General features: G+C 35.1%; 1 protein-coding gene across 1 annotated transcript; it reads left to right on the top strand.

Annotated features, from left to right (window-relative positions):
* The first annotated feature begins 4,480 nt into the window (after positions 1-4,480).
* On the top strand, positions 4,481-37,426 carry LOC142351543 (NPC intracellular cholesterol transporter 2-like). The gene is made up of 6 exons (XM_075403626.1): positions 4,481-4,615; positions 11,324-11,406; positions 12,110-12,198; positions 15,176-15,289; positions 35,515-35,699; positions 37,200-37,426. The coding sequence occupies exons 2-6, from the start codon at positions 11,348-11,350 to the stop codon at positions 37,287-37,289; spliced, it is 537 nt and encodes a 178-aa protein (XP_075259741.1). The 5' UTR covers positions 4,481-4,615; positions 11,324-11,347; the 3' UTR covers positions 37,290-37,426.
* Positions 37,427-58,000: the final 20,574 nt, after the last annotated feature.

Here is a 58,000-nt window from a genome sequence, read left to right as displayed (position 1 = left end):
TACCCAAGCTAAGAATCTCCTTTGCAGAGAGGTCTGATGCCACAGGGCAACTCGATGTTCTTAAACCCACATTCAACTGGAAATCCGGTTGAATCGGTGGGAGGCTTAAAACACGTAAAACAGTTTTATATGGTGGATCAAGCTGACCGACGGGCGATGACTTAGCCGACTACCTTTCAGGTTGGTTCCGCAATGTCGAAACGTAATTAGTTTTTCAACTGTTAATTAAGTTCTCGCAGATGTTCATTAACACTGATCTTCTTCGTGTCTTGAAATGTCAAAAAGAAGCTGAACAGCTTAGTGCTGGAGTATCAGATATTCCAAGACAGTTGATAACAAGGAGATTCGTTATGATTCCGCAGCTTATTGAATTGTTGCCAATTCCAGTTGTCATTCGCTCCTTAACGAAGTTCGAAGCAATTAGTATACACATACGTTTTTATTTTCAAAATGACAGTTACTGGCCCTTTGAATTTTCATTAATTGAAATTTCATTATTGAAATTTCATTAATCTCCATGTACCTTGAGAACGCGCTCAAGGTACATGGTGATACACAATTCCAGCTGACAATTTTCCAGGCGTTAGTAAATTCCAGCTCTTAGAACTCTCAACTATCAAAAACAAATCATGCTGCCTTTGAAACACACGCCCTTTGTTTGGAATGATCTGCAGGACAATAGTTACGGTTTTGCCTTTCAGTCTTTAAAAATTTTCCGATAAAATTTTGAACTGTCGTATTGTTAACAAAAGCCATTGGATGCTGTGTAGTCCAGCCCAATCGCACGGATAACTGGAAAAAGTCTGCTAACAGAGAACAAGGACTTATAGTGTACAAAACCGGACAATTGGCAAAATTGAAGTGCGTGGTAGAATACCACGTCAATAGGGGTGCTACAAGGTCTACTAGCAGTTTGTGAAAAAAACTCTATCTCACTCTTCAAGAACTTTTTGGCCGAGCAGCGGAAATGTTGTTTTCCCATAGTGTTGCATAAGTCATTGAGCGAGCGCACAAAAGACAAAGAGTTTCCTCCACCAGAAAGAGAACATGATGATCAACTCGATGATCAATCTGGTGAAAGCTGGCATTCTGATGGAATTGGGATGTGTTCATTAATTCTGTTCTTCTATAACTATACATCCTGCCGAATCTCTAAAAGGTGCCTTGGTCATATCTTACACACAGTTAGTTCCACAGTGAAAACGGAGTTATTAATAGGACTAACAAAAATAGCATAGCACGTTCTCAGGTACCTTTTACCCAAAGTGTAATACTAAGGAAGATCTTTCAGAAAACTTCCAGTGGTTTTCTACAGACGCTTTTGGTCTATCAGTTAAAAGAAGGGATAAGAAAATTGTTCCTGACGTTAAATTCACTTTCAAAACTGAAAGAACTAGCTACAGGTGAATTGAAGGGAAATAGATGTTGAAGTCAGAGCCATTTGGGTAATTAGAAAATTCAAACAAGGAGGCTCGGTAATGTGCGTTTGCACATAAAGTTCCGACCCCGCTCATCCACATTTTTGGCATAAATGTCTACCAAATGAGGAACAGTTTTTTTCAAGAAATCTGTCTGAACAAAAAAAAATCGCCTGCAATGCAAATAACTGAAAGTAGTAAAAAAAATGTCACATAAGATTGATGAGATCAACCATTATTAAGAAAACAAGTGAAGACGAACACAATATCAAACAACAATAACAACATTAATTACATCCAAAATTTTGTTTTTTTTTTACAAAGAAAAACATAATAACAAAGTAAAAATAGCTTCAGATAAAACTGAAACTTAACCAAAATAACTTGTACTCACTAGAAAAGATATGTGACCGCTCCATAATAAGGCTCGGTACCAATTAGACAAAAAAGAAAAAAAAACAGCAATAAAAATTTGGATTATATTTTTAAAAACAATTAATTTCTGAGTAATGAAAACAATTAGATAGCAATTGAAAACATCCAAGATGTTTATGATCACATATGTTTTTATAGGAGGACAGAAAGACCTGTTATCAACCAATTTTTTATGCGGTTACAAAAGGAACAACTAATGGAGACAACAAACAAAAATTCAATTAAACTTTGCGAGAAAATGCTGTCGAAGCCGTAAAGTCAGATTTTTGCCACAAGATTAATTCAATTGAGCCTTTCTCAAACGCCAATAACGTGGTATGCAACCTTTTATTAACTCATTAATGAGAATCTGAAACAAGTAAACAAAAAAAGAGAAACAACAAAATTAAGTAAAACTTTTGTGCTTTTCGAAAACAATTATTTTTAAAGTCATGAAAGCCATCAGTTACAAAAAGAAAGAATTAAATAGGTCTTTTTGTTCGTCCAAAAAAAGCGCTTGAGACCTGCATTTCTTAAGCATTAGTCTTACATCTACAAAAAAACGTCAAATATAGACAAACATCAAAATTAAGTTTACTTTTTTCCGAAAACCCGTGTCGAAGCGAGTAAATTCATAACAATTTATTCAGAAACATTAAATTTTGTACACTTGCACATTCCCCCAAATAAAATAATGTTATATGTGACAAGTAATTAACGAGACTAAGTGACAAATTGACAAAAGAGAGCCAAAATGCGAAGTTAAAAAGTCTTTTTTTTCATTCTTTGAAAACAATTGTTTCCAAAGTCATGAAAACCATCAGCTATCCACACAAATCAGAATATCAGCTCAATTTTTCGACCATAGAAAGTCAAGCAGACTGGTCATTATCCCGGAATTTTCATACGACTAAAAAGGCAAAGTGAAATCTACAGTTAAAGACAAATGTGAAAAATTCAATTAATTTCTTCGAGAAAGGGGTGTTGAAGCCATTAAAACCATAATCTATGGCTTTTCTATGTTCAATTGTGTGCTTTTTTGAACGCCAATATTGTAATATGAGAACTGTAATTATTTGATATTGTGACAAAACGAAATAAAAACGTGAAAAAGGGACAATGCCTTAAAATCGAAAACAAACTGTGAAATCTCGTAGTCTCAGCGCCAGAAAACCATAACTCAACGCGTAAGACCGCGAAACATGAAAAGTTTCAGTTCAGTAGAACCAAGAGGCTAAAACAGCATTCTTTCTTGCAGACAGCAAGCTACAAAATGTCCAAATTAGAAGAAAGAGTGGGATTGTTCTATACGCCATTGTTTATTTGAAAATCAAACATCTTTATAAGTCAAAACGACCATAATCTTTCCATTGAAAACACAAATACATTAATTGAGAGCCAACTAGGAAGTCAACTGTAGCTATCAAAGGTAAGCTTTGATTTGAATTGTTCTGTTCTTTAATTAACATAAAAAAGATCGAATTTAAAAAACCGACCCATTACAATCTGAATTATATTTGGACTGTAACAGTCCAAGATTGGACCAAAACCTGCCCTGTTATTGCTGTTTTTTCATTGCGAACACTCAATTGGTTCGAATGTGTTAGATCTAGATAATTTATTAGTTAAAAGATCTGAAATAAATGCCGTTTTTTGATAATAATAGAGTAAAAAGTTTTAGAGCAAAACGGCAAAATTTTAATTCCAGACTACTCTAAAAAGAAGTGAAAGTAGGACTGGTTTCAATTTGTAGTTTAAAATGATTGTGTTAGTTGTTTTGGGTGTGAACCTCCGGCAAATTTTGTCTAAGTGGACTAAAGAAGCTTATTTCGTGAAATTTTTGATCAAAAAGGCTGAATTTTGAAATTTTTACCCAAAATATTAGCTACGAAAATCAAATCAAATTAGTCAACAAGACTTTTTGTCTGTAAAAACAAATTCAAAAGTGTTATTGTTAACAATTTTTACATGATTTAACAAAATTGACAAAATTTTAGACAAAAGTTCCGGAAAAGTTGAGTAAAAATAACGCAAACGGTCTAATATTCACAAAAATTGAAACCACGATAATCAAAAGACTCGGATAAAACCAATCGGCAAGCCTCTGCTATACTGAAAAGTAAACCCAACAACATTGTCATTATAAAAATTAACAAATGTTAGCAAAATTGATGAAAATTTTGTCAAAAATCCGGAAAATGTGAGTAAAAACAACGGATTTCCGTCTACTATTCACAAAACTTCAAGTCTCGATAACTCTCTGTAGAAAACGAAATTCAAAAAAACCTTTTCAGTTCCATATTCTACGCTGGACGGGCTTTTTAATGATACCACTCACAACTCTCTACGATGAATATATCGATCGGTTAAAATTGACTGAACAAAAAAAACCCAGTTGAGTATATAGTTCCTCCCCCCTCAAGAGGGGTCGGAACAATTATTCCCAGTTCAACTCGTCACTCTGTATCAATTTTAGATGACACTAAATAGTAGTTTTATTTATTATGCACCATAGACCTCCAATTGTTTCGCTTTACAATCTTCATGCCTTGTATATCTCAGATTCGAAGCAACATGTCAGAAAGTCGCAAAACTAACAAACGTATCAAAAGAAGCTTCGACGTTTAATTTGATATGTATATAAGATAGTATTGTGAATGTCACCTGATATTATAATCTTCTGAAAGCTGTTTATCTTTTGTGACTGCTCTAAATTTCTTCTTCAATAGTTATTCAAGCTTGACTTCTTCGCATTTCAGATCCATCGACTTAAATCATTTAAGGTAAAACAACTTATTTTGAAGGTACAAAAATTATCGAAACGCAACATATAGGCTACCCGCGGTTCTGAAATGGCCGATATTATACTTAGGAAAAAATTGGCTTAGTTGAAATTGCAACAGCGTAAATTTGGTGTGCAGTCTTCTGTTTCCACAGGAAGGATGTGGATATATTTGATTTTAAACATATAAATCGTTATTATATATTGTTTGAAACCAAAAACCCGCCGCTATGTTTGGTTTTAAAACACAACAAGGTTTTTCGTTAATGTGCGTTCGCACATGATGTTCCGACCCGCGATCATCTACATTTTCGACTTAACTGTCTTTTAACTTAAATTTTTGACATTGAGATAAGAAAAATAAATGTTTGAGTTTAAAAAAATTGTTACACAACCAAACTAATAATTGAATTAAATATTGCCATGCTTCATTACAACGAGATCTGCCATTAAAAAGACTACAAGAAAAAACAACAACAACAAAAAGGAAAAACAAATTGCACGGCAAAAACTCAATATCTAAAATTTAAAGCACCTAGTATCAACGTCAAATTACAATCAGACAAAACCCTAACTACACAGATTTAATTTTTCCGAACTACGCTGCAAATAGTATTTTTCCTTAATAAGACTAGGTAACAAGTCGACAAACAGAATAAATAATGAGGCGATACTCAAAAAATAATGAACATTTTTTTAAACCAAATAATTTCAAAAGTCTTAAAAAACAATAGCTTTTAACGAAATAACTCGTGATAAATTTACTAAAAAGTTTTAATGAAAGCAATAGGACCTGACTTTGGTTAGACTAGGCCATCGGAATGGACTAAAGAAGCAGAAACACTAAAAAAATTACGATCAGCAATTTACAAACAATCCGAAAACACAAACTATTGGTGCCATTGAAATCATTAGCTATTGTCTGATAATTATGCACTTTTATTCCAATTTCTAAAGGAACACAAATACACCACTCACATAATTTTTTATCAAAACGCAGTTTGTCCAACAAACAAAACATCCTTTATTTCAAAATATCGGTAAACATGTTAATTTTAAAAGACAGGGAATTGTATGGGACCTCTCAATGATGAGAAAAAGTCACAAGTTGACAAAAAGAACCAAAAAAAAACTGAAAAAATGACAAATCCTTTAAAATCTTAAGTACTTAGAATATCATAAACTTCAAAACTATTCGCTATAAACTAACTGCTTTGGGTAACATAATTTATTCGATCTTTAATTACAAGCTGATGAGAATGGTCAACACTTTACGGCTACCTAAAGAATAAAAAACGCAGGCAAGAGAGCAAATTCAAAAAAAAAATTGAGCGAGAAAATTGTCGAAGCTATTAAGAAATGAAATTTCAGTAAAAATTTTTCTACTTTCAAATAATTTTTTAACAGCAACGGGATACTTCTTTTTAACAATTTGACTCCAATAAATCAACAAACATGAAAAAAACATTAAAACCACGAAACTTTTGAGAATACCCGTAGTATCAACGCAATTAAAATCAATAGCTTTCAACGGAAGCTAATAAAGACGCTATGTTAAGTCATGAGGAGACAAAAAGGATATTTGTCATTCATAAGTCATCAGAAGGACATTACCATAAAAAATTGACTATGAAAACCAACAAAAACAGGCAAAATCCAAAAATTATGTAGAAAAGTGCGAGAAGAAAGTGTCGAAGCCGTTCAAAGCATAAACTTTTCTCTGAAACTTTTATGTATGATCCCTCTAACGTCCTCTCTAATCCAATTCAACAATCAGAAATAGGATAATGTGTTGAAATTTCAAAAGGAACCAAATTTATGAGAAAAAATATCTTAAAACTAAAAAAAAATTAAAATTCGTGCATCGAAGTCATAACACCAATAGTTAGCAGATAAAACCGCTAAATAGATTAGTTTTAGCTGACTTAGAAAATAAGGGGGTTTGGTCATTCCTGAGACTGACTTACAGTTCACGAAAATAAGTTTAGGACTGGTTAATATTAAAAAAATTTCCCGAAAAATCATTAAAGTGAAAGTCCTAACAGACATTAAATTCAATAGCTTTAAACCAAAAAAAAAATAAATACGCTCAGTTATGCCTCAATTGGAGGACAAAGATATTTTTCGTGCATAGGTATTCAATAAGGCATCACAATAAGTCTTATGGCTATGGAAGCAACAACAAATACAGACAAAAACCAAAATTTCAATAGAAAAGTGCGAGACGAAAGTGTCAAAGCCATTTAAACCATAAGCTTTCCTCTGAAAACTTTAACCATGATCCATTGAACAATTTCTCTAAGCCACTGGGAGATATCAGTATCAAGATAATGTAATATAATTTCTAGAGGGACTAATAATAAGAAAATATCGAAACTTTTTTAAATTTTGAAATCTTGTGGCATTGAAGTCATATAACGAATAGTTAGAAAATAGAGCCACTAACCAGATTAATTTCGGATGCAGTAGAACGTAATGGGGTCTTTTCATTACTGAGACTGACTTACAGTTCACGAAAAGAAGTTTATGATCGGTTAATGTTAAAAAAAATCTCGAAAAATCACTTTTAAAGTCTTGACAGCCGTTAGCTGTCCACTTAAATCTCTAGATAGGTTCAATTATTGTTCCTTACGAAACTTATTGCAGTTATAGTCAAAGAGTCTATGCAATAGGACTCCAAAAATTTAATAAAACCTCAAAAAGGAAATCAGAAATTCATTTAAAATTACGAAAACTAAGAGTCGAAGCCAGAAAAATACACGAGCGATTCCCTGAAAACGAATTTTTTGTTCATTGGGCTTCATTAGACTGTAAATCAGGTTTGTAATTGACGGAGCATCGATATGAGAAGTGACTAGTTTCTAGGTGACTTAAGAAAACAAAAAACAAATAAAAAATTTCTAAAAAAAAGCTCTAAAAAATAATTTGAATTTTTTTGATAGTTAACTTCCCTATGAGACCATAATTAGACTTTTAATTGCTTTTTGTCTATTAGGGTCTCGTAATTGATTGATTTTGTGGCTTGAAATCAAATTTTGAATTAATATTTTTATTTAAAAAGATCTTATTTTGAAGAAAAGTTAAACTAAATGTGACCAAAATCATGCTAATTATCCCGTTTTCGCACAAAACTTCAATCCTCGATAACTCCTCGAAAAAATCGAATTTCAAAAAAATCTTTTTAATTTTGAATTCTACGTGGACGAGCTTTTTAATGATACCACTCACATTTTTCTACGATGAATATATCGATCAGCCAAAATTGACTGAACAAAAAAAACCCATTTGAGTGTATAGTTCCTCCCCCCCCCCCACAAGTGGGGTCGGAACAAAAAATGAAGGAACTTATATAATAATTTTCCAGGAGTCATATCGAAACTCCAGATTGTGAGTAATAATCAGATTCTACGTCAGACTCTACAAACCGAACAATGTTCTTATCAACGCTTAGCTTTTAAGGTAAAAAATGAACAAAAACTTAATTTAGACACAAACAAAACTTTAAGCAAACAAGCATTAAATAAACATGCTCAAATTCCATTTATAGGGAAGGTCATCCAATGAGAGGGAACACTCTATCTTAATTATAATATATATTTGTCTCAAAAAATGAGTGGGGAGCAAATCCAAGATGAACGCAAGCCATTAGATTTTCAAAGAAGAAGGCAAAAATTTTCGAAACATGAACAAGAAAAAGACGAGACAGATTTTTTGAAAATACAAATGTTGATTTAATTTTGAGACTAGACGTTTGTGTTCCGGTGATATATTTGATGGCGTGACGGAACCATGATGCGACAATTGCTAAACCAAGATCCTCCTTAAACTAAATTTATTTCATCTAAAAGAACTAGATGAATAAGATTTGAATCCCTTGAAAATATTTTGTCAATGGAAGAAACTGGTAGCAAAATACTCTCAGCAAGTTTAACATTATACAACTAATTTTTTGGTTCAGCACTTTATTAATTGACTGAAAGTTTGACTTGAAGCTCGAGAAACCGACCATTTCATTTCCTAATGATATTGTCGGTTTCTCGAGCTTCAAGTCAAACTTTCAGTCAATTATTATAGTGCTGAACCATAAAACCCAAAGAAAGATTTACGTGAAGCAAACTGATCCAACAAAATTGGTTACAAATGGTTTAAAATATCTACGCTTTTGCATCTTCAAATCAATATACCAAAGTTTTCTTGAAGCTCTACAACTTCAGTTTTCTTCTGTGACTAGGAGGGACTTGATATCTTGATAATGTATGTTTCAACTGATTGCAGACCTAATTGCAAGTGCTTTTCCTTTGTCAAAATACCGAGCTAATATTGTGCTCTGTTGATAAATTGGTTTTAAAATTTTCAGAAGCGATTTCACATTAATATTATTGCATCTAATTTGATAAAATGAAATTTTTTGCTCCTGACAAAATTGTTCTAATTTAATCAACAACTAAGTTTATCAGAACAGAGAATGCAATATAAATTTTTTAGTTTGTTTTCGGATCAGTAGCTCCATTTAAAAATTATTATTATTGTTATGTTAGGCAAACTTGATTTTTTACCTCATACAAACTTTGCGGAAAAAAATAAAAATAATTTGGAACTAACTACAATCATAGAAAAGTTTGTTGAGAGTTTTTTTTATTAATGGTGTAGAGACATTCGTCAGTTTTTATTGAAAATCTTGTCACTCAAGTAATGTATATTTTGGTGATTTTGCAAAAACTCTTATCGTTTGGTGGCCATGGCTTACAGCACTGACTAAGAAACTCAAAATAGGTACAGGATGTCAAACATCGATCTGGTTATTTTCTAAGGGCAAGCCAAGTTATTCTCACAGGCTTAAGAAGTAAAGGGGGTTAAAGTTAGAATGAAACAAGAATTCAAGTCAGACTGAAAAACAATTGAAGATCATATTTATTCGAAGTCTTTATACAAAATTTGAATAGTGATTGTTTTGAGATTGTGTAGTTTCATCAACAAAATTGCAAAAAAAAACATTTTGCAAAAAGAACAACTCAATATGTAACGAGATATAAAAAAAATAAACATCCCCAATGTTTATGAAAAACAGTAAATTAATCCACTGTAAGAGTTATTTTTAAGTCTAGCCAAATATAAATATTCCCATATTTACTGCGAATTATCAGTTTTCCAGAGTAATTTTTTTGATATAATTATGTTTTTCATCTTCACTTACGAGCATTTTAATGACTTTGATCCTAAATGTTCCCTAACATTCGCTATTTCTTTTTTTTGCAATCTGCAGATAACAATCTTTGGTATCTGTTACAGCTCGCTTTTAAAGATATAAGGTCATCTTCAATAAATTCCGTTGAGTTCTGTAGAAATCAAAGTATGTACGTTCATATACTCGATTTTGAAGCTTGATTTTTTTTGCATTTTATCTATTTGAATAAAATTGAAAAAGCATTCGGGAAAAATATCAGCATTTTTTCTTTTTTTTTCCACCAAAAAAATTGATTAGTTAAATTGTGCTCTTCAGTTAGGAAACATTTTTTAACTATACGTAATTTTACTTAAATCACCGCTCATCGCTCATAAATGAAGTTTCAGTTGCCCTAAACTTCTTCGTTCCGTATACTCTCACTTATATTATAGAGTTGGGTTAGCAAATGAAAAAAGTAGACAAAACCGTAAAAAAGTTGCACAAATGAAAAAAGTTGCAAAACCGTAAAAAACCGTAAATTTATGCTGAGTGTTGAGAATGTTTTTATCATGAATGCGTTCATAAAAAAGGCCAATTTTATTTTTTTTATTGAAATAAAACGAAGTTTTCCGGGTTGTTTTTAATATATTTCTAATGGGATCGATAAAATCTTCCTCTTGATATTCTACTCAATACTTGATTCTGCTCAAGTCAAACTCATTTAGAACATCAGAGAGTAATATTTGTATTTTTCTCGGTTTTGACTGTCGGATATAAGTAATAGGTCTTCCTTCTTAAATGATTTACTCTCTGAACCTTCCAATGTTCTTCATGGATCCCTCTCATCAGATCAAGCATCTTAAGAAGGATAGGGGCGGTAAATATTTTTTTAGCAGATAAAATTTCTTTTTAAGAGTTCACTGGTTGCAGTCAGATGAAGAAATCCAAAAAAGCAGGGTGCTCTTGGCAGACTATTTTGCACCACAGAAAATTGAGTACAGGGTCATGCAGATCAAAATCCTAGGATAGACAAAACTTTTATAGGAGCGTCATTTAGTGGGCCGCAGTTGACGATCAAAGTGATCGAATTGAAGATAGCCATTAAAGCTGGTTTGATCTCATTTACGGTCAGCTTGTTAATTCATAAGTGCTACAAACTTGTCCCGCGTTTTCACCGCTATTCATTTAACCCCCTATCATTTAGCCCCGATTTATTCACCCCTGTATCATTTAAACCCTCTATCTCTTAACCCCGATTTTAATCTTTCTATAAAATAAAGATTATTAAATTAGCAATATAATCATTTGGTCGTGCCCCGCGGGTAATTCGCATTTCGCATTTCAGGTAATCTTGGGTCCCGAAAACCACAATAGTTGAATGTCTATTTTGTTGGTAAACATTGTTGTTCACATTGCTTCAGGAGTGTGAGGTATATATAAACTGATTCACTGAGAAAACAATCGATATTTAGTACATACTATTAATTTTGATTCACGTACGCAATTCTCATTTATCACATGTTAATTGATAGCATCATGTTTAAGCGTTACACTGATTATCGGAGATTAATGATGACATCAAATGTTGCAGTTTTGGCCTGTCTGTTGGCGGTTCTGGGTCTTCAAATGTGAGTGTCCCTGTTCTTTTGAATCTTTCTACATGTACCCGCCTTCTACCTGTTCCCACTATCGCTTACCATAGTAATGAACGGATTCAAAAATGTCAAAACTTGCAAGATCCTTCCAAGAATCTCGTACATTACGTATGCTGCAGCATTGCAATACAGTTCACGTGAACCATTTGAAGGGGTCTAACGGTTCTATTCTGCTTTTCACCCCCGATTCATTTAACCTTCCATCGTATTCTAAAGACATATTTGCACCTGCTGACCATATAGTTGAATATTTGTTCTAATTATAGAAAATAACGTTTTTATTGTTATTTTTGGTCAAAACCTTAATTTTTTGACAGGCATAATCGTTTTTTACATTTTCAAAAATTGCGTTTGAAAAAAAACGCCCGGAAACGCTTGCGTTCAAAAACGCTCGATAAATTTTAAAAGAGTGTTATAAATAAAACGCCTTATAAATAAAAAAAAGATCTCCCCAAAAGTTGACGGTTATCACGCTATCTTCTCAAATAGAGCCCTCATCGTTCAAACTCCCTACCCCCCCCCCCTCCCCTCCCCCATAAAACATAATTAAGGCCCAAATTAATAGATACGGATAGTTTGGGAAATCGGTTTGGGGTGCAAAATTTTGTGTTTGAATGAGAATAAGTAATCGTCACTACATCATGTGATTGTTCAATTATTTTTTTTGCTGTTTTAGATGTACAGCAGCCACAATTGAGAAAGAGAATTTTGTGAGAAAGTGTGGAAATGAAATGGACCCAATTCCTATTGATATCGGAAACTGCGGTTAGTTTTGACTGAGTAAAAGTCCAGGTTAAATTGTTCCAAGGCGGTCGATCAGGTACAAATTATGATTGAAAAGTGACGACTAATCTGAGGTTCAGTAAAATTTTGTTAAATCATTTTCGGGCGCCAACATATAATAAAAGCAAGCAGCTTGAAAACAAAGTGTGGGTGAAATCGAACGCATTCCAAGGCAGTCCAAGTCGGAACCAGAGGCAAAATTGAACTGCCTTATCACCGTCAACACTACAAATTTCAACAGCTTAATTCAAATGAACAGGAATCTTTTCAGAGATGGGTTTACGACTGACCGTAGTTCGGCCAGATATCGGTTTTCCTGTGAAGACAACCACAAACGGATCTTAGCGAATATATAAAGTCATATGGGACATTTAGAAACTAAACTAAGTCATATATGGTTTTATGGAACCTTAGAAAACATAAAATTAAAGTTTTCTTTAATTAAAACTACAATAAATTCTTAATTGATCTCGCAGAGAAGCAGTTATTGTAAACTTGTGTATCTTTTTTATGCAAAATTTTCTCTTGACAGTTTTGACTATTCGAGTGACTTTTACGTCCTTGACTCTTTGCAATTCTCTCTCAATCACAATTTCCAGCAGCTGAACTCAATTGGTGGCAATTCAATACTAAAATTCAACTGAAAAGTGCGCAGAAACTGGTGCCATTTTTCACTTTAAGTCTTAATAGTGGTATATGTTAACCTCTAATATGGTTATTTGAAGCCCACTATAGAACTTCTTTGTCCCATTTAGGCTCCTCTCCCACCCTCACTCCCTCCCTCCCTCCCTCCCACTGAAGCACGCTGCAATTGAGTAGAGCTCCCACTAGTCGCTCGAGAGCAATTCTTCCGACGTTTAGTCGGTTATATTTTCACATCTTAATAGTCAAACTTTCGCATATATCGAAATTTTTCAGGTGCCCCGATCTCTTTATCTGTTGTATATATGGACTGAAACAGTTAGTTTCCGGGGAAAAATGAATACTGTCGTCTGTATCAGATCGAAGCCAAGCTTATCAATACATTAGCTTTGCTCAATTTTTCTTCTCTGATTTAAAATTCATTGTTGTACCGGTATCCCCATCTTATGGAAAATTAAATGCAATGACAAACTTCTGCATTAACTATCACTGTACAACAGTTTTCGCTAACTTCAATTTTTGAGGAAGATTGGTTGTTGCGACTGGTAACCACCGTTCTATTGGTGATGCATTTGCAGCATCATCGCTAGAGAATAATGAGCATGTATATATAATCATACCAATATCGTATATGGCTCTTCCAAAACATGACAAGGTCATGCAAGGCTTTTAAGTGTCTTATATGAACCATAGATCATCTTCGTATGTTTACTAAAAAAATGTTTATCCGGATTCAATTCCGCAAAATTTGGATTACAAAAATATGCAATGTTCGATTTATTTCGTTCACAGCACCAACCATTTCCAAGAAGAACTGCGATCTGAAGATTTTAATATAAACAAGAAGTATATTTTCTATTTTGGATTGAAGAAAAGCATTTGTCATATTCATGCGTAAATGTGGATTCTGATATATGTGATTTTCTTTCAAAAAATACACAATAAATATCGTAAATTGATTTCAATTCTTTGTTGTTTGTAGATCAAAAACTTTCCACTCAATTGAATCTCGCTAACTGTCAAGAATCTTCGTTTTTTGGGAATGCGCGTTTGAGTTATGAGGTATTTGCATGAAATGCTGAAATATTTAAATACATCAACTTAATTTGAACTGTTTTGCAGTGTTAAAGTTAAATATATTGGGTAGCTCTTCAAATGAAAACACTTAGAAAAAGCATTCTTCAAAATTTTCAATTTTATTGTACTCAATAACTTCTTACATTGTATTCATCCCCCCTCCACTTCACATTACTCACACTACACACTGAATTTTTATATGATTAGTCCTATGAACAAAAATTATTTAACCCACTATGGTACTAATACTTATTCTGACTTTGATTGCAGTTCGTTACAAGAAGAAAAATTCGAAAACCTGTCTATAAAATAGTAACTCAGAGATAATTTCTTCCCATATTATTTGAAAGCTTTTTATTGTGCTCGTTAGGACGACAAAAATAGATAATAGAATTAAAATCCCAGAGAACAAACAGAATGTTTAATATATGTTAAACATCCATAACAAAGCATTTCATTTGATTCTGGAATTTTCATCATTAAGATCTGATAAAAAAAAATATAAAATAAAGATTTCATGCTGCTGAGATTTTTTTCTTGTAATTTCTGATAAGATATTTCTTCATTATCAGTTTAACTGAACAAGCACCGTAACATGTATTGATACGCTTTGTAAAAACAAAATGCAAAATTTTCTACAGAACAACAGACAAACTGATTGCGGCAGTTTTCCAAGACATTCGGACACTTCTTGAGTATCAACAGCTTTTTATGACTTAGTCTTGTGGAGAAAAATTTAAGGAAAAAACAAACGGAATAAACCCTTGAAGAATGAGTTGAGAAATTTTGAAGTCGTGTATTTTTAATTGAAAATAATTTTTAAGCTGTCGAAGACCATTTTTGTTTATTCTTTTTGGTTTGACAAATGATGGTGTTACAAATTTAAGATGTAAGGCGGTAATATAGGCTGGCTATTTTGTCATGTGAAAGTATTTAATAGGAGATGTTCATCTTTTTAGGGCTGAGAAGATGAAAATGTTTCAAGATCAGATAAAATGAATTTTATATTGTAGCATCTGATATTCTGAAGTTTTATTGTTGAAGATCGACTAATGTCTTATCAGATCTGTAAGGTACCCTGAAAGGCATCTGCGTAGGAAACATGCAAGAAATATGTATGAAATGTGAATAATTAATTATCATCTTTATTAGTTAACGTTTTTACTCTAGATGATGCATCAGTAATACTATTAAGTTCACATGAAAACATCATTTGGCAAAATTGGCATAAAAATTTTAGGAGGTCTGTTCATGCCCACAGCTGTGTACGTGGAGCCCTGTGCTCTTGCACCCAGAGGACCCTGTGCTGTGAACAAAGGACAAAATGTCTCCATTTACATCAACTTCAATTCAAGTTAGTATTCAAATTGCACTCACTCAACACTTTTGTCTTTTTTTGGCAAACATAATACATTGAAGACTTGATTGCGATTATTTTTCAAATAAGCGGATCAGTACAGGAGATGAATTGATGTTGGGTGATTTTCTTTACTAATTTAATTAAGAAAGAAAACGATAATTTTTAAAACCAAGTTATGTATACTAGATTATTAAATTTTTTTGTTCCGACCTCTCTTGAGGGGGACTATATACTCAAATGGTTTTTTTGTTCAGTCAATTCTGACCGATCGATATATTCATCGTAGAGTGTTGTGAGTGGTATCATTAAAAAGCTCCTCTAGCGAAAAATATGGAAATAAAACGATTTTTTTCAAATTTCGTTTTCTAGAGCGAGTTATCGTGGTTTAAATTTTTGTGAACATTAGACAAATTGGCGATATTTTTATTCACATTTTCCGGAGTTTTAGTCAATTTTGCTTAAGTATGTAAAAATTGTTAACAAAAATACTGTTCATTTTATTTTTAAAGACAAAAAAGTATTGTTGATTTATTTGATTTAATTTTGGCCAAAAATTTGGCTAAATATTTCAAAATTCAGCCTTTTTGATCAAAATTGCCCGAAGTAAGCTTCTATAGTCTACTTTGATAAAATTTGCCGGAAGTACACACACCAAAAAAACATCAAACACAATCTTTGTAAACTACAAAGAGAGCTAGCCCTACTTCCACTTCCATTGAGAGCATCCTGGAATTTCAGTTTTGCCGTTTTTTGCTAACTCTATTATTATCAAAATCGCAGCATTTTATGTTTTAACTTTTAACTGACAAATTATCTAGATCAAAAACATCGAAGTAATTGATGGTTCTTAATGGACGAACAGCAACAAGCAAGCTGGTTGTAGTCCAATCTTGGATTGCTAAAATCCAAAAAAAGATCGGATTGTATTCAGTCGGTCAATTTTTGAACAAAATTCTAAATTTATATGTTGATTAAAAAAAGAGCAATTCAAATCAAAGCTCACTGTTGATAGGTCCAATTGGCTTTCTCAGCAGTTCCACAAAAATATTTCTAGTTTCTCTACTCGGAAGGTTGTTGTCCTTTTGATTTGGTCGTCTGGCTAAAAATATATTTTTTTCAAATATACAATGGCTTTTTGAACTTTGCCACTATTTTTCCTTCAACTTAGTCAACTTGAATTTTAGTGTCTGCAAAGAAAGAAAGCTTCTTCTTCTCTTTCCTTCTACTAAATTAAAATTTAATCTTTTCGCGGCTTTCCGCGTTCAGATATGGTTCTATGGTTTTTCATATTTTTAGATTTCACAATTTTTTTTATGCCTTTTACGAGTTTTTTTAATCGTTTTGTCACATTATCACTAATCGACAGTTCAAATATTACAATATTAGCGTTCATAATCAGGCACAATTGAGCATATAAAAGTTTTTTAAGGCATAGATTATTGTTTCAACGACTCTGACACCCCTTTTCCGAAGGGCTTCGTTGATTTTTCTCAAATTAGTCTCTAACTATCGTTTTTACTTTGTCTTTTCAGTTGTTTGAAATTTCCTGAATAATGAGAGGTTTTTTGGAGGAATAGATTAGCCTGCATTCTGTTTTCAGTAGATAGCTGATGGCAATATTGCCGTTCAATGAAGTCTCAATTGAACATGTTTTGTGTGGCAAATTATGCTTTACGGCTTCGGCACCGTTTTCTTGCAAGTTTTAGTTGAATATTACTTTGTTGTCTCTATTTGTTGTTCTTTTTTGTAATTACATAAAAAATTGAATAACGACAGCTCATAATGCCCCTCCTATAGAGGCTTATGTGATCATAAACATATTGGATGTTTTCAATTGCCATCTAATGGTTTTCAATACTTTGAAATTAATTCTTTTTGAAATTATAAGCCAATTTTTTTTAACTTTGCAGTTGTATTTGTTCGTTTTTTGTATAATGGTTACAGAGCCTTATTATGGAGTGGTCTCATATTTTTTCTAGTGAAAAACAAGTTATTTTGTTAAGTTTCATTTTTCTTTGACGCTATTTTGACCTTGTTAATAATATTTTTTTAAATTGACATAATGTTTTGGATGTAATTAACGTTTGTTGTTATTGTTGTTTGACATTTTGGTTTTCGTCTTGACTTGCTTTCTTTATAATGACAGATCTCATCAATATAACCTGGCATTTTTTACTCCACTGAGTTATTTGCGTTGGAGTTGATCTTTTTGTTCATACACATTTATTTTGACAAATACTTGAATATTTGGGGGGTTTTCTGTCTATTCCCCATTCGGTAGACATTTATGCCAAAAATGCGGATGAGTGGGGTCGGAACTTTATGTGCAAACGCACATTACCTAGCCTTCTTGTTTAAATATAAATTCTATAGGAATTATAAATGATTGATATAATAGGCATGACCAGTTGCATATGGTTACAAGAATTTACATTCAGTAATAATCATTTCTTTGTTATTATAATAATCATTCTGATTTTAATTTTTCTCAGTGCCGATTCCTTCATCAGCTTTCAGTTTTCCTCAGTGGCGGTTTTACTAGCTCTTGTCATAACAGAGCAATTGCAGGTCTGAATTGGCGCAAATAAACCTTAAGTTAACTTATTTGGATTGGTGTTAGGATAATAGATCGAAGGACAAAAGATAGAATGTGAAAACAAAACAATAGATCGAAAATCAGATTTGGGTATGGGAAAAAATAGTTGATATTCAGCTGTTGCATGTTTTTTAAAGTATGTAGTTTGTTAAAAAGTCAAGCTCCTCGATTCAGATAAAAAACTACAATTGTAATTGCCGAGCAACGCAATCAAAAAAGTACGCAAGAACGAAACGAAAATGACACCAGAGCTTAGCCAGAGTCGCAGAGACAAATGATCGGAATTTTTAGTATCTTCGCTACTCTCGTTTTTGAACTACTAGAAAACTTGAGTATTTTCGGTTTTATACAGTGTGGAAGTCTATTCAGTGAAAATTGTTTCTCTTCGAAGTTGTCTAAAAACAAGTGATCGGTTTTGCGAAAGAAAGTGTCGGCTACCTTTTTTTAAGAGGGTTCCTTTTTCAATTTGTTGCGCAGTAGTACTTTTCGTAACAGCTCTGCACAAATAAAAGTTGATTCAAAAGTGCGAACCGAAGTTTTTTTCATAAAAAGCGGTTAAAAAATCGATAGAAAAGATCTGTGCAGTTACACTTCTATTTGGAAAAAAGTCAGTATTTAGTTATTTTGATTTTTTTATCATAGACATAAGAACAATGAAGCCGACGATATTACAGAATTTCGAACAAAAATATTGCTCTTTTTAAATTCCAACAAAAAGAATTTAGTATGCATAAAACTGTTGAGTTAAAATACATTGAGTTATCATTACTTTTAAAATCAAACACAACAATTTTTTTCCGACTGTTGAAACCTAAAAACTCTGATTTTATTTCTCAGTAACCTACTAGGGTATGTTTGGTGCCAAAACAAAAACAAAGATATGAAACTAAATTTAACTACTGCGTTTTTGTCTGCTTTTGAGTTTTAACTGACATTACCACCATTTTTGAAATAGCAACAAGGTTTTTGAATAAAGGAAGGGCTGATTTTTATGAACTAAGATGGATTAGCTTCAATTGTTAAATTTTTTCCAACTTTAGGCTAAATTGTTTTCTGCTTATTCAATGAAACCTTTTCTTTATGTGTAAAAAGTTTTCTTTTTTATTTGCTGGGGAATAAAATTGAAAGGATAGAAAATCTGTGATCAATATGTGATCAATCAAAGGTTGGCATCGTGATTCTTTTTTAACCATGCACTTGGTTAATCAATCTTTACTATTTCGATGAAAGGCAACTGTTTTTATCCCTCTAAAGTTTGCTGTATAATATAGATCAACTCGTATAGATTTTGTTGAAGTTTTAATCTTTATTCGTTTTTGGCCAACTCTGCTTGATTTTCAGTTTAGTTTTACTTAAATTTTGGTATATTTAACCACCGAACTTAACTCTTTTAATGAACATAAAAACAATTTTGATTGCAAGAATGATGTACAATGATCAAACCCCATATTAAAAAGACACAATTCAAACCATATCCTGAGGCACAGAACTGAAAAATCAATCTAATATTCATAATGTTTTTGCAACAAGAAAAAAAAAAGGAAATTGGTAGAAAATATTTTTTAATCTCAAAAGGATACAAAGTAGAAAAAATCATGTTGGTCTTGGTTCACATGTTAAAAAAAATTTTACGCAACCAGATTTCTTTTTTTGCCGCGTTTATTTTTGACGTAAAGCAGCTTTTTATTTCAATTAGAATCACAGCAAAAACATTATTGTTTACAATTTGGTCGCCAAAATACCTATAATAATTAAACTTTCGAGAAATGCAGGCATTTCTGTTTACCATTTTGATAAAATTGTCTATAAAAATTTCAAATTCGTTATCTAAACTGTTTTCAAGTATTTTTAGGCGTTTTAAATTTAGGAAACAAATATGGGAAATACTTGAATGAACTCCAAATTTAAATTTTCAGCCAATTATTATTTTTTTGAATAAGCTATTTTAAATTATTTAATATTTCGACTAGCAGAAAGTAAGAGGAAAGATGTTTTGATATCCTTTTTACAGAGTTCCGTATGAAAGAAGAGATGAAGTTTTTCTATGGTTTCTAAATAAAAACTTATTGATGTGTTTTGGCTAAAACTAGACTGACCCAACTACTGTTTAAGTAACGAATGACATGAAATTTGTAGCATCTCGATAAGAAGGATTAAATTTGAAAATGGCATGATTTGGGCAAGAAAAAGGCAAGTTACTTACAAACTTGAACGTTTTTTGCAAGAAACTTCAAGCAAAAAGCTCATATTACGATCATAACAAGAAGAAAACCACAAAGATCATAACAAGATTTTCCAAGTAAAATAACGATTAAACGCGAAATAACAAGAAGAGGCCAGGAGTCTTGGTAAAAAGTTTCTCCTGTCAAGACGACAACGATTGACTTTCGAGGTTTTTCCAGTATAATCTTTGCGGCTTTTCCCTACCGCTTTTTCATTCCAGGCTTGGGACTGGCAATGGCGGTGTTACAAAAATTACCCAAAGGAGTACTCATGGCGCACGGTAGAAACGCGCCCGCATTGACTTCCAAAAAACTTGACATTGAATAGATAAAGTAAGTAGGAAGATTTTCTCAATTTCAGAAGTCAATTTGAAAAATCAACTTTAAGATATTTTTCATCATGTTATTTGTGTTATTCCCTCCTCTTTTTTCGTGGCTTGGGACTGGTGATGACGGCTTTACGAATATAAATTACAATAAAATGTAGAAAAATCTGCAAATTTTGCAAAAATTGAATTACGGTATCACATCTATTAATTATAAGTAGTATATGTAATACCGTGATTCAACATTTGCGAAACTTCCCTTCTTAATAATTCTACTACGTTATGTTGCATGAACAAAAACGGTCACACCATTTAAAGTTTTTTGAAGGACAACAAGGAGGCTCGGTAATAAGCGTACGAATATATTTTTCAACCGCGCTCATCCACATTCTTGACTTAACTGGCTACCAAATGATGAAGAGATGAAAAAAAACTTTCAAAAACATACATATCGTTCAAAAAACAAGCAATTGAAACAAAAAAGCCATGCCAGAAAGCCAATGTAAGTTGATGATATTAGGACTACTAGAAAAGACAAAATAAAAAAAAAGAAATAATCAATATTTACGACCAAAACCAAAACTCGATGTCTATAATGAAAACAAATCATACCAAAATCAAACTCGAATTAGATAAAACCTAAACAAAACAATTCAAACTAGACTTTTTCAGAAAAAAATATGGGACCTGACTTCAATGCGACTGATTATCAGGTCGACAAAAAAGAGCAAAGAGGTGCAAAGCTCAAAAATACGTTTCTATTTTTGAAATCAATTATATTCACAGTTATTAATGTCATTAGATATCAAATAAAAAAACTAAAGTGATCATTTATATCTCCATAGGAAGCAATTGAGATATTTCATAATCTAATTTTCAAATGCGCAAAATTTCGAAGCCAATGGAACCTACGATTATTGTTATAAACTAAAAAGAAAACAAAAATACCTTAAAATGTAAAAATATATAAACATCACTAATATTTTATGAAATCTCGTAGTAACAGTAGTAGTCAAGCAGAAAAACATATGTTTCAATAAAACACCGTTATAAAGATTGAATCATAGTTCACTGGAAACGGGTTGTCACCTGCGTTTACCGCGATTGAGCTACAAATCGACCGAAAAACTATTTAAATAAATTACGAAGCTCGAAAACACAAACACGTTTTTGAGAACAAATATTTTCAAAAGTCATTACAAAGTTAAGATATTAAAAAGCGACGGTTTTAATTGCAACACCTCAGGAACCCAATTGGGCCTGTTAATCATGAGACTAAGTCACGACCCAACAAAATAACAACAAATACGTAAAGGAGCCAAAACTTCAAACAATTTTACGACTTCACACTGTTCAAAGCAAAATAAGTATATGACATTAAAGCATGATCTCTAAATTATGACTTTCTTCTCATCCTAACGTCAACAAAAGAAGACTTATAAAAGTTTCCTTATAAAAGACTACATAGACATGAAAAAACAAGAAACCCAAAAAATTGGGCAGCATAGAAATCTTGAAAAATGAAATTAGACGGTCGATGCAATCAGTCACAACGTGTAACCAAGCGCGATAACAAAATTTTGAAGCAAAAAAACAATTGAGACTTCTAATTAGTGAGATTGAGATACAGGGTGACAGAAATTTAAGCAAAAATGAGACAGTTGAAAAAATTCTTTTAACTTTTTTGAAAGACCTTAAAACAGAGAGCTATAAACTGAATTCGTTGTCTAGGTTAAATTATATGTCCTGTGGAAGCAATGGAGATCTATTTTCAACAGGTGTATGGCGTACAACAACAACAACAACAAAAAAAGGACAAGCGTCTTTATTTTGTTGTTGCGAGTTAACTGTCTCAGCCTAAAAAGAATAAATCATTCAACAAAAACAATTAACATATCAAGATACGCCTTTTTTCAACGCTGCGAATTTTCCGTATTATGTTTTTTTCATTTGAACTTGTCAAAAATGTGATAATTCGACAACGAAACGAATTGAACTAAAAAATATGCAAACACGCTCAAAAATGATCAAAAAGATTGAAAACGCGTAGTATCAAAACAAAGAAATCATTAGTGAAAGAAAAAACCGTTACCAACATTGTTTTCTGACTATTAAAAAAAATCAGTTTCTGCCTGTTTTTGATGAGGCTGCAATTGGCAAAGTTTATAAAATATTTATATTATAAAATATTGGCAAAATTTACAAATTCACCGATATTTTCTTAAAACAACTATAATCAAAGTCATAACAGATATTAGGTAACAATTGAAAGAAATGTGCAGGTTCATTTTTATATCTCCTAAAATCAAACTGGATCTTTTATCTAGAACACTAAGTCATTGGACTGCAAAAAGTATAACGAATGAAAACAAAACTCAAGAAGTCAATAAAATTTATACGAAAACAATTGGTCAGAGCCATAAAAACATGAGCTTAACTCTTAAACCATAAATTAATCTTGTAAGGCATCGTTTTTTGTAATTAGTATTTATCATTAATTGAGTCATGTATGAATTTCTTTTCAGCAATTTACATCAAATCATTTACATTGCGAAAATATTTTTATAAAAAGGTCGCGCCTCATTAATATCTAAAAAGTTTTTTTTATCTTAAGGATCCTTAGTGAGATCAAGATCAGCCCCTATGTTGTTGCGCGTCTAACAAAACACTCAAATGTTTAAATGGTTGCGATCTAGATCATCTTTTAACAAAATTTTTCGGTTTGTCAAAAATAAATATTGCATTTTGTATAGCTATCAAGTTTATATTTGCAAAAAACTGGCAAAAATATAGTTCCAGAAGAGTCTTAAATCCAGTGGTAGTACAACTAGCACTTTTTGTAGCTTAAGAAAATTTTGGCCGCAGTGTTAAGTTGTCTACTTAAAGCAGGCTTAAAGCAAGTGGGCTAAAAAGCAATTTTGGTCCCTTTTTTAACGAAAAATTTCTGAATTTTGAAAAATTTAGCTTAAATTCTAGCGAAAAAACTGCCTTCGATCTCTTGAGCAACCCTCCTCTATCTTTAGAGATAACACTACAGATAACAATTTTAACCTATTTTAGCAAAACTAACAAATATCGAAAACGTGAATAAAAACAGCTGAATTACGTCTAATATCCACAAAACTTTAGACCTCGATAAATTCCTTTAAAAAACGGAAATTGAAAACATCTTTTAAATTCCATATTCTACTGGACGGGTTTTCTAATGATACTAATCACAACTCTGTACGACGATTATATCGATCGGCGAAAATTGTTTTAACAAAAAAACCATTTGAGTATATAGTTCCTCCTCCACTAAAGTGGGTCGGAACAACAAATCTTTTTTGCGGGGACCCGATGATTCGAACTTTTAAAAATCTTAACAAATTGTATATGAAAAATTTATACACATTTTAGATAATTTTATATAAAAATTGAACAACAAAAAAAAACAAAAATCCGAGAAAAAACACGAATCAGAAAACAGATCATCATTTTTATTGACTTTTCGCACCATCTCAAATATATGGTTTTCTTTGTTTACAACAAATCTTTTTCAAAAACAAAGCGAATCGATAAATCTTCTATTATTGGTCTATTGTACATCAACTTAATGTGCTTTAGTATATTCAATCAAAAATTGAAGCGGGGTTAGACTTGATAATTTGTGGTCTTTTCGTCAAGTTCATGGCATCTGAACAAATCCAAAAAGAGCGGTAGTACGGTGCCGTAGGAATCTTGACAAGACTTAGTACGGTTTTTTCTAAGTCTTATACGGTGCCGTAGTAAGGCCTTAGTAAGTTTTCCAAGTCTGGTCAACCTGGGATGTTAAAAGTGTCCCTTAGATCAGCATATGTCTTCCTTTACAGCGCTGGAACTTTTGCACATTTATGCGAGGGAAAATTTCTTCTGTATACCAAAACTCCAAATGATCTCTGAAGCGCTGATGTCTATGTGAAGCCCGGGCCGAGGAATGAGCGGAAAAAAAATGCAAGAAATGAGCGGAATTTGAGCGGACAGTTTAGCAAATTCCGCTCAAAGCCCTTACATTTTTTTGACCGGAATGAGCGGAATTTGAGCGGAAAAAAAATGCAAGAAATGAGCGGAATTTGAGCGGAATAAAAAATGCAAGAAATGAGCGGAATTTGAGCGGAATCAAAAATGCAAGATATGAGCGGAATTTGAGCGGAATCAAAAATGCAAGATATGAGCGGAATTTGAGCGGAATCAAAAATGCAAGAAATGATCGGAATTTGAGCGGAAAAAAAATGCAAGAAATGATCGGAGAGACGTTTCGACCGCACTTTTGTCTGATCAGAGGACGTTTCGAGAGCTGAAATAGGTTAAATACTGTCGGAAAAAATCTACAGTTGAACTAACGAACAACTCTTTGAGATTTTCCAGTATGTTTTGGGTGTGTTCCCCTCCTCCTTTTCTCAACCGGGCTGGGGACCGGCTACGGCGGAGTTACAAACAAACAACTATAGGAGAATTGAGCAGAGCTAGCTAAAAAAACTAGGCTCGAAAAGCTCTCTCCAAAACAGAAACACTAAACAGACCAGACAAAGTATAAAATAATAATAAAAGTATAATAATGTCATAAATATAATAATAAATATAATAAAGATTAAAACCAGAATGAAACAAGGAGGTTCGTTTATGTGCGACTGCACATAATGTTCCAACTATTCTCATTGTCGAACTTTTTTTCTATACAAGCTAAACCAAAAAATGTTTTTCCACTACAACCCACACAAAAAGTGGGACTCCTACATTGCTTTTCTTTAGCATTCGACAACTCTAAGATCCGATTGAAAAAAAAGACGTTTTAAAATAAAATTTTCAAATAAGCGAAAAATCCAACTAAGAGACTAACTTTTTTTCTATACAAGCTAAACCAAAAATTGTTTTTCCACTACAACCCACACAAAAAGTGGGACTCCTACGTTGCTTTTCGTTAGCATTCGACAACTCTAAGATCCGATTGAAAAAAAAAGACGTTTTAAAATAAAATTTTCAAATAAGCGAAAAATCCAACTAAGAGACTAACTTTTTTTCTATACAAGCTAAACCAAAAAATGTTTTTCCACTACAACCCACACAAAAAGTGGGACTCCTACGTTGCTTTTCGTTAGCATTCGACAACTCTAAGATCCGATTGAAAAAAAAGACGTTTTAAAATAAAATTTTCAAATAAGCGAAAAATCCAACTAAGAGACTAACTTTTTTCTATACAAGCTAAACCAAAAAATGTTTTTCCACTACAACCCACACGAAAAGTGGGAATCCTACGTTGCTTTTCGTTAGCATTCGACAACTCTAAGATCCGATTGAAAAAAAAGACGTTTTAAAATAAAATTTTCAAATAAGCGAAAAATCAAACTAAGAGACTAACTTTTTTTTCTATAAAAGCTAAACCAAAAAATGTTTTTCCACTACAACCCACAAGAAAAGTGGGACTCCTACGTTGCTTTTAAAAGTGGAAAACTTTTAAATTAAATTTAACCGTAACTTTGCGAAACTAAATAAACAGCAGGAAATACTTCTATAAATGTTTGTTTTGTCCCCAATAATTTGTAGAGAGCCCTGTTTCGGAAACATGTACCTAAAATAAACTAATAAACTTTAGTTCGACTGGCAGGGTGTTGAAGCAGTGCTTATGTAGGAAAATGGAATTAGTTCGAACTAAAAGGAATATGAATCTGATTCTGAAAGACTTTAAAGAAATGGAAGCTAATGAGGACCATATGTCGTTACCGCTTCTGTATTTGTGAAAATCAATTTTCCAGAGGTCTATTTTTGCAGGAATACTAGTTTTTGATGTAATATTTAAGAAAGAGAGATTGGATTCAAGTTGATCCACTTTAAAACCACTGCGTTTCCTGTTGTGACAATTCAAAGAAGTTAAAGTTTTTTTAACCCGTTTTTCTGAAACTTCAGTATTGATTTTTTTTCAGGAACCCCAAAAGGTTCCCAAGTTACTGGTTCAATCTAGAAACATCAGTAGGGCTGAAGAGTGGAAAACTTTTAAATTAAATTTAACCGTAACTTTGCGAAACTAAATAAACAGCAGGAAATACTTCTATAAATGTTTGTTTTGTCCCCAATAATTTGTAGAGAACCCTGTTTCGGAAACATGTACCTAAAATAAACTAATAAACTTTAGTTCGACTGGCAGGGTTTTGAAGCAGTGCTTATGTAGGAAAATGGAATTAGTTCGAACTAAAAGGAATATCAATCTGATTCTGAAAGACTTTAAAGAAATGGAAGCTAATGAGGACCATATGTCGTTACCGCTTCTGTATTTGTGAAAATCAATTTTCCAGAGATCTATTTTTGCAGGAATACTAGTTTTTGATGTAATATTTAAGAAAGAGAGATTGGATTCAAGTTGATCCACTTTAAAACCACTGCATTTCCTGTTGTGACAATTCAAAGAAGTTAAAGTTTTTTTAACCCGTTTTTCTGAAACTTCAGTATTGATTTTTTTCAGGAACCCCAAAAGGTTCCCAAGTTACTGGTTCAATCTAGAAACATCAGTAGGGCTGAAGAGTGGAAAACTTTTAAATTAAATTTAACCGTAACTTTGCGAAACTAAATAAACAGCAGGAAATACTTCTATAAATGTTTGTTTTGTCCCCAATAATTTGTAGAGAGCCCTGTTTCGGAAACATGTACCTAAAATATACTAATAAACTTTAGTTCGACTGGCAGGGTTTTGAAGCAGTGCTTATGTAGGAAAATGGAATTAGTTCGAACTAAAAGGAAAATCAATCTGATTCTGAAAGACTTTAAAGAAATGGAAGCTAATGAGGACCATATGTCGTTACCGCTTCTGTATTTGTGAAAACCAATTTTCCAGAGGTCTATTTTTGCAGGAATACTAGTTTTCACTGCTTGTAACGGCTGCTTTCCTTGTGTTTCACAAAGAAAGTTTTACACCGCCCAGTTCGTTCTGAGTGGTTACAAAATCTGTCCGGATACTTCGTTTATGCAGTTCGCTTTTGTAACAGTATATCCGCTCTGCTGTACTAACCGTTGCATTAACTATTTTAGTTCGTAACTATTCGCTGATCTTAGTTTTTTCAACTATCAATTTGAACTGGATTGCTACAGATCACACAATACGGGATCTCTTTATGTATACCAGTTCAATCCGATAGAAAAAACAAATCGAAGACAAAGATATATGTCTAAGACCTTTTTGTGCAAAAATATTTAAATTTAAACCTAGGTTGGCTTTTGCTGTTTGTACTCACAAGTTGAGAATACCAGAAGTTGGGGTTGTAACAGTTGAATTTCAGCTCCAATAATTCGTTGATGCAAGACACAGTAACAGAATTTACTGCTCAAGAATAATATTTTGAATACAAGACACAGTAACAATTTACTGCTCAGGAATATTTCTAGTTCAAGACACAGTAACACGTTATTTACTGCTCAAGACAATTTGTTTTGCAATATTTTGCTGAGTTATACTTTCAGCCGTTTTCTGCGGCTACTACGTTGAGTTCTCTGTGTTGCTTTTTGTTATTTCCCCTTTTTCTCTTTTTTCTCACGTGACAAACTGTAACTAGAACTATAACTATAACTATTAAATGACTAAGACATCAGAAAGTGTTTTGTTTCTATTTTCCCCGCCTATGCAAGCTTGTTATTCCTTAAGCTCAGCTCCAACATCGCCGGCCCTGTTTTCCTTCGTGAAAACATCATTGTCAGTTGGAAGTACTGGAGCGAGCTTCACTACGGGCCTCTTGTAGTATCCATCTTTTGTTCGGATTTTCGCTGATCGAATCACTCCGTCGGAACCTTCAAATGTTTCGGTTATTCGACCCAGATTGTAATATCCACGTTTGTCACTGCCTTCCACTAACCACACAAGATCACCCTGCTGAAGACTTCTTTCCGTTGTGGTCTGCCATTTCTTTCGACTATTCAACGTTGGCAAGTATTCTTTACGGAATCTGTCCCAGATGAGGTCTGCGTAAGCTTGTGTTTGTCGGAAGAGCTTTCTATGATCAACAAATTGCTCTGCACCTGATAGATACGGTAAACAAAGGTTCTTGTTGCCAAGTAGGAAGTGGTTTGGAGTAATAGCTTCTAAATCGGTAGCATCAGAACTGACTTGTGTCAGGGGTCTAGCATTCAGCGTCTGTTCAACAAGACACATCGTGGTTGACAGAACGTCCTCCGTGACCGGTCGATTGCCCAGCACTGCGTACACTGCCTTCTTGCAACTCCTAACCAGTCTTTCCCACACTCCTCCAAAGTGTGGTGCTGCAGGTGGGTTGAACTTCCATCTGATACCTTGTTGAATCAGATGTTCTTCAATTGGCACCCTGTTCCATGCTGCTATATACTCTGCCAGTTCTTTTTCAGCTCCAACGAAGTTTGTCCCGTTATCGCTAATCATTTTGACTGGTTTGCCTCTTCGTGCAATGAATCGCATGATTGCGTTCAGACAACTATCAGTGTCTAATCTTGGTACAATCTCTATATGTACCGCACGTACAGTAAGGCATGTGAATAGACAACACCAACGCTTTTCGTTTCTTCGACCAATCTTTACTGTGAATGGTCCAAAATAGTCTACGCCCACATTCGAGAACACTGTTGATGCCACTAATCGTTCTTCAGGTAGATTTGCCATTACTGGTGCCTTTGTTTGGGCATTTCCCTTTCGACATCTAATGCATTTGTTTTTGATCGATCTCAAAGCATTTCGTATGCCTAGGATCCAGAATTTTTGCTGGACTATGTTTCTGACATGTTCAGTACCTTCGTGGTGATTATTCTTATGTTCATTTTGCAAGAATAATTCAACTACATGGTGCTTCCAATGTAACAGTATTGGATGCTTGGTTTCGAAGTTCAGATGACTTTTACCTATTCTGCCTTGAGCACGAATAAGTCCTTGTTGATCTATGAATGGTGAAAACTGGAGGATTTTGCTGTTTTTTGGAATTTCCCTTTCAGCCCTGAGAGATTTCATCTGTTCAGTAAACTGTTCTTGCTGCAGTAGTCTGAAGATGCTTGCTTGTGCATCCTCTCTTTCTTCAACACTTAGTGTTTTTGTTGCCGGTTTGTGTTTTATAAATACGCGCTGTACGTATGCCATTGTATTTACTAGTCGATTGTAATTGCTGAATCGTTCCCACTGAATCATCGGCTTCTTCTCTTCAACCTTTGCTGAGAAGACCATTTCGTCGTTTTGTTCATCTGAAGCAAATGTTAAATTCAACTGTTCAGGCCATTCGTTCTCTCGTTGCTTCAACCAGGCCGGCCCAGTGAGCCATTCGCTTCTCTTAAGTTCGTTTACATTGATTGCTCGTGTCCCGATGTCAGCTGGATTGTTAATACCACTCACATGATTCCACTGTGAAACATTAGTTGTGTCCAAAATCTCAGCCACTCTGTTTGCAACAAACACCTGTTGCTTACGGTGGGAGCTCTGAATCCATTGCAGAACGGTAGTGGAGTCTGACCATAAGTTGCAACTCTGAATCTTCGATTCGTGTTCCTTCACTATCTGTTCTTTAAGTGTCACTGCCATCACTGCTGCTTGTAGTTCCAAGCGTGGTATGGAAAGGTGTCGAATCGGTGCGACTCGGCACTTTCCGATTACAAATGCTAAATCTGCTGAGTATTCTTTGGGCTTTGAACGTAGGTAAGCCACTGCGCACATTGTGTCTTCAGATGCGTTGGCAAACACATGAAGTTCCCATTTGTCCTTGGCTGTGCTGAAGTATCTTCTATCAATGCTGGTTTCTGCTACTTCTGGAAGCTGCGCCTTCCACTTCAGAAACTCTTCTTCTTCGTTAGGTTCTGCTGAGTTGTCCCAATGTTGTCCATTTTTGAGCCAGATGCTCTTCAGGAGTCGTCTCATATGGACACTGAATGGTGCAAACAGTCCAAGAGGATCAAACACTGAAGAAACTAGAGATAAGATCTTCCTTTGGGTGATTGGGGTCTCAACTTCTTTGCTTGTACCTCTACAAACCTGTAGACTATCATCGGTAATCGTCCACTGAAGCCCAAGCACTGATGACCCTTCCTGGCTGGGTTCTACTTCAACCTGCTTTGTTTTGCTGATTGATCTTAAGTCCTCTGGGATTGCGTTGGTTACCACGTCGCTATTGGTGATCCACTTCTTCAGTTCAAATCCATGTTTTGAGAGAAGAGGTTGCAGTTGTTTGAGAACTTTGATTGCTTCTTCAGGTGTTTCGACTGACTTGATGAAATCGTCCATGTAGAAGTTGTTTTGGATTGTTTTTGCTGCAATTGGGAACTCGTCTTCGTTATCGATCGCCACTCGCTTCAGAGCGTAGTTGGCACATGTTGGGGAACTCTTTGCTCCGAAAACATGACGCTGATACTCGTAAATTTGCACAGGTTCGTTCATTGTTGGTCGCCACAGGAATCTCAAGCAGCTTTTATCCCGATCAGGAACTTGCACTTGAAGAAACATTGATTCAATATCTGCGGTTAAGGCAATTGGTCCTTCTCGAAATCTGAATATTGTTCCGATCAATCCGTGTAGTAGATCGGGTCCGGCTAACAACTTGTCATTTAGGCATACATCCTTGTATTTCGCTGCAGCGTTGCAAATACGGCGAACTTTACCCGGTTTGTTGGGGTTTAGTACTGAATGGTGTGGCAAATACCACTCTCTTCCGAAAGTGCCTTTGACTTCCGATTTACCAAGGATCTTCACAAATCCCTTTTCAACATCTGTATCAATTGACTGTTGATACAATTCTTTTAACTTTGGGTCTCGTTGGAATCTTCGTTCCAGTGAGTAGAGCTGACCAAGGGCTGAGCTGTAGTTGTTTGGAAGACTGGGTTCTGATTCATTCCAGAGCATGCCCACTTCGTACCGCTCGCCTGTAAACGTTGTCGTGCTCTCTAGAGGTTTCTGAGCTTGCTGCTCTTTCTTTGATTGACTTACAACATTTATTTTGGAAGCATAGGTTTCTATGTCCCACCATGATTGGATATTTTCTGCCACTTTCACATCTTCTGTGAAGGCAAAATGACAAACATTTTGACTTTTCTTGCCTGTCATGGGACCACTGACTACCCATCCTAATTCTGTTAAGACGGCGAAAGGCTCACTTCATGTTCCAATCTTATAGTCCAATGGACGTTGAATTTCGTAGGCATCTTGTCCAAGTATGATGCCTACTTCCATCAGGTTGAATGTTCTGTTAGTGAGAACATTCAGGTGTCTGAATTTGTTCTTCAGTTCCTTGTAGTCATATGTTGTGTTTCCCAACGAGATTGATGGGTGTGCAAACGCTTCAATTGAATGCACCTTTGAATGTAGTCCCTTTATTGTGATAGGAACCTTCTCTGTCCTCAAATCTTGCGTCCCATGTATGCCAGCTATGTTTAAGGTAACGTCCGTGCCTTTGGCTTGTAGTTGATCCTTAACACTTTGATCGATGAATGATACTGTTGAACCACTATCGAGGAAAGCGTAGGTAGTCAACCTGTTACCACCACTCTGAACCGATACCGGAACTATTTGAAGAAAACTAGTAACTTGGTTACTCTGGTTGATTGTTGCTGCGCTTACGTTAACTGCGTGACTACCCTCGTCCATTTGGTTTTCTTAGTGTAGCAGTCTGTTGTGCTTTTTGGTACATCCATTTATACCGCACGGGTGGACTTTACAATCTTTGATTGCATGACCTTTCCCCAGACATCCATAACATAAGCCTTCTTTTCTCACTGCTGCATAGCGATCGGTGACATTCATATTCTTAAATATTGGACAGTTCCATATTTTATGAGTGCCATCCGCTAGTGGACAGTTGTTGTTTTGCATTTGCTTGGTTTCTTGCAGGTTTGAACTTGCACTGAAGTTCGATGTCTTCGAGAATCGTTTTTCTCTATTTGTGTTGCGTCGGTCTTCTTCTTTGCGTTCCCCTTTAAACGCTGAAAACCCTTCATGCACGAATGCCATTCGTGATAGCCATTTTTCAAACATGATTAGATCAGGCCAGTCCTCGTCTTTGTCATCGACGTAGAACCACCATTTTTCTTTAAGAACTTGAGGTAGCTTATCAACTGCCATGTGCAATGTCGAACTTGATTGCAAATCACCAATATGTTTGTACTCTTTGAGCACGTTCACGAAGTTAGATACAATAACAGAAAAATTAATCAGGCTGGTTGAATCATGAGGTTTCACTTGATTAGCTTTTCGTAGGCTCTCAAGCTGCGCATCTATAATTACATGCGGTCTTCCAAATTTTTTTTCTAAAATGTTCCAGGCAGCACTGTAAAACTGTCCAGAATAGCCCATTCCCGAGATTGCAGATTTTGCTTTGCCTGTTAGCAGAGTCTTCAAATGGCTCATTTTCTCTGAGTCGGGAATCGTGCGTTTATCTACTGTTGCTATGAACATGCTAGACCACTCAGGCCACTCCAGTGGGTCTCCGTCAAAATTGTTCAACCTCAATTTTGGTAAACTACTGCTTGAATGTCCAGTGTTGTAGTGCCTTCCAGCTATCGGCGATATATCCCGCCCTTCAACACTTACTGAGCGTTCGCGAGAGTTTAGGTACCATGGGTAATGCCTCTGCTTATTCCGTTCAGGGCTGACGTCAAAGCGAGCTCTTGGTCGAATTGGTGTTTGCGTGTCGTTCATCGAATTCGCCCACTCCGAGACATCTCTCCCTTTTGGGGTCCAATTGAAAGGTGAATTGTCACGTGCCTTAGTCGATTGAGAACGTAAGTCATCTTTCTCCAATGCTGTTCTTTGCAATTGGCGCTCTAGGTCTCGCTCCTTTTGCCGAAGCTGATGTTGCATCTCTAGTTCTTTCATTTGCGTTTCTAGATCCAACCTCTTTCGATCAAATTGTGCTCGTTCGATTTGCAACTTCCTTTCAAATTCAATTTCAAATTCTTTTATTCGTTCTTCAACCCGACGTTTCACTGAAGATGTTTCCGAAACGTTTTCTGCATCCTGGTTGATTGTCCGTGTAACCGTGTTCGTCGTTGCATTACTTGTGTTACCATGGTTTTGGTTAAACTCTGGAATTCCAACGTTTTGTTCTAACTGATGCACATTATTCGCAGGCGGTTGCTCTTCATTGGCATGAAGAGTTGACTGGCTTTGCTGGCTTGACATGTTTGTCTCTCCGTGGATATACGGTAACCACTCTGCGTTCAAATATTGAAAGTATTTTTCTCTCTCAAGTTTGCGTTTTAAAGAAATATCTGGGTCTCGGAGAGTCTCAGCTTTCTTATTCACGAGTTTTTGAATGCTGTCGTCCAGTTGCAGTATCTGCTGATAAAGAGTCTTGAGCTTGCTTGGTCGATGTTGATTATCAATGAGCTCAAAACCTTCCTCCTGTTTCTCAATCCACTTGTTTCGCAAGTTGTTGATCTGTCGATCCAAAACGCTTTGACTCTGTGACGGAGTCACTTCTTGTGTACTTCGGGACTGCAGCTTGAATCTCTACAGCTCCTTTATTTGTTTGCTTTAATTTAGTTTTTGCTTTTCAACGTTCCTATTTGCTTTGCCTAATTGGCTTTGCGTTGTTGAAATGTTCGTTGGGTTTTGTTCTCGTTCGTCGATGACTTCGTCACTTCGACTGTGGGGTTGGACAGCAGTTTATTCCACTGTCCGGGTCGGCGGACCAAATGTAACGGCTGCTTTCCTTGTGTTTCACAAAGAAAGTTTTACACCGCCCAGTTCGTTCTGAGTGGTTACAAAATCTGTCCGGATACTTCGTTTATGCAGTTCGCTTTTGTAACTGTATATCCGCTCTGCTGTACTAACCGTTGCATTAACTATTTTAGTTCGTAACTATTCGCTGATCTTAGTTTTTTCAACTATCAATTTGAACTGGATTGCTACAGATCACACAATACGGGATCTCTTTATGTATACCAGTTCAATCCGATAGAAAAAACAAATCGAAGACAAAGATATATGTCTAAGACCTTTTTGTGCAAAAATATTTAAATTTAAACCTAGGTTTGCTTTTGCTGTTTGTACTCACAAGTTGAGAATACCAGAAGTTGGGGTTGTAACAGTTGAATTTCAGCTCCAATAATTCGTTGATGCAAGACACAGTAACAGAATTTACTGCTCAAGAATAATATTTTGAATACAAGACACAGTAACAATTTACTGCTCAGGAATATTTCTAGTTCAAGACACAGTAACACGTTATTTACTGCTCAAGACAATTTGTTTTGCAATATTTTGCTGAGTTATACTTTCAGCCGTTTTCTGCGGCTACTACGTTGAGTTCTGTGTGTTGCTTTTTGTTATTTCCCCTTTTTCTCTTTTTTCTCACGTGACAAACTGTAACTAGAACTATAACTATAACTATTAAATGACTAAGACATCAGAAAGTGTTTTGTTTCTATTTTCCCCGCCTATGCAAGCTTGTTATTCCTTAAGCTCAGCTCCAACACTGCTCAATGCAAAATTTTTCAGATAACCACGCCTGAACTTGTTCAGGTGAAAATTTACCTGAAATACAGTTCAGGTGTTTTTCAGGTGGTTTTCAGGTGCTGTTACACCTGAAATTCACCTGAACTTCTAGTTACCTGAACTTGGTTCAAGTAAATTTACCTGAACTTTTTTTACATACTTTGTGTACATACTTTCCCTGTTTCTGGAATTTCAATGTTTCCGCTCGTTTGGTCATGTCAAATTCCGCTCATTTCCTGCATTTTTTATTCCGATCAAATTCCTCTCATTTCTTGCATTTTTTTCCCGCTCAAATTCCGCTCATTCCTTGCATTTTTTGTTCCGCTCAAATTCCGCTCATTTCTTGCATTTTTTTTATCGATTCCGCTCATTCCGGTCAAATTCCGCTCATTCCGGTCATCTCTTCCATTTTTTTTGAGCGGAATTTGAGCGGACTCCTCGACTTGGGAGATATTTAGCTGGTTTTTTTAGATAAGTCATCTAAATCAGCTAAAATTAGCTCAGAAAAAAGTCAGATAAAATCACCTTTTTCATCTCTATTCATTCATATTTTTCTTAAATTTTCTCTACCCGGGCTTGGTCTTCAGTCTGCAGGTGAAATCGAGATGTTAAGAGTGACGTCAATTGTTTGTTTTCAGCCGTGGATGCCGATGCGCCTTACACGTATGTGTATGGACTGATCAGATCTATTCCTGTTCCCTACTCGGTCGGAGACTATGCTAATGTTTGTTCCCACTTAATGAACTATGACTCATGTCCAATCAAAGCTGGCCAGGTGTACTCGTACAATATTCAGGTTCCAGTGCTTGAGGAATATCCATCGGTGAGCAATGTTATTACTAAAATAATACTAAAGTAAAGCGTTAGATTTATCACTTTTAGTCAATCATGACCTTTTTAAAAATTACTCTAACGTCATTTTTTGAAAAAGAGTCTTGCTAGATCTCGCGTGGCATATCAATCCTCCAAGATTCTTGTACGACAAAAAGCTACCTTTGTACGAATCGTGTAATTGTTCCAGTATTTTTTCAACTGTTCAGTATTAATTGTTCAAAATTAAGAAAAGTGGTACGGCATTCTGAAAAATAACTCTCACGCGCCCTGTGAAACGAAACTTGATACACCTAGCCATGATATGCAAGATTTTGATAAATCGGAACGAAAATGAAGAACAGAAAAACCACAAAAAGTTTGTACCGAAATCAAAAGTCTTTAATGCCTTGTGTTGTTCTGTTTTGAAAATTGTTAAAACGCAGTTTTTTACCGTGCCATATCAGGTGGTCCTATCAACATTTTCAATAAATCCGGGAACACATATTAAATTGGAAAAATCTCAAAGCTCATGTATTGAATTTTCTAGAAAACTTTTTTCCTACAATCATTATATAATCCTACTAACTCTTCCTAAATCTTGTTTTTCGAACCCCAAAACCAGACATGTCGTGGTATGATTCTGGATGTTCTCAATTGCTTAACTTATCAAGATCTTGTTTCTTGAATTTTTTGCAAAAAATTACAAGTTTGTTTACATGTCTCCACGTTTGGCAAAATGTTCAATTTTTAATAAGTTCATATCAAGGTATTTCAAGGTTTGATTAACAGTGTGACTAGTTTGATCTAAACTGTGGTTTGCAAAAGTTAACTATTGACAGTGTTTTATTTTTTCTAAGCTCAAAATAAAGAAAAATATTGCGCTTATAAGGCTTATTTATTTATAAGAATCAAGAAAATGAATCTAGAAAAATTGCACTAGTTAAATGACATGCCTATTGAGATCTTTTCAACAATTGCCCCTCCCTCCCTTTGGTGCCTAGTAGAGAATCGCCCACTTCTGTACTTTACTTTACCACAATATTACTTGGCCTACAGTTTAGATAGACGAATATCAGGTTAAGCGCAATTGCGGACCATTGTTCACGGCCATGCCTCTGTTGCGCTGTGGGAATCTTGTCGGAAGCCGCGGCGCAATTCTTTTCGTTTTCTATTCCAATTCGAATAATTAACACAGCATGGCAAGAATAGCCCCCCCCCCCCCCGTCTTTGCAGGGGGCTAATGATGAAAAGATCCGCCTACTGTAGTAGGGAAAAGAGCTCAAAAAACGACGTTTATTGTTTCTTTGGTACACTGGAATAGATTATATACGTTGGAAATACTATGTACAGTTTTTACTGTAACGGTTAACAAAGTATTATTTATAGAAGATTGCATAAATATTTCATTATTTCGGACTGTTGTGCCTACTTTCGCATTCACCAACTTTCGACATATTGAAACAGTTATTAGCAAAACATTATCTTGTTTTTATAAGTATTGTTTTTTTAGCTCACACTTGCAGTTGAGGTCAAAATCGCGGACAAGAAAGGATCAAGCGACTATTTGACGTGCTTCGCATTCGCTTTACAGATCAATTGACAAAATTCTTACTTTATTGAGAGTGATTCATATACGTAATAAATATATAAAAGGATCTGATTACTTAAATCTGACTTGAAGTGATTTGATTGACTTGGAAATCTGCACTCAAAATTTCACCATATTGCGCAACCTCTTTTATTGAATTTTCCTCGTTTATAAATACCTACCGGTCACTGGAACCTTGTTGCAAATTTTCAGAGTTTCTTATTCACACATTGAATAAAGTTAAGGTAAATATACCTCAACGGAGTTAAGGTGAATTCCCGGGTCGAGGCCGAATGGTTATCTTGTAAGATCTTGCAAGTTTCTGGCAGAAACTTACAAGGCGATGCATCGCCTTGCAAGTTTTTCTTCCAAAAACTTGCAAGTTCTTACAAGTTAACCCTTCGACTTGCAAGTTCTTACAAGTTAACCATTCGACTTACAAGGCTCTTACAAGTTAACCATTCGACTTACAAGTTACTTACAAGTTAACCATTCGCACACACACACCCCCACACACACACCACGCACGCACACACGCGCGCGCGCACACACACACACATACACGCTCTCTCACACACACACACGCACATACCCACATACACACACACACATACACATACGCCCGAAACCGTAAAAAAAATGTTGCAAGACATGAATGTAAATGGATGTTTGAAAATAATCGAATCTGGAAAAGTGTGAATAAATTATTAAAAAAGTATAAAAATGAAGGGCCACTAAATTATTTTGAGAAAATACTGACATATGAATTTGAAAATTCAATCAAAGTCAATATTTTGGGAACATTTTTGAGAACGCGATAAAGCTAAGTGAGATCTACAGTTTTTAAATGAAATTGCAAAAGGAACTCTCTTGAATTGATAAAATTCAAAAAGTAACCGTTTTGTCTACTTAGGTCGAATTTTATTATGTTATCCAAACTGAGCAACTAACTCCCACGCGCTTTCTAAGGTAAATGACTGAATTTTATATTGAATTAACCAATAAGAGTTGTGCTCGACCGGAACGAACTCGCAAGAAACTTACAAGTTAGCCATTCGCCTTGCAAGTTCTTACAAGTTAACCATTCTACTTACAAGTTCTTACAAGTTAACCATTCGACTTGCAAGTTCTTACAAGTTAACCCTCTTTTGCAAGAAAGTTGCAAAATCTTACAAGTTAACCATCTTTTACAAGAAACTTGCAAGTTCTTACAAGTTAACCATTCGGTCTCGACCCGGGTTGTTGTTAAGGTAATGTTTGCAATAACTTTATCTCAACTTGAGTTAAGGCAAAATCACCTTAAAATTACCATATTTTTAAACGTTCTACAGTAAATAGTTGAATGTTTTTAGTAAAATTACCAAGCAAAAGGGTGACTCTTGCCAAAAATAAGTTTGTCTGGAGAAAAGAGAAATCTGATGCTAGATTCAAAAGTAAAATTTGTCTTTTGTGAAACTCTTTAACAATGAGGGTAAAGTGGATCAGTTAATGCATGAAATAAAACAATTCGTTCGTTTGAAAAGATTTATTTTAAAAACTATTATTATTACCGTTTTGTGGAGAAATATTTAGATATTTCAAATTATTACGCGAATCACGGATAATATTTTCAGTTGAAAAATAATTCGAATAAGAATACATACATATTCATTTAATTTAAGAATACATAAAAAATTCATTTATCAAAGAATAGACGACAAATGAGCTGAAAACTATGCTTCCCTCCATAGAGAAACCTAAACGAGAAATAAAATGACCAGGGCCAAGGATTTTCGCAAAAATTATGTAAGGTAAGCGGCAACTAACGATGACAATGCATCGCAATTTTCTTCAATATTTTTGCGGTGATTGCGTTATAATTCACGTTTCTAAGCGTAGATCTTTCAAATCTTTGCATTTCTGTCGTAGATATCACACAATTTTGCGTTATTAGGAGTAGATCATGCATAAATATGCGTTTCTAACCGTAGATCTTACATAATTTTGCGTGAGTTTCTAAGCGCAGATCTTACGAAAAATTTGCGATTTTAAGCGTAGTTTTTAAATAATTTTGGGTTTGTAAAAGTAGATGTTAAAAAAATTGAACTCTTAGAACTCTGTCTGTAAGACTCGAACCTCTCACATTTTTCATGCATGTCACTTCTTCTATCACTGTCACACTGTACCTCACTTTTCCTAAGAACCGCGTTCTCTAATAATTGGAACGTAATATAATCGGACTTAAATATGTAAGATCAACGCTAAATTTAACGCAAAATTATGCAAAATCAATGATAATTTAAACAAAAAATTATGCAAGATCTATGCTTAGAACGGCAAAATTATGTAATATTTACGTCCAGAGACGGCAAGACTTTCTTATCGATGTTGCAAGCGTTGATCTTACATAAATTCAACTCTTTCACCGCCAATCTTACATATTTTGCATTTTTAGCAATAATTTCTCGACCTGGAAATTGAAAAGTTTAAACTGATTGTGCTTGTACATCAAATGCCTTGAATATTATCAGGGCATTTGGTCATCGAAATGCATCTGGAAAAATGAGTGTTCATTTTTAGATTTGTTCGTGATATCCAATGTTCTGCCAGAATGATGCACGATCACTACAGTTTTACTGCGAAATTTAGTAAATTTCTCTGTTAACGAAATATAAATGATTCTGATGGCTGTTTGACAAAATTATTGAATTCGAAAAAACGTAATCAGATATATGGTATATGCATCAACAACTTTTTGAATTTTGTTGGGAGTAGTTCAGTCTGATGCTTGTTTCAAAATGACAGAACTGTAAATTTGAAAATTACAAGTGACAAGTGCGCAGCATATGTAAACGTATAAAAAATGAAAAAAGAACTGAAAATTTAATTATGAATTTTTGAAATTAAGTTGTGCTTATTTTGTAATTTATTATGAAGCGAGCTTTGATACATTTTGACTTTTAAAAAATATGAATCAGAAATCAAATGACGGGAAACAATTTGCTAAAAAGTTACTCAACCCCTGTGAATGGCTCATGGCTCTTGGCCAAGATATACAATATGTTTTCAAAATCAACTATTTTTTTAAAAAAAAGAGTGGTTCACTTGTTGCTTTTGAAGCACCCAATAAACGTTAACAACTTTTTTTCCTATTACCAGTTGTGCGTAAGCGAAACTCGTTCTTGTGTAATTTGCGCCCGCACTGTTCATTTCATTGTATTTGTTGTCTGTGTGCCGTATTTTCTTCGGATCTCAAACAAATATCATAAAGATGGAAAAATCTCTCTTGTAACAATGAAAGTTAAAAAAAGTGATACACTTAGAGTAATTTTAAAAATAAATTGTGACTCAAGTAAGTTGTAATGGTTTATTTTAAGCAAATGCTGTATTTGGATATTCCAGTTTTATTCAGAAAAAAATGCAGCAAAGGAAAAATTCATTGTTTCATCTTCAGCATAAAAAGTGCAGTCATTTAGAAATTTCACTGTGTCGAATATAGATGATATATAAATCTACCAGAAAAGTACAGAATATATTATATATATACCCGTTTTGTTTTTGTTTACCGATCGTGAAAAAGCTACAACCATTTTTTTGAAAACAAAATTCTGCTACAATATGCTTTTCAAATAAAGTCAATTAGCTATAAATACTTTTTGTAAAGACAAAAATATACACAAATTACTGATACCTGCTCCTCCAGTTTTTGTCGCTGATGCATTATTAACACAATTTTAGATATTTTCTCATGGTATCTTGAGTTCGATTTTTGATTAAAATCTGACGGTATTTTTGAGCCGTCATTAACGATTTAATTCGTAGCGTAGAGGTGTTTCAAAAGAAAAAGTTATGAATCTTTTATGATGATGACCAGTTGATACCCGTACCTAGGTCGCAGTGAGTTTCAGCGCTGTACCATTGACTTTCAATTGTAACCAGTACTGTGCCAGACAAATAGCAGTGTAAATAAATTTGCCAGTCTGCCCAGAGTCGATTAAGAAAAATCCCAGTCTGTTTTTTTTCTTCGCAGCATCATTTACATTATTGGTTAACACTGCACAGAATGTCTCAGTTCAGACTGTACAGACGAAGAACTAACAGACTGTACATAGCAAATTTTGAAAATTTCGAACGACTGATATCATGCATGAAATTTTCAACGTGTCGATACCCGGAGCTGCATTCTAGCTTAACTTGTACATACTACACTACAATTAACTGACACATCGACTTCCACCGACTTCCGCCGACCTCCGCCGACTTCCGACATCCGCCGACTTCCACCGACCTCCGCCGACTTCCACCGACTTATTGCTTCTATCCGCTTTAATTGATGTCATTCGTTCGGTCTTTGTCTTTCCTAGAAGCTGTCATGTATTTTGTTTGTTTTCAGTATCGGCCGGCTCGCTTTCCTTTGTTTCAGGTCCTTGCAACCTTTCGTAACTCTGAGGGCCTCTGCTGATGAAGATGGAGATTTACGAGTCACCCTCTTCACTTATTCAGACTTCAGTGAAGCCTCTGCAGCAACTTTTCCCGACTGCAACTGAAGACTCATTGATGACAAGGTCACGTACGTGCACCGGGGAGAATACAGAGAATACAGGAGAGTTTAATGGCGAGGAGAGTTTTAAAGTGAAAGTGAACTCAAAGTGAACTGTGTTAGAGTGATCAATTCATTCACTTCAAAGTGAAACTCTTCCATTCATTCAAAGTGAACTCAAAGTGAACTGTATTCATTCACTTCAAAGCATTCATTCAATTCATTTAATTCACTTTCAATTCAATTTAATTCATATTTTTCACTTTTTTCCACATTTTATTCATTTTATATTATTCTTAACTAGATATTTTCCGTTGATGCTTTTTACTAGAGCGCATGTAAACGCAGTTTTGAGTAGCAAACTGTAGTCATGAGTATAGAGTAGAGTAGAGCGCGTTTTAATTGCCACTTGAGAGAACACTTAAGTAAATAAAACGGGCGAGCAATTATAATTATGATGCACAGATGCAAATCCGTCGCTTTCGGTTCATGCCTAGATGAAAGTCAGCCGGTTTTTGTTCATGCTCCGCTAAATTTCAGCCACCTTATAATAATGCCCCGATAAAATTTAGCCGCGCTTTTTTGCTGCTCAGATAAAATTCATATAAACAAAATCATGCCCTAATGAGTCATGTTTTAAAACAGACTATAAATTCCCAAAACTGACATGAACAGAACAAGTGCCAGGCAAAAAATCAGAATGAAAAATTTAATGTTACAGCGCTGAATTAGTCGTAGACCAAGGTACGGGTATGCAAAAACAGCTGGAGCCTTTTGACCTCTGTTGTGTAGGTGACATCAGATGTTTTCAAGTCTTACAGCTCAGTGGGATGTTGAGCTGTGGCCAAACAAAAATATTTAGTCGGAGAAAAATTTTTGTGCCTGATTTAATACAGAGGAGTCTAACGAATGGAGAATTAAAGCACGCAAAGAGATAATTTGAATGAATTAGCTAAAAAAATGAACAATGATGAAATTCTCCCACATTTCTTTTTTAGATTTTTATAAAGAATCACACGATCATTGAACCGAAAAAGAAATTCTAACAGTAGTTTCTACAACAGCCGATAGTAATGTCAGTAGTTTTCAGTAAAAATTGCTATCAACCGAACAATAATTACTTGGACGAGAAATTTTTAGTTTTGAAAAATCATTTTCTGTTTTCCTTAGCATTTGATCTCTGGAGCTTCCTAAACCAAAAACTTCGATTTTTTGTAAGATTTAGGTACCACCTATTTTTATTGCTAAATTAGAGCTAAATTTACAAAAAAAAAATATGATCGACACATAAACTGAAGTGGATTGCCGTTCTATCTGATAACTGAATTCTCAGACCCAATATCTTTCTATCGGAAGCACATCAACTGCTATAAGAGGCACATCAACAAAGCAATTTCTATTTTACATAGCTTATAGCAGAAAAGCTGTCCTTTTTGAATTTGGGGACAGCCAATGAGGGAGCAGCCTTTCAATTTGTTATCTTCGACTCACCCAATGAACAAAGAGTTCAATTTCAAACCAGGTTTCGGCAAAACTGAAAAACTGGCCAACAAGGGAGGAATTAATGAAATAGCATCGGCGATTACAATTAGAATCAAGAAATTTAATCACAAATGAGCTCTTAACAGGTAGATTCAACTATGATTTGAAAACAACAAGTCCATGAATTTAACCTCAAAACATAAGAAACAGTTAAATTAACTTTGATATCGATCCTAAAACAATAATTGCAATTTAATTAACAGCACGAAAACCACTGTGGGGAAAATAACAGCAACAATCAGAATGGACTGCTAAGCCCAGATTGACACCATATTGTGTCCTCTGTAACAAATTAAATCCAGTTTCATGATGAAAAACCTAAGCTAAACAAAGTTACAGACAAAACTAAAAATTAGCGGTTGAACAGTAAAAATAAAAAGCCCACACAGCTACCAAAGCCAATTGCCAAAAGCTAAATCTGCCATCTCAGGTTTTAGGATATGCTCTGGACAACTTTATCATCATAACTGCAGCATCTCAGAGAGAAACTTGCCCCGACCGGAATTTAATATAAATTTGCAGATAGAGAGCCTATTAAAAAAGCAAGTTATTTTAAATGCCAGGATTGTGCAAAAATGAATTCCTTTCCTCTTTTTGTATTTAACCGCGAGAACTTGTTCAATGAGTACACACATTTTCGTGCTCTCTGATCAATTTCAACTTTGTACTTGGTTTTTTTTTGTAATCTACCACATGTTCACAAAGAAAAACGCTGGCACCAGTTCAATGACAAGGGCAAATATTGACCAGACCTAATCATGTTTGAAAGACATTGATGCGTGAAGTATTTGCAGCTATTTAAAGAGAAAACAATGAAAATAGACAAAAAATATCAACGCAATACAAAAGAAGATTAAACGTTCCCGAAGTTAGCAATCTTCACTGCAAATTGAAATTTTACAGAAACCAGGCAAAAAACGCAAATTGATTACTCTGCACTATCTGAGGACAAGCATCAACTGGCTACTAACTTTAATCAGGAAACGGAATATAACTGTTCTTAATCTACAGATGATTGAAAAATAAAAACAATGAAAGTTTGCAAAGTCAATGCGTTTGGTATAAACAGATAAATGAATGCACACAAATAATTCAAATGATCGTTTTACTACAAAAACACAGGGGAGGATGTCAATCAGGCTGTCAACGTAAGCACAGCAACTATAAAGCAGAGAGGCAAGGGTACAAGTTTTTTACAGTTAAGTTCTATCTCAATAAAGGCCATTCGCAGCAGGTTAAGCTTATATGCTTTCTTCTATAGTGGATCAAAAAGTCCATTCGTTGATCTGACTTTGCATGAAAATTTGAGAGCACAAAATTTTTTTTACGGTTAATCTAATTGGCATACACGGCGCCAAAGACTTAAGACTGAACAGTTTCCGAAAAAAAAACAATTGTTTTCCTAGTTGCTTTTGATTGAAGCCATTGGTTACCCGTCCAACTCAGCCGGAAGCAAAAATTATAACTAAAACAAATCGACGCACTCCTTCGAGTTCTTAAATTTTCGCCCGTCTTGAATTTTCTACTTGATGAAGGTTGGGCTCATGCTGGGTCATGAAATTTCAGAGCTACAAAACCCATTTCATTAGAAGATAGGAACAGGAACTGATACTTTCATTCTCCTTGTCATTTACCCTGACGGCGAAGAGGAGACTTTTTTCTTGTTTTAACCTAATGGAATTCATAAAACTTTCCGAAAGCGTTCAGCTCTGGAGGGGACAAAGAACCCATTCTTTTAGAATCAATGTCATCAGTCAATCCAAGACAAAACTACAAGCACGGACGCTTAGACGTGGGACGATAGAGTTCACAAGTAAACCGATATGAAGCGTGAACACTTTGAAAAGAACCAATGCAAAGCCCACAAAAAAACTGTATCTCAACACTGGGTCAACTAAATTGGATTGCCAGAATATTTGAAAGAGACTCAATTATAAAAGAGCACAACAACAATAGAAACACAGTGTCGTCGGAAAATTTTCCTGAAGATTCGCAACTAGTCCGAATTATCTCCGGAAGCAAACTGTACTTGGTAAAACATTTAGAAAAAAAACCTACTAACAAACTTGCTTGTCGCGTTTTGAACACTTCATGAAAACAAAATAAAGATTCCTTTTTACAAAATATTTGTACAACTTTATTTGCTAAGTTTACTAATTAGAACATGTTCAGAATTCAAAAAAAGCCAGCAGCCCAGACAGCTGCTTTCAATTCAAATATGCTGCAACTTCATAATACCAAACAAGATATAGGTTGCTCGATATTTCAGTGGTGACCAAGAAAAAACAAACTTTTTAAAATGTTTGAAATTCAGCCTGAAAAATATGGAGACAGAGTTTCTCCAATTTCTCGAAAAAAAAAATCAGACAACTAGAGTTGACAATGGAGAATTAAGTCCAAAAGCGGTAAAGCTAATGAAAATTTTACACATGGACGATATAACCAAATCAGTGAAATCTAAGTGAATTATTCAAACAGTTGCAACCCTTGCTCTCAAAACTTGGATTTTGAGCTGAAAAAATGACTTATCAACAACAAGTCAGTTAGTGATGCGAAACCAAATGGCCTATACTTGATGATGTCAATCAGCAACACAAAATGGTTCTAAACTAAACACCGTGGGTTGGATTTCCGAGGTACTCGAAGTTGAATTGTCTATACTGAAGGCAGTCATTAGGTTTTTAGAGGAACCAGCAATTGAATTGGCGCTTTCATAATCCGAGAGAAAATTCTATTTTCCTTAAATTTGGCATAAATCCAAACTTAATAAATATCTAAGACAATTCAACTCAGTGATCAACATTGCTTCATGACTCCAATGACGTTTCTGAGGATACAATATGTGCAGTGGCCTGTCTGGGTTCACATAAAAGAGAATATTCAGTCAAATTTGTTTTGCAAATTGGAAAACGCAGAGTAAAACCGATGAAGTATTTTTTTGGCCAGTTTCGAACCCACACTGCAAAATTTTTGTGGCCAGTTGAGATGCTAGTGAAATTGATTTTCCTCCACTGAAAACATCTCGGTGGTATCAACCAACTTGCGGACACTGGGAGCCGGGCAAACAATATGGAAGAACTCAAAAAGAGTGGGTGGAAACTGAGATGTAACCAGTAAGTGAATGGCTGGGGCAGATCAACTTAATCTTTGCCTCCAAGGAAAATAAACAATTCCTCGTCAGTCTTCATATCAGCGAGTAATGAATACAATGGCATGCAAGTAGCGATCATTGAGCGAAACAAAAAACCATCAAAGACAATTGACGTTGAAAAAAAACAGAGTTCAATGATAAATTGTTCGCGCTAGTACATCAGGAACAGTTTGCGTAGAAAATGAGAAAAGATGAAAAAACCGCCGAGGTGCAGCGAAAATTTACGGTTCTCATATTTTCTTGACGAAAGTTGTTCACCTGGTGTCAAGGGCAGACTACGAAGTATGTCGAGCTGTACAACAACGCTTTCAGTGCAGCTACATTAATTTCATGGAGGTTAATTGGTTTTCATGTAGAAGAGACCAAAAACAATCAACGCACAAGTGATGGCTACGCTACCTGGCAAAAACGCGTAAGCTTTAACAGCTTTTAAAATTTTTTCAATAAAAAAGTTTTCGGCCAATTTAAATAAAACGTTGCCTCAGGAATTAGAACGGGTAATGTTGTTATTTTCATAATTTGAACCCCACGATCGGTGCTCATACCGATAGACATGAATTAGAGACCGACTGTTGTTTGAACGAAAGGACGCGAAAATGGTCAGCGACAAAACCTCCAACGTAATTGTACAGGTACAAGAGTTCAATGAGAATTAAACAATTGGTACTTCAACCCACACGTTGCTCCTCATTACGCAGCATCGCGTGAACAATTGGACAAAAATAATAAGAAAGAAATACACGCAATGTTGATGAGCCGATCATTAACGCAAAATGTTCTTCAACAAATTGGTTTATGATCAGACCCAGTCGAGCGCACACCCGTGTGTTCCCAGACCGAAATTACAGGATCTGGACGGAAGTTCGAGCGCACTACAGTCTGGACTATGGTCTGGAGATGGTCTGATCAGAGGTAATTTTGGTCTGAAAAGTCTGATCATAGGCGGATTCGAGCGCACTTGGATCTGATCAGAGGCGACTTCGAGCGCAATTGGGTCTGATCATAACCTCTTAGAGCGCACTTCTGATCAGAAATGTTTTCGAACGCAATTGGGTCTGATAAGGGAAAATTTCGAGCGCTTTATTTTTTTCATATTTTTTTGCTGAGAGATGTTGGCTGTGCCAAGAGGCAACAATAAAGCAGCGTTCTGATCTGAGACTCATCTCAAGTCCGATGGCTCTGATTAGAAAAAACGATTCCAGCTGATAGCAAAGGCCGGTCACCTGCAGAGGAAATTTTGATCAACCGGAGACCACGATGTTTCTTATGGAAAGCTGTCTAAACTCAATCATACAGAAATATACCTTAAACGGTACATTATATAAAATTTGTTCTCAACAGTTGGGTTTCGTTTTCTTTAGCAATACTTTTATAATTGATTTTTTCTTAGAGAAATTAAATATTGCAAACATCAGTTTTTATGAAATGAATATATTATAGCAAAATTGAAAGACTTGATCATAAGCAAAATCTTTCTCTGATCAGACTAGCTCAAGCGCACTTGAGTCTGATCATAGTGTGATTGAGGTCTGGGCAATGGTCTGAATTTGAGTCTGTACCATGGTCTGAAAATTGTCTTTTCAGAACGCCTTCGGTCTGAAAATTCTGATCCGCGACCCTTTGTGTTTGGAAAGTCTGATCCGAGGTATCTTGGGTCTAGAAAGTCTGATCGGGGTTTTTTTCCGTCTGGAAAGTCGATCAGACGAAAGATAATTTCGGTCTGGAAAGTCGATCAGACAAAAATTTGGGTCTGCACCTCAACCTGGGAAATTAATTTACGATTTTTATAATAAATGTCTCACTTTATAGCTTAAGTAGGTTCAGTTGGTAGGAAGTTATTAATTGGAATTTTTAAATTTTTTCATTTAATAAACGTAGCAGTTTTTCTCTAATATTTGTTCCTGGTGCTAATATTGATTGCTTTGATAAACTAATTATCAAAAGTTAAAAGAGCAGGATTCAAAACAATAATTAACCTCTCAAAGAAGAACATTGCAATTTTGTCTTATCTTCATTTTACAGCTTTTCAACGTCTGGTAATTTTTCTGCACCATTTCGTAGAATTTTTATATAGATTGACATATGTACCAGATGAAACCTGAAAGATTTATGGCTATAATCAAAGCCACATAATATATGTTTTGATTGTATAAGATTTAGTACTCATAATATTATCCTTAGTCCATAATATCGAACGAAAAACGGCGTAAGGAATCGTCGGTATTCTCGGTTTGTTCAGCATGTCTTGTCTATACTTTACAAATAAATAAAAATTCGATTCACAGTTTTTCAAAAATTATTTTTTTCCTTTTACAAATATTACAAATCAAGTTTTAGATTATCAAATTTTTATCAAATTCAATCAAAAAATATGTATATAATTTACAAATGTTTGCAATTTTTAGAAAATTATTTACAAATTCGTTTTTAGAAATTTTCGAAAACAATAATTGTTTGAATGACTAGGAAGTGGATGCGTGAACAGAAAAAAAATAATGCCCATGTGATCTTGTAGTTCATTTACATGATAATGAATACGCAAATAAAACTAAACTTGATTCAGCTTGCAGAGAGAGGCAAGATCCTTGGGATACATTCGCAAGATCTTGATTAGTTACAACTCTTCAAATGAAACACTTTTAAAGATTTCTCAAGTTCGTATATACACACAATGAAGGTTTGGTTCAAAGAACGTTATAAAATATTATCAAGATAGTTCTTTTTTCGCTTCTCTGAGCATCCGTTATTTATATACACAATCACATTCAACAGCTGATGAAGTTACTTAATGTGTTAAATGGAACACTTTTGAGTTCAGATCGCTCGATTCAATAGACTTGAAAATATGATCTTTGGGTGCTAAGGCTACTGTTGACGACATTTCCTTAACAATATCGAATATGTCCACCACCTGTCGCCCACATTGACTAGAGTAAGACTCTCTAAAACAGTCTAACAGGGTTTTTCTCCTAGTCAGTTCATGCATATCTTTGATAGTCGAAGTTGTGATGGTTAAATGACAGTCTACAATATTATGGACAAATGTTTTTGTTCTTTGATCACTGTTTTCACACTCAGAATTAATTTTGCCTCGCAGGTCTCTACCGGTTTGCTGGAGGTTCAAACTTTGTCCATCAATTCCGCTTTCACTGTCTCTTCCCATTTCTGCAGGACCGGCTCCACTTTCTGAATAGATTCCACTTTCTGATCGGTGTCCACTTTCTGTGCCGCTTCCACTTTCTGTGACGTTTCCACTTTCTTCACCGTTTCCACTTTCTGCACCGTTTCCACTTTCTGCACTGTTTCCACTTTCTGCACTGTTTCCACTTTCTACGCCGTTTCCACTTTCTGCACTGTTTCCACTTTCTGCACTGTTTCCACTTTCTACGCCGTTTCCACCTTCTGCAACTATTCCACTTTCTGCAACTATTCCACTTTCTGGGTCGCTTCCACCTTGGGCGTCATCTCCATTTTGACTGGTATCTCTGTTGGCGTCACTAAAGGGTGCTGTTGTCAACGCACTTTCTTGATCGTTCACGTTTGCGTCTTCTAAATTTAATACATTGGGAATCATTCCAATCAAGCTTTATATTTTAAGCAATTTCCACGATTTTCTCGAATGACCAGTTCCTATTTATACAGTAGTCTCCTCCATAGCAACAATTTCAAACAAAAAGAGCAGTGGCAACAATGAATATTTTATGGAAAACCCATTTTTTTCTCCAAATTAATGACTTACAATATATTTATGAAACATAAATCGCAGAAGCGGAACTATCCCACGTTGTGTGACGTAGTAATGACATTGATGTTGATAACTCCTGGCACCAAATTGAAAACTGGTTAATAATGCCATTTTCTCAGAAAATGTAAAATCTGCTGATTTTTCCATTGTGCAGCTCTTTTCCACGCAATGAACATCTAAGTTAGCTGCGAGTTTTCTAAAAGTTATGCTAATATATTTGTTATGCTCAATCAATGTGAGTTGGGTCAATTGTGTTGCGATTGGTATTATCAAAATAGAAAGTGGCAATTGCGTCGCGAATGGCGAATGTGTTATCTACTTTTTGTCGATTACGTGGCGATTAGGCAATCGCGTCGCGAATGGTTGATTTCTATTTAGTTAGTCCAATTGAGAAGCGTTTGACAAAGATTTAATTCAACTAAGCGATAGCGCTGAAAATGGGAAGAGTGACAACTAGAGTTAAACAAAATGAAGAAATGGATTTGTTCAACATTTGATCAAACATCCGGGAAGTAAAATTAGATTTGTTTACAGTATGAAATCATTAGACAGCATGAACAGACATTACTTGCAAAGTGGGAGGAAGTTAGTAAGAAGTTAGCAACAAAATGAACTAAATAGGCATTCGCCCTTCAAATGGAGTATTCAGACATACATAGATTAAAGTACGAGTGTAGATACAAGAAAGGTATCTATCACCGTACGACATTTCTCCCCTCTTGGAAAGAAAATAAATTATTAATTAAAATCAGAAAATTAATAAATATTCACCGGTTAGTAAGTAGTAAAATATTAAATAATAAGTAAAATATAAGTTTGAGAGAGGAAGTTTGTTTTAATAAAGTTTTTATTCGCTGTCACTTTGTTCAGCCGTTTCCGCTTGTAATACGGTCATCTCTCTCGGCTGTTCTTGTCGGTCATCAATGTTCTGATACGAATCTCCTACAGTTTCTATGTCTTGATCGTCGACATATCCCTCGGTATTGCGAACCTTTTCAACTATTGTCTGGGTCTTCTTTTTCTTTAAAGTTCGTTTACTTCTTCTGACAGATGAAGTATCAGAGTCCGACGTATCGCTTATGGTTAAATTACGTTTTGAAGTTTTCTTCAAAATTGGTGTCGGGTGTGTAGGTGTCGGTGATGTTGTTTGTGATGCAGATGGTCCTGCTACAGTCGAATCATCCATTTGCGGCGCAATTGGACTTATGTTGAGCACTTGTACTAAATCAGGTCTGTTTAGGAAAGCTGTGTCATATTTTGGATTCCTTTTCGGAATACGCATCTTTAGTGATCGTGCGATGTTGCTTGTTGTTGAAATACAAGAACGTCCAGAAGAAGCTATGCTTACATCGTCGGCTTGTCGTTTATTCCTCTTAATTTTCTTGTCCCCGGTGTTTTTTCGAATTAGGTCCTTTTTGTGAAGTTGAATTTTCTGCTCTAATGTTTTTTCTGTTATTTTCTGCGGGCAGCGATCTATGTATTCTATTAATTTTGTTTCGCGTTCGGCTCGCGTTCCGAATTTCGCGATGTCAGAATTCCGGACTCTAACTTCCTGTTTATATGGCTCCTTTATAACGCTCGTTGTCGGGCTTATTTTGCAGACGGTGCTCCCTGGCGCTAGTACTTCGTAGAGACCGTCTAAATTCTTTTTCTGTCGTTGGCTTTCGTGTCGCTTTCTGGCCAATTTAACTTGAATACTTCTTTCGGAGCATGGCATCTCGCGGCAAATGGCTTCGGGTTTAATGAATCTTGTCTCTCCGTCCTTGCGTTTTTCTTGCTCCAATCTTGCGCGAGAACTTGCAGCGCAAATGACCTTTTCTATTTCGGTGTCGGAGCATAACGCAGTGTCGGCCCACTGTTCCTCCGTTAAGTACGAACGACCTGGGATTGTGTCCTCGTCTAAATAATAATTAATTATGGCATTATAGTTCAAATTTTTATTATTAGGTTTAGTAGTGATATTTGATATAGGTGTATTACATTTTCTGCCAAAATGTGCCTCAAATGGTGTAATATTTAATGTTTTTTGTTTTGATATTCTTAATCGTTGTATTATTGCTTTCAATGAATTTTCTAAATGAAATTTTTTATTTAATTGTGATTTCATGCAAGATAATTGTCGTTTAATTGTTTGAATAATACGTTCTACTAATCCGACTGCTCTATGGTCATTTGCTGGTGCATATATAGGTGTAATATTATTTTCAGCACAAAATGTCTCAAACTTTTTTCCTGTAAAACATTTAGCCTGATCTAATCTAATAGTTCTGGGTACTCCGTGTTGATATATATAATTATCTAAGAATTTAACTACATTTGGGCCTGATGCATTGTTTACTATTTCTGCCGTAGGGTATTTAGAGTATCTGTCTATACTTGTAATAAAATATTGTTCTATGCCTTTCTCATTTAAAATTGGTCCACCAAAATCTAGTTGTATTTCCTCATTCGGTTCACTACACTTAGGTAAAGGTGTCCATTTGCGGTGCGAAATCACTGGTTTAAGATTCTTACCGATTTCAGTGCATGCCTTGCATTCACTGGCTTTTGCCAATATATCCCTGTGGATATAAGGCCACCAGATATTCTGAGCCAACGATAACATTGCAAAACTGCCCGGATGAGTAGAGTGTATGTCCTCGAGTACAGCATCCTTAATAGCTTTGGGAATTGCTATCCTTTCGTCTAGACAGACGCATCCGTTTTTTACACTCAAGTCTCTCCAATATGAGTGGAGATACGGACTAATTTCCTGCAGTCTTTCAGCGTCGTCTCGTAATACACAGTCTCGTACCTCTTTTAGGATGGCATCCTTCCCCGTTAATATTGCGAGGAATTTTTTGCTGAACACTTTTTGAAGTGTTTCGTTAAACATCAGGTCATCTGTTTCATCGATCATGCTACCTGTCGGAGTTTCGGTACGGCTTGTGTTGTTTGATTCTGGGGTCGATGGGGTTGTATCAGAAAAGGTGACTCGTGCTTTTGGTGGTGTTGATTTTGAACGGACTGCTTTTGATTTTGACATAATTCTGAGGCTGTTTATAGTATTTTTTGATATTAAAGGTTCGTTCTCTTTATTTACGAAGTAATTGTTCGAACGCTGAATATGGGCAAAAAGCGACTTGTTTTTGGGTGTGTGGTATTTATACTCGAATTTGGGTATTTTCGCGCTTAATTTGGTGTTATTTGGTGGATTAGTTGCTTTATTGCCATTAATGGGTTGAATTGGGACTAATTGTTCAGATTGTTCACATTCTTTACTGTCTGACATTTGCACCTCTTTAGCAGCGAATTTGCTAATGGAATGTGAATTATTGACTTTATGCTGATTTGGTACAAATTGTAATTTGCTAGTTTTAAGTGGCATTTGCGGCGCAAATGGATGATCAAAATGAGTGTTAACATTTGAATTTCTAAGTGTTAATTGCGATGCGAATGGAGGTTTCAACTGTGAAGTTGTTAATTGCGGTGCAAGTGGTAATTGAAATTTTGTCGAATTAATGTTTAACTGTGTGGTTAATCGCGGTGCGAATGGAGGTTTTATTTGTTGTGGTGGCATATTTGACTTTAATATGGTCTGAAATTTTTTAGTTGTTGTTTCTTTATTCACTATAAGATGTTTCATTGAATCACAAATTTTAGAAATTGTTGCTACAACAAAATGTTCGTCATAAGTAGATACCTTTTTAGCTCTAGCGAAGGGGTTTCTAGAAATGTAATCAACAAGTCCCATTTTTGCACCTGGCATATGTTCGATTGTGAAATTGTATGGTAACAGTCTATCTATCCAGCGAGACAAACGGCTGTTATATGATTTATTAGATCGATGTTCTTTAAGTATTGATAATAGAGCTCTGTGGTCTGTTACTACCGTGAAATTTTTTCCGTATAGATAATATTTAAAATAGTCAATTGACCACACTATCCCCAATAGTTCCAATTCGTTGACACTGTAGCGTTCTTCTGTTGTGTTGAGAAATCGTGACGCGAATGCAATTGGCTTCCAACCCTCTGGTGTACTTTGTTCTAAAGCTGCCCCCAATCCTGAGCGTGAAGCGTCACATTTTACTCGAACGTCTAATTTGGGATTGTAATGACTATTTTCAGTACTATTTGCTATTTTTTCTTTAATTAGATTAAAGTGTTTTGTGTGTTCATCTGTCCAGACGAATTTTACTGATTTCTTTAGTAGTGGTCTGTGAGGGTGACATAATTGTGCTAGGTGTGGTATAAATTTACCGATATAGTGGACTGATCCTAGAAATTATCTAAGACGTTTTAATGTTGTTGGTGGTGGTATTGTGAGAATTGCAGCTGTTTTGCTTTCTAATGGTGATATACCTGTTTGTGTAAATTTGTAACCAAGCCATTCTATTTCTGATTTTGCAAAGTGACATTTTTGTAAATTATTTCTCAAATTATCGTCATCTAGCTTTTGAAGACATTTGAAAACTAAAGCTAAATGGTCTGCTTCAGTGCCTGTACTAACGATTATTACATCATCCAAGAAACAGTATGTGTTTTGCAAACCTACTAGAGTATAGTCCATGGCTTTTTGAAATTCCGCCGGCATGTCTGTGAGACCATAGAAACCTGTTTTGAATCTATATGTACCAGTAGATTCACCACATATTATATTAAAATTACAGTGTTTTGCTGTTTCGTGATGTAATTTTAATTGACTATATGCGTATTTGAGGTCTAATGTGGTGAAATAGGCTTGTTGACTGTTGTGTGTACTTGTCAAGTGTTGTGAGATGGTATCGATTAACATTTCAATATTTGGCATTTGATATTTGTTTTTGTGTATTGCTTTATTTAGAACTTTTGAATCTAGTGCTAGCTTTATTGACTGGTCTTTCTTTACGGTTATTACGATTGGGGATATGAAGTTTTCATCCGAACAACTATATAATTTTTCAATATGGCCTTCTGTCTGTAGTCTTTCTAATTCATCTGTAACTCGAGGTTGGAGATTTATCGGAACACGTCGGCCTTTTTGATGCTTTGCTGTAAACTTTTGATGAAACTTTGATTTTGCTACATGTGTCTTAGATAGACCAATTCTTGATACTAAATGTGGAAATCGCGTCGCAACTGTCTCTTTAATTTTACATGCAGAATTAGTGATGTTATTAACACATTTACCAGTTTCTGGTTGTTGTTGGACAACTGCAATCCTCAGTGGGCCAAACAGATCTCTTCCAATTATGTTTTTGTGGCCGTCATCTACCACTGTCAACATTGCTGATACATCTTTCCAATGGTTGTAGGTCACTGTAGTTTCCAAATGCCCGATGACTTTGATTGGTTCGTTGGAGAACGTTTTTAGGTTCCTTTTTTCTGACGAATCTGTCCATCTTGCAGATTTAGTTGATTGTAGGATTCTGTTTGCTAGATTTTTTGTTATAATACTCACAGCACTACCAGAGTCGATCATTGCCGATGTTTGTATTTCTCCAATCTGTACTTCCACATTCAGTGGCTCCAGTTGATGAACTGAATCTGAAGATATAGCTGCCACGTAGTCGTCTGAGTCACTTTCGTAGTTTGAGTCGTATACTTGTTGGTACAATTGTTGATAGCTTGTTATATAGTTTACTGATTCCTCGTCATCGCTTTTTTCTGGTGATTGTTCAATTTGATTTACTTTTGCTTTTTGATTTTTCTGTGTTGAATTCTGCTGCTTCTTTGGTTTTCGACATTTTCGAGCAAAATGACCCAAAATACCGCAATTGTGGCATTTTTTTCCATTCGCAGGACAAATCTGTTTGTGGTTGTGACTCCAGCGAAGACCACAATCGGTACAAACACTTGTATACTGATAGTTTGCAGGGACAGTTGGATAGCGTGTGAAGTCACGTTTTGCTGGAGGTGCATTCGCGTTGCGATTGCGAATATAGCTATTGTTGATGTAATTTACAGATGTATTACTTGTCATTAAGTTTTGGTAAATTTTCTGTTGATTTTGTGCTCCCATTTCCATTTGTATGGCAATTTCTAGTGCTTTTGGTGGTTCCACAGTTTCCTTCAACAACTCCTTTTGAGTTTCGTGATCAAGCATATTGAGTATGAAAGCATCACGAATTAGTGTTGTTTCTTCGCTTCCGAGGTTGCAATTTTCTGCCAGTTCTATGAGACGACCATAGAAACTCTCTACTGACTCTCCCTTTTGTTGTTTGCATGAATAAAATACGAAACGATCGTAGGTTATGTTACGAACCTTTGTGAATGACTCCTCCATTGCCTGCCACAAATCTTTTAGAGGTTGTTTCTCTACTTGAAAGTGTGGGTATCTGCTCTTGAAGATTCGACGCCCCTCTGTGCCAATGCTTAGATACAGCAGCGATATCGTCTTCTGCTCACAGAGTGTCCATGGTTTGTCTCCACAGAGAATTCCAATTTCATCAGCCTTCTTGCATCTGTTTTGCCAGTTCACTTTCAACTGCTGGTTTCGAACCTTACGATCTCTTTCTGTGGCCTGCGTATGGTTTTCTACTGGTTCTTCATATGTAGGTTCGGGTGGATAGTTCACTGATGCAGGAGGATCATCTAAGAGAGTATCAAGTTGTATTCCTTCCTAGGCGAGAAGAGCAAGTTTCCAATTTTGTGTCCATTTGTCCCACGTTAGAGTGGGTGTTGCTGTGGGTTTCTCCCAAAAGGCTTCTATGTGCAGTGGAGTTTTCTTTGAGTCCGCTGCTGACTGCGCCATGTTATACTCAATCAATGTGAGTTGGGTCAATTGTGTTGCGATTGGTATTATCCAAATAGAAAGTGGCAATTGCGTCGCGAATGGCGAATGTGTTATCTACTTTTTGTCGATTACGTGGCGATTAGGCAATCGCGTCGCGAATGGTTGATTTCTATTTAGTTAGTCCAATTGAGAAGCGTTTGACGAAGATTGAATTCAACTAAGCGATAGCGCTGAAAATGGGAAGAGTGACAACTAGAGTTAAACAAAATGAAGAAATGGATTTGTTCAACATTTGATCAAACATCCGGGAAGTAAAATTAGATTTGTTTACAGTATGAAATCATTAGACAGCATGAACAGACATTACTTGCAAAGTGGGAGGAAGTTAGTAAGAAGTTAGCAACAAAATGAACTAAATAGGCATTCGCCCTTCAAATGGAGTATTCAGACATACATAGATTAAAGTACGAGTGTAGATACAAGAAAGGTATCTATCACCGTACGACAAAACCCAACGTAGTCCTAACGTAGTCCAAAATTCATGATTAAGCTCACTTTTATTTGCTTGTTTGACAGTAATATCAACACTGTAAAAATAACATTTAAAAACAACCAAAACAACTTCTCAGTAGAAAGTCATCACAATTTGTTTGAGCTAAAGTGTGAGTATTAACTTAAAAGACGTTAACTTCAATACGTATTCAAGTGACATATCAGAAGTGGTGACGGCTTATTTTTAGTCGTAGGGCTTATAAGATATTACAAGATATATTCTATTCTTCCAAGAATTACGTGAGTCTTATAAGATATTAATAGGATGTTACAAGATATGGTTGAATCCTAACAGAAAAAGTTGTGTCCTATAAGATTCTTATCAGATCTTACACGATATGTTTTGATTTTGAAAGAATAATGTACGTCATATCTTATAAGAACCTTATAAGATCTTACGAATATTTGCAATTCATATAAGAACTTACAAGTGAATATGATAGTTTATTTTTAAAGACAAATAAAATTTGTCAAAATTGTTATAAGAAATTTGATAAGCTGACGAATATAATGAGGCTCC

This window comes from Convolutriloba macropyga, chromosome 13, assembly GCF_964194025.1.
Source record: "Convolutriloba macropyga chromosome 13, txConMacr16.3, whole genome shotgun sequence".
Taxonomy (NCBI): Eukaryota; Metazoa; Xenacoelomorpha; order Acoela; family Convolutidae; genus Convolutriloba; species Convolutriloba macropyga.
This window is presented reverse-complemented; position numbering and strand designations above follow the sequence as displayed.

Bases quoted from the DNA above. Each gene is read 5' to 3' on its own strand.
- LOC142351543 (XM_075403626.1), top strand. From the start codon at position 11,348: ATGATGACATCAAATGTTGCAGTTTTGGCCTGTCTGTTGGCGGTTCTG. The intron at 11,407-12,109 runs GTGAGTGTCCCT...TTGCTGTTTTAG, and splicing joins GCGGTTCTGGGTCTTCAAAT to ATGTACAGCAGCCACAATTG. The intron at 12,199-15,175 runs GTTAGTTTTGAC...TAAAAATTTTAG, and splicing joins TATTGATATCGGAAACTGCG to GAGGTCTGTTCATGCCCACA.